The sequence below is a fragment of the Patella vulgata genome, chromosome 1 (genome assembly GCF_932274485.2).
Source record: "Patella vulgata chromosome 1, xgPatVulg1.2, whole genome shotgun sequence".
Lineage (NCBI taxonomy): Eukaryota > Metazoa > Mollusca > Gastropoda > Patellidae > Patella > Patella vulgata.
The window spans coordinates 94519459-94591547 of NC_065879.2; the positions used below are offsets into that span (position 1 = coordinate 94519459).

At 36.8% G+C, this 72089-nt stretch overlaps 4 protein-coding genes and 1 long non-coding RNA gene across 5 annotated transcripts; 2 read left to right on the plus strand and 3 right to left on the minus strand.

Moving 5' to 3' along the window:
* The first annotated feature begins 911 nt into the window (after window positions 1–911).
* Window positions 912–1858, plus strand: LOC126818997 (uncharacterized). The gene is made up of 3 exons (XR_007679443.2): window positions 912–1082; window positions 1522–1614; window positions 1758–1858. It is a non-coding gene; the product is annotated as an uncharacterized LOC126818997 (long non-coding RNA).
* Window positions 1859–30814: 28956 nt separating this feature from the next.
* LOC126818378 (zinc finger protein OZF-like) lies at window positions 30815–37861 on the minus strand. Its single transcript, XM_050545776.2, has 2 exons — window positions 37829–37861; window positions 30815–33512 (listed from the first exon to the last, which is right to left on the minus strand). Exons 1-2 carry the CDS (start codon window positions 37859–37861, stop codon window positions 32016–32018), a joined length of 1530 nt encoding a protein of 509 aa, XP_050401733.2. The 3' UTR covers window positions 30815–32015.
* LOC126818472 (zinc finger protein 239-like) lies at window positions 37736–47217 on the minus strand. The gene is made up of 2 exons (XM_050545919.2): window positions 47069–47217; window positions 37736–39894 (listed from the first exon to the last, which is right to left on the minus strand). The coding sequence occupies exons 1-2, from the start codon at window positions 47069–47071 to the stop codon at window positions 38818–38820; spliced, it is 1080 nt and encodes a 359-aa protein (XP_050401876.1). The 5' UTR covers window positions 47072–47217; the 3' UTR covers window positions 37736–38817.
* A 3991-nt stretch (window positions 47218–51208) lies between these two features.
* On the minus strand, window positions 51209–52615 carry LOC130012479 (zinc finger protein 235-like; the record flags this gene model as incomplete). The annotated part of the gene is made up of 1 exon (XM_056100522.1): window positions 51209–52615. A coding segment is annotated over one exon (1095 nt), but the record flags the coding sequence as incomplete, so codon positions are not given.
* A 5730-nt stretch (window positions 52616–58345) lies between these two features.
* LOC126818235 (zinc finger protein 501) lies at window positions 58346–60122 on the plus strand. The gene is made up of 2 exons (XM_050545538.2): window positions 58346–58477; window positions 58713–60122. The coding sequence occupies exons 1-2, from the start codon at window positions 58475–58477 to the stop codon at window positions 59895–59897; spliced, it is 1188 nt and encodes a 395-aa protein (XP_050401495.1). The 5' UTR covers window positions 58346–58474; the 3' UTR covers window positions 59898–60122.
* The last annotated feature ends 11967 nt before the right edge of the window (window positions 60123–72089 follow it).

Below are 72089 nucleotides of genomic sequence, written 5' to 3' on the forward strand. Positions count from 1 at the left end.
TGATATTGAAGACAATACCATATGACCGTAGCACTTATAAGACTTTTGATGTGATATTGAGGACGATACCTTGTGACAGTATGAGATAATATTTTAAATATCATCAGACACATATTCTATTCACTTAAAAATGCATTATGCAAGAGCAAAATCTGCTTATTACAAGTCTTTCTTTAGGCCTGAAATGTTATCTAAATTATGAATTAGACATTAATTAACTTATCCAGACCATAATAAACTCTCGATGTCAAGGCTAGCCTTCGATGCTGGCTGGATTAGATTCCTATATGCCGCTTACGGCCGTTGATAACTAAATTAATAAAAGTGGATAATCGAGACTAAGCTGTTTATATTAATGATTTTAGTAATGATGACGGAGACTATGCCAAAATTTCACCCGCTTCTTTCTCGGCTCATAGTGGACCAATTTGACTGAAATTTTCAGCAAATTACCTTTACACTATCTAGTTTTTAACTATTATAACGAGAACAGCCATCTCGTTATCTTATCTCCCATAATGTATCTTTAATCGTATTTTACTCATTAAATATTTGTGTATCTTTCTTTGTTTTGTATTAAAATATTGTAGCACAAATAAGAAATTTCTTCGATTCTGAAAAGTCGAATGGACAATAAACCCCTTCTAAATTATCAAGGCAAATTACTGTGTATAAATATTACAGTGTCTCGTGTTCTAATGATTCAAGCATGGTTAAATGGACAATAAACCCCCTCTAAATACGTAACAGGAAGTGTTTATCTCCTAAATAATGTCTGTGTTTTGTTTTGTTTAATCCGAAATCACCTCACCATTTTTTGTTAACAACTTCTGTTGTCTATTTGTCAATCTGTTGTGAATGAATGATGATTGTTTATTATAAAAACACAAAACAGGATTACTGTAGCGATGCCAAACGCCGCTAGAGGCGCTGGCTGTCCTATTATTGGTGTGCTAAAAAACCTGACCGAAAAATGTACCGTTTCTACTACGGGGTCTCATGAATATTCAGGAAGTCAAAACGTGGTCACGTGGCACTTTTCCGGAACCTGGTGAGCTGTAGTTAGCGGACTGCCATAGCAGGTAAGATTTTGATCGAATTTTCGCTTATTTTTTTTGTTTTTAATTTTTAAATGTAATAGAAACTTTGAAAAAAAGAGCATTCCGCTCGAGATATCGACATTTTTGGATAGCCTGGTATATATTTTGTATAGTTTGAGCTTTTGTTTTGCCAAAATCCCCCGTAGGAATTGGCAATAAGACGGAAAGTAGAACCGGGGAAGAATCAGGGAAAGACAACTCTTGGTAGGTGCGTGTATGGGATCAGACCACAATGAATGATTTATTTTTTTTTAACCTAACTTTTGCAAACTTAAGTGTGAACTATTTAGATGTTTTTGCAAATTTAATAACATTACTTGTAAAAAAAAATGGACTTTTGAGAAAAATATATCCCCAAATATTGAAATAAGACTGACTTGGCATAGGCAAAATGAAAATGTGTATCTCAATTATTTTAAAGCTTATATTTACTATGGAAGAAGAGTATTCACAACCATTATTCATAACAGATTCTGAGGAGAGTGAAAAAGAAATTGGAGAAAGTGAATCTCAAGTAAGGCATTTCAATCTGTACTTTAGGACAATTATTATACTATGTTTATTTGATGCAGCACTCTTTTATTATAACTTTAAAAAACATAATCGGAAGAGGCCAGGGATTATATTGCTCTGTACCAAATCAATTTTATTTTCCAGGCACAGACGCAAGCTCCAAGATTCATGCCACTTTTCACTCCACGCTTTAGTTCTGAGAATACAGATTCTGATGACCAAAGTTTAAAAATTCCAGAAAAGGTACATTTATCTAAATAATTATAATGGTCAAATATAGAATGTTAGTCAGACTACAAAAATATGTGCATTGAGCAATCTTGCCAGTTAAATCGGTACAAATAGTATTCAGTTCATACTAATAGTCCACTTGTACCACAGTAATGTACAGTATACGCCTATCCTGTCTCCAGTGCCGGATCTAGGAGGGGGCAATGTGGGACAAATGTCCCGGGCCGCCCACAATTCTGGGTCATACTAATATTTTATCCCGGATTTCACTAAAATAAAGTAAATGAAAACATCATAAGAGAAAGAGTCTGTTTTAAATACTCAAATTGTCAATGAATTCTAAACGTCAATGAAATCGCTGACTAAATTGTCTTAGATGCACTGAAATTAATCCTAATTTTAAAAAAGGATTCCTGGAGGAAAACACCCCTGGCACTCAAGGGGGCGGAGTACATACTAGTACGATCCGCGGTCAATATGAACATTTTGAACAAACAACATTGGGGCCCCCCGCACAGTTGGTATGTCCCGGGCCCCCACAAGGTTAATTGGGCACTGCCTGTCTTGCCAAGAGCACCCTGAATGATAGTTGTGTGTTTCAGTTTAGCATGATATACTTATCAGACAACAAAATATATTATTTATTTATCTTTCAGGTTGCAAGATTGAACACACAGTTAACCTTTTCTGCATCAACATCAGAATTTGATTCAAGCCCGAAAATATTACGGAAAAAAGTAAAGAAACCAAAACGTGACCAGAACACAAAAGAATGTCAAACTATAATCGTCGGTGAAATATTTGCTAACACTAAAAACATGATTATGAGTGATGATATCCAAGTCAAACGAGATGATAATTTAAATGTAGGAACACAAACTGTTATATCTGGACCATTTATGCTTTATTCCCAAAACTTGTATTTTAAATTTTAATTACTAATATGATCATGTAATCAAATCCCCCAATTATAATCCTCATGTCTTTTTGTGTCAATCTTGGGTTTACTGTCCAGGCTGCATTTTCTGACAGTAAGCCCAAGATTAGAAATTTGACTAATGGGGCAGTCTTGGAGCTTTTTGAACATGGTAGGTCTGTGAATGCAAAAACTATGGATGTGATTCATATAATGTGTGAAATTTGTGATGTTAAAGACGCCAATATTACTGCGTGTAGATCTAAGGTTTACAGGATGATTGACGCAGATAAGAAAAAGCGAGCTGAAGTTCGAGATTCATATAGGAATCAAATATTTCATTTTCCGTCTTCTGTTCCAACATTAAGCACTACAGAATCAATGACAGAGTTAAAACAGTCAAAAGATGTTTCAGAGAGTAAGATAGAGGAACTGCGAAACATAAAAGAAGCAAACAGAATGCTTAAAAGAAAAGTTACACGTAGGGAGGACTCCTTAGAGAAGAAAGTAGCTGCAAAGACTCGAAAACTAGAAAAAATTACTGAATCAACTCAACAGAAGTTAAAGAAATCAGAGGAGTCATTGAAACAAAAGACTGAGATTCTCGAAAAGAAAAGGCAAAAGCACAGTCAAGACATTTTTAGCTTTAGACAGTTAAATAATTATGTTAAAACCCTGAAAAAACATATCGATGGTGTTAATGTAGTGCTTGAAGAAAGATCTCGTGAACATAAAGTTTTGGAGGAAGAATATATCATTCTACAACAGCAAAACAAGGAATTAGAAAAAAGTGTAGAGTATTTGCAAGGATTGATAAACGATACTGATGAAATTATTGTTTGTGATCCTTCAATAAATATTTATTCAAATAGATTAATTGAATGTGTGATGAATCTTACTAACTTAAAGATCGCAACAAAAAATGTTGGGCCTGTTATACAGGAAGTGGCTACACTTTTGGGAAAACGAGTGAACCGTCTTCCATCCCGCCAGACTGTTGACAATATTGTGGATAGAAAAGTGTCAATGTCACAAAAGCAAGTATCACAAACTATAGCGAAAGAAAAAGATACCACCCTTTACACTGATGAAACAAGGAAGCATGGACATACTTATCAAACCTACATTTTAACCGATAAGAGTCAGAATTCTTATCTTTTGGGCCTTAGAGAAATGGTGAACAAAAGTGCACAATGTACATTGGATGTGTTGAAAGAAATCCTATTTGACATCTCAACTCATTGTAAGGAGCTATCCGAGGCAAAAAACTTTAGTGTTGGGTATGAACTATTATGCAATATAGCAAATACCATGTCTGATAGAGCCAGCACAGAAAAAGCATTCAATACCTTGCTAGAGAGCTACAAAGAAGAGGTCTTGCCAAAGGTTATAGATAATTATAATGAACTTTCAGTCGAGGAAAAATCTCACTGTGGGAAAATTAACAATTTCTTCTGCGGATTGCATCTTCTTTGTGGGATGGCTGATGTATGTGAGGCTGGAATGAAGAAATATGAAACTGGCTTCTTAGATGGCAAGGAAATAGGATCTTCTGTCAAGCCTGAACTGAAGCGATTCCATAAGGCAGAGAGTGGCACATTAAGACTACTCCGCTCTTGTAGTAAATCGTTTGCAAGAGGAGAAGATGAAAAAAATGGAGTGTATTTGCCTTTTACTACATATTTAAGTCAAAAGAAAGAGAAAAACCAAATTTTAAGATTCAAACATAACAGATTCAATATGATATTCATGATGGGTCAAGCCGTCTATTACCACAAGGAAGATATTTTTATATTTCTTGACAAAGAGCATGGTTTTACAAACACCTTACTTAAAGCAGTACATTTGGACATTCAGGAAAAGCTCTACTTATCTGGATGCAAAGCACTCGGACTGATATCTAAATTTGTAACAGCCCCACTTTGGAGAATTATCGAAGCACCTGGACACATTTTAGATATGAATGAACAGTACTATGCCCTAGTGACATTTTTGGATAAAGCGAGTAGTGATATTGATTTCACTTTGAAATTTATGAATGGTGAATGTACCCCGTTTGAAAATACCAGTATTGATGATAATGATAAAATCTCAAGATGCTTGTTAATACCCAATGAAGAAGTTGATGTAATCTTAGGCCCACTATTGCAGTCATTATTTACAGCCATAAAAGAACTGTTACTTAGAATGGTGCCAGAACACTTGCCAGGAGGCAAATTTTGGAATCCAGATGAATCTTTACTGGAAGAAGTTTCCTCAGCAAAAAAGCATAATAAACTTCCTGAATTCGTATTTGGACAGTTAGACCATCTAATATCCTACAGACCTAATGCATCCTTACTTGCAAATGAAGCATACATTATGTTCAGTTTCAACAAAACATCTACATGGTTGAGAGAACTTAGCGAGGATGAAAAAAACAGGCTTCTAGATGAATCCAGAAAAGAAGGAAGAGAAATAAGGAAAGAATTCATTTCAAGAACAAAATCCATAAGTGATGAGCGTTTCAGGTTACAAAAGCTAAAAAAACAAGAGATGGAGAGGTTGGAAGCAAGTAGGATTCAGCGAGCAGAGTGTATGACAAATGATGTGTGTTATTATGGTTTATGGCAGACAGTGGATCAGATTAAAGAAGGAATGGACAAGTTAAGTGGTAATGATAAAGAATTAAGATGTGCTCTTCAGACTCAATTAAAGTTTCGTAAATCAGTACTCCATCAGAAGCATTCCGACAAACAAATTTTCAATTTATCAAAGAAAGAACCAGGTGGCAAATATCGTAAATTATCAGTAAAAGAACTAAGAGACAATTTATGTGAATTAGTTAAAACTGCCTTGGATGCCGGTTCTAAGTCAGAAGTTTCTGTCTATGATGTGCCTTTATTAGTAGATAAAAGGATTTTACACAAATTTGCAGATGGACAAGAATATCCCGGTTATGTGATCAATGTTGTTCCAGGCTTCCCTCAATGGTACAATGTTAAATTTGATAATGATGATGCTATTTACTCATACAATTTGCATGAGGATTATAAGAGGGGGGACTTAAAACTGTCAGTTTCTCAGGAAAATGCTTAAACATTTTAAAGTATAATACTTTTTGTATTTTCAGAAGGCATTTGAGTTACTACATGTAATTTTACTATTCTTGCATTAAGATTGATATTTTTTATCATTGTATGTGATTTTTGATAATGTTATAATCAGAGATATTTATTATTTTTAGAAGAGAACGGGTGATTCTTTGTTTGTTTAACAATGATTTATTATATTATATACCTATATTTTTTTGTATTTGCATATGACTTTGATGACATCCAGCCATGCCAAAAAAGAAATTATTTTGTCATGTGTAATCCCTGTGATTTTTTAAAGTTTTGTTTTGTAGTTGGTAAATTATTTTGTCATGTGTGATCCCTGTGATTATATCATATATTGTTAATTTCTTAAAGTTTTAGTTTTGTTTTGTAGTTGGTAGTTTTCATATGATTGATGTTGATCATGATACAGTTTTGTTTTCTGCTATTTTTTTTACAATGTATGCTTTAGCATTGATATATTTATCTGTTTATGGGATATTAAAAAAGATATTGTTACTCATTGTTGCAAGCTAGCATATTGTGGATTTATTTTTTCTTAATAATTTATAACCATAGATATTTGTTTAATCATAGATATTTGTTTAATAATGTATCATTACATACAATTATGTATATTTTTTTGTATATGACTTCGATGACGTCCAGCCATGTATGCCAAAAAGTTTTATTAGGTTTGTTAAGAATATATCTATTTAAGAATATATCTATTTATTAGCCATGTGCCTTTAGCATTGATATTTTTTATCACTGTATGCAATTTTTTACTCATTGTTGTACATCTTTTTTTTTTAAATTTTATAACCAGAGATATTTGTTATTTATAGAGAAGGGGTGATTCTTTCTTTAATAATGTCATAACATTCGATTACTTATACATGTAACTTTTTGTATTTGCATATGACTTTGATGACGTCCAGTCATGCCAAAAAAGAAATTATTTTGTCATGTGTAATCCCTGTGATTATATCATATATTGTTAATTTTTTTAAGTTTTATATTTTTGGTTTTGTAGTTGGTAGTTTTCATATGATTGATGTTGATCATGATACACAGTTTTGTTTTCTGTTATTTTTAGATTTAGGTCATAAGTTTTCACCCAGAAAAATTCTGTTATTTATTTATTTTTGTTGATTTTAAGTTTTATTGATTTTGTTAATTGAAATAAAGATATTTTTATTGATCATAATACTTGTGATTTTCCATTCCTGAAACAACTATTTTTGTCAGGTAAAAAATGAACGCTGTCTGTGTGTTTTGCATGTGTATGTATCCAGGAAAAGACTGTGAATATTTTAATAGCCTCTAGACCTACAGGGGGGTTGGATGGCTGAATGGTTAGCGTGCGCTAGCTGTATCATAAAGTCTGTCATTGAGTCGACTGGCGTGGTTTCGAATCCCCGGTTGTACGTGACAAGGAGTAGGGTCGCCTGTCCAACCTCGTGGGTTTTCTCCGGTCCTCCGGTTTCCTCCCACTGCTAAAGACCGCTACGCGCAAGCGAATTATTGAAATAAAATTAAACCATGTTAGTCCCGAAATGACCTAGTTTGTGTCGAGTGGACGTTAAACCCCATTTCTCTCTCTCTCTCTCTCTCTAGACCTACAGTTGACCTGTGACCTTACACATTCTGTATGACCTTGACATGGTATAGTCAAAAAATGCAATTCGAGTAGCTGATGCCTAATAAAAAACCACGATAACAATGTGAAAACATTATTTGTGTATCTATCACATCAAAAAACGGGTTGGGTAAATATTTCAAAGCCCTGGGACTTCTACATGGTTTGTTATTAACTATCACGTCATTTTTTTGCTGTGACCTTGAACGAAAATTGTCTCGGTCGTAAGTTTGAGAGTCTGTAGCATACACACTATATAACCGAAGAGTCTCCCGATAATTTGATTCAATCCAGTACATCTTGAACTTCAAATTCTGCAAGTTTCGTGGATCTACCTATTATAGTGTCTGAGATATTAGCTTCGGTCAGGTTTTTTACGTTTTTAAAAAAAAGCCGTATTTTGGTGCCTCCAATTCGCGGTCTTCAAAATGCCATAACTTTTTTAATTTTCAATATTTTTTCAAAATTCTTTCAGATTATTGAATCTAAATAGTTGACGCTTGCAGTGCAATAATCATATTAGAGACATTTTGTGTATTTAAAAACCCTTTGGCAACGCTAATTACTGATTTGTTTGAAACCAAAATCATCTCACCATTATTCTGTTGTTTATTTGTGAAGCTGTGTATTAATAAACACAACAGGGGATTGTGATCTGTCTTTTCTACAACTATAAGTCATAGAAAATAGGTACTCATTTAGTAAACCTGTTTTTAATGGAGTACGAAGTACGTTAGCTTCCATGAAATCATAGGTCACGGAAAGAGAATTCGTTTCCGGTAGAAAGTTGTATACATGATATGGCCCCGGATTTCTCCAACCCGAATAGTTCACAAAAATACTATTTCATTTGAAATTCACTTCATTCAGTAAAAAGTTCTGATATCATCTTTGGACACTTTTCCGAACATTCTGAACATCTGAGACACGCTACCTGCGGAGAAGTATCTCAGACACAGTCAATAGCCATGATATCTATATCACGTGATCTACACATCACAGGTCATGACATTGACGTCAATGGGTCATGAGGTCAACAACACGTTACATTGTAAACAATAGGTTTATCTTCAGTATTGTTTCCTTTGCACCCATAAAGACCATATAATTCGTCCAGTCCCAACATGTTCTCTCTTCTTCCAATGATTTTTCACAAAAATAACATCTACAACTCATAGAATTGACGTCGTCTTAAATGACAGCGTCTGTGAATGGTTGTTCATAGGGGCTGCCATCTTGGCACTATTTTGCGCGTCGGTCGTGTCTATTTCAGATATACACAATCAATTCTGTTGATGTTTTTAGCGTGAGGATTGACTAATAGTTAATTTATTTCAGTTCTAAAACAAATATTTTAAACTTTAACGCAAATTTAGAAAATAGCCAAATTCTGGCTGGGATTACTGAGCAAAATGGCCATTCACTGTATACGTGCAAAAAAAAGCTAGCCACGTTTTCCGAAATATCGCCCACAAATTCTTGGATGTTCATTTTATTTGAATGTAATCTGCATTGCTAATAAATTATGCCATATTTTAAAAGCCTCTACTGTGGACGACTTGACTGGCACCCAATGGACAGACATTAGGCAACATGTAACTCTCCATAAACATGTTTATTTCCTAAATATCCAATCACTATAAAGTTATATTACCCAGATACTTTAAAGTTATATTACCCCAGATACTTTAAAGTTATATTACTTCAGCTACTTTAAAGCTATATTACCCTAACTACTTTAAAGTCATATTATTATACATATACTTTAAAGCTACATGTATATTACTTCAGCCACTTAAATCTATATTACCATAACTAATTAAAGTTATATTACTATAGCATGTCTTATTCTGCTATGTACAGCTATATTATCATAGATGCTTAAAGTTATATTACTCAAGTCACTTTAAAGCTACATGAATATTACTTTAAAGTTATATTACCCTAGATACTTTAAAGCTATATTACCCTAGATACTTTAAAGCTATATTACCTTAGCTACATTAAAGTTATATCACCATAGCTACTTTTAACCTATATTATTACAGAACTATTTTAAATCGATATTACTATAGCATGTCTCAAGCTGGTATATCACCATAGGTATGTTCATGCTATATTATTACAGAGCTACTTTAAATGGATGTTACTATAGCATGTCACAAGCTGGTATGATGTCATACTACTATATTACCATAGCAGGTTGCAAGCTGGTATGATGTCATACTACTATATTACCATAGCATGTCTCAAGCTGGTATGATGTCATACTATTATATTACCATAGCAGATCGCAAGCTGGTATGATGCCATACTACTATATTACCATAGCATGCCTCATACTACTATATTACCATAGCAGGTCGCAAGCTGCTATGATGTCATACTACTATATTACCATAGCAGGTCGCAAGCTGCTGTGATGTCATACTATTATATTACAATAGCAGGCCGTGAGCTGGTAAGATGTCATACTACTATATTACCATAGCATGTCTCAAGCTGGTATGATGTCATACTACTATATTACCATAGCATGTCTCAAGCTGGTATGATGTCATACTACTATATTACCATAGCATGTCTCAAACTGCTATGATGTGATACTACTATATTACTATAGCATGCCTCATGCTGCTGTGATGTCATACTACTATATTACCATAGCATGTCTCAAACTGCTATGATGTCATACTACTATATTACCATAGCATGTAACCAGCTGGTATGATGTCATACATACATACAATGAATAAATGTAGGTTTACTCCACAAGGTCTGTTAAAGAAATTGATCATGCTGTTTTGATGTAAAGAATTTATTCAATTATAGATTTAAAAAATATATCAAAATACTGTAACACAAACATCTTCAACAGAAAATACATCAAAATACTGTAAGAAAAACATCTTCAATTGGAACCAAATGACAAACATGTATGTCCCATAATCTAGTTAATTTTAGATATTAATCAAATTAGTAAAACTATAATACTATAATTATTTACCAAACATTTCATCAATAATCATGTAGTCTAGATTATAATATAGGCCTATCAAATAATATCATTTTGATTATGAAACTCAATAAAATGGATCAATTTTAGATATTAATATAATTAGTAAATTATGTAAAACTACAATTTACCAATCATTTTATCAGTAATCAGGTCGGCTTATTAATATTATCATTTTAATTAAAATGAAACTCAATAAAAATGGTTTAATTTTAGATATTAATATAATTAGTAAAATTATGGAAAACTATAATTATTTACCAAACCTTTTTCAATAGTCTAGTAGGCCTATTAATATTATTATTTTTATTAAAATGTAACTCAATTAAAATTAGTTAATTTTACATGTTAGATTGTCAGTAAAGTTTACTGGGCCTATATAAGCTAAACTACTTGATTATTGATGAAATGTTTGGTAAATAATTATAGTATAATTTGGTAAAAAAAAAAAGAATAAAATAGTTAATATCCCCTGAGGACATAAACCAAGAAATGTTAATAAATATTTTATCCTTTTTTTTTTTGCAGATAAGGCACATCAACATTCGACATTTGAAATATTGAACAAAATAAACAATGTCGAAAAACAACTTCTTTATTTAATATGTTCTCTGGTGGGTATTGGACATTTGGAAACTGTAATCTCCTCTTCAATACCTTTCCGATGATATATTACAACCCATATTTTGAGCACCAAATAAATGACACCCGATTGTGACGGAATCTGGCATGTCGGCCATCTTGGATTCCAAGATGGCTGCCATTTTTCTTTGAAGTCATGAAGTAGATCAAACTTACTTTATGGAGTGCAGAATGAAGCATTTTTAACAGCCGTGTAGTGTCATTTGATGCTGGCCTCATAATTGCAGTACATTTTAATGGCAGTTTTAACCGCAATCCAAGATGGCCGCCGTCTCACGGAACGCGTATGTTGCAGAGGCAATTTGACGACAGAATTGAACTCGTCGTCCATTTTTCATCTAGGTTTCAAAATTTCAACTTATTGCTTTTGATATTACGAGAGTTATTGTGGGAACTTTAAAAGACTATTTTAGCCTCAAAAAGCCCTATTTCAAGGGCGTGTTTTGCCTATAGATAAGTCTATTACTTTTTGTCAGAAAAATGTTGCCATCTGCGATGAGAAAAATGTTCATAGAAAACTTATATATTAACTGATTTTGTAAATTTAAAAAGTTTCTTCATGTTTGAAGCAGGCTGCATGCAGTAAAACAGAGAAAAACATATCATCTGTTATTTGAAATTTTGATGTGGTAATGCTACTAGTACTGGTAGTAAATGATTTACTACAAACATCACATTTATATGGTTTCTGTCCAGTATGATTTCTCAGATGTACTTTCTGACTGAATGATTTACCACAAACATCACATTTATAAGGTGTTTCACCTGTATGAGTTCTGGTGTGAGACTGTAGATGACTACTATTAGTAAATGATTTACTACAAACATCACATTTATAAGGTTTATCTCCTGTTAGCCCTTGCTGACTAACATGTATTTCACAGTGTTTTTCTAACTCTGTTTCTAATTTAAATTCTTTATCACACAAATTACACTGATAAACAGTTTCAATATGTTCAGTTTTCTCTTCTTTAACATGACAATATTCATCTACATCATCAGTTTTCTTTTCTTTAACATGACAATATTCATCTATATCATCAGTTTTCTCTTCTTTAACATGACAATATTCATCTACATCATCAATTTTCTCATCTTTAACATGTATCTTATTGTGTTTTTTTATATCATCATATTGTTTAAAAATCTCATCACATACAACACACTGATGGAAAGTTATAACATCATTAGTTTCCTGTAATATATAAAAGTTACAACATCATTAGTTTCCTGTAATATATAAAAGTTATAACATCATTAGTTTCCTGTAATATATAAAAATTATAACATTATTAGTTTCCTGTAATATATAAAAGTTATATTATCATTAGGATCCTGTAATATATAAAAATTATAACATCATTAGTTTCCTGTAATATATAAAAATTATAAAATTATTAGTTTCCTGTAATATATAAAAATTATAACATCATTAGTTTCCTGTAATATATAAAAGTTATAACATCATTAGTTTCCTGTAATATATAAAAGTTATAACATCATTAGTTTCTTGTAATATATAAAAGTTATAACATCATTAGTTTCTTGTAATATATAAAAGTAATAACATCATTAGTTTACTGTAATATATAAAAGTTATAACATCACTAGTCGCCTGTAATATATAAAAGTTATGACATCATTAAATTACTGTAATATAAAAAAGATATATATATATAGAGAGAAATGGGGTTTAACACAAACTCATTTCGGGACTAACACATGGTTCAATTTTATTTCAATAATTCGCTTGCGCGTAGGGGTCTTTAGCAGTGGGAGGAAACCGGAGGACCCGGGGAAAACCCACAAGGTTGGACAGGCGACCCTACTCCTTGTCACGTACAACCAGTTGACTCAATGACAGTGCGCACATGCTAATCATTCGGCCATCATTGCTGGCCTTTACAGATGAGAGCGCACCCCTTTATAATGATTGTGCCAACTTTTACTAATAATATTGAGAAAGCTTATTTAATTACCTTTCAGAATATATATAGCTAGATGCTCAGAATTTTGTACGATGGTCCGAATTTTGACTCGGAATATTACCGTTCTTTCACTTTAAAATATTGAAAAATTGGCTATGTTCAGGTTGAGAGCCCACCCCTTTAATATGATTGTGCCAACTTTTACTAATAATATTTGAAAAGCTTATTCAATTACCTTTCAGAATATATATAGCTGGATGCTCAGAATTTTGTACGATGGTCCGAATTTTTACTCGGAATATGGCGACGTTTAGGGCGAGGGCACACCCCTTTAGTATGATTGTGCCAACTTTTACTAAGTATATTTGGAAAGCTTATTGAGTTACCTTTTAGAATATATTTAATTGGTTGCTCAAAATTTTGTACGATGGTCCAAATTTCGACTCGGGATATTTACGATCTTTCCCATTAAAATGTTTAAAAAATTTGCCATGTTTAGGATGAGAGTGCACCCCTTTAATATAATTGTGCCAACTTTTACTAATAATATTTGGAAAGCTTAATCAATTATCTTTCAGAATATATATAGCTGGATGCTCAGAATTTTGTACGATGATCCAAATTTGGACTTCGAAAAAAATTTGTACGATGGTCAGAATTTTGACTCGGAATATTACCGTTCATTCACTTTAAAATTTTGAAAAATGGGCTATGTTCAGGTTGAGAGCGCACCCCTTTAATATGATTGTGCCAACTTTTACTAATAATATTTAAAAAGCTTATTCAATTACCTTTTAGAATATATTTAGTTGGATCATCAGAATTTTGTACGATGGTCCGAATTTTGACACAGGATATTAACGGTCTTTCTCTTTAAAATTTTTAAAAAATTGGCCATGTTTAGGATGAGAGTGCACCCCTTTAACATGACTGTGCCAACTTTTACTAATAATATTTGGAAAGCCTATTTAATTACCTTTTGGAATATGTTTAGTTGGATGTCCAGAATTTTGTGAGATAATGCGAAATTACTGCTCTATTCTGAGCTAAAGTAATGGATAAAAAATAATATATTCTACTTTCATTTGATAGACGTAACGTGGGATTTTATTGGTTGGTAAAAATAGATGAGCTTGGGCGACTGTTGGCATAATTCTGAATAGGTTGCCAACGAAAGGGTTGCCAGCTGGATCGGTCGAATAGGTGGCTAGCCGAATTGGTCGCCAATTTGTGTTCAATGTGTATCTCACCGTTTTTAGCTACGTTCTCGTAGCTAAAGGGTTATGTGTTGCTTTGTTGAAAATCAAAAATGACCTCACCATTATTTTGTTAACAATTTCTTCTGTTGTTTAATTGTGATGCTGTTGTGTGACTGAATGATGATTATAAAAACACAGCAGGGGATTGCTGATCTGTCTCTTTTACAACTACGAGGGAAGAAAATAGCTCTTCATTTAGTAAACAAATTTTCGGTAGTCTCTATCATCTAGAAAAATATTCTACGAATATTAGTCTGGACAGGTTGTCAACATTCAATTACCCCTAAGTACCACTAGAATTTCCAGTCAACAAACTCGGTCGATGGTTGGGCTAAAATTTGGGAATAGTTTGTTTGACTGAAATAAAAAACGCACTAACTCAAATATGATTACATCGTTTTTTGTCTATTTTGATTATTTTCCCCCAAGTTCAAATCTGACAGTTGAAGTCACAACTTTATTGAGATTTTCCTTCCAATAGCAATCCCCTAAACAACGTGTTGACCTCTCTTTGCGAGTAAGGTCGTCATCTAGGGTTAAGGGTCAACGACTGACGTCATCAACTGAAAACAATGGCCGTACTAATAATATGTAACAGGCCTTGCCTGAGTAGAGCGAAGCTGATGTGATTGTTGTCAAATAAAACCTTCATAATAAAGGTGTGAGGATTTTCATTGACGTCAAAATTATCTGACGTCATTTATTCGACGCGTCATAGAAATATTTCTTAGAGACCCAAAATCTCGCTTGGGCGAGATTTGGTAAGTTCACATGCGCTGACATGCGCATTGCCTGTTTTCCCCAGTGTATCCGGTTCCTGTCTGAATTTTTTTTTAATCAACAGTCTGTGGGTGACATTTTCAATTACGCTCCTGTGTTACCGGAAAAGAGCTTTGCTCAAGCACCGCGCTTCGCGCGATGCTTTAGAGCTTCGCTCTATATAAACAACTTGAATTAAGTCTGTGTCCGATGCATAAAACTGATGACAGCATAGTATCTAGTCGCTTCGGTATTTGACATTTTCATGTGGCCTCGCCCAGTCGATAAAATCAATCAGTTAGTTCAGTCGAATAATCCAGTCGAATAAACCAGTCGAAAAGTTCAGTCGAATAATTCAGTCGAATAAACAAGTCGCTCAATATTAAGCAGCGGTGGCAGCGGACTAAGAAAATATGGTAGCAAATCATGCTCGTAGACATAGCTGAAGGAGCCGGGGCATGGGGTAGGGACCGAGGGGCTTCCCAACTAGTTTCAAGAAATGAAATGGGGTTTTAACGTCCTACTGTTCTGCTTTGAACTGGGCTAATGAAGACGGGCAAACGCCATACACTGTGCGATGAGGGAAATTTTGCCCGGACAGCGGCACTACGTCCTACTCTTATATCGAATTCCATCTGTCAAGGGATCTTTTACGTCCACGCCAATGTGTACACGGGACCTCGGTTTTTCGTCCCACCCGAACGACTAGACAGCTGTCCTTGTCCGCCTCGAAAAGAATAGAGTCCCTATATATGATATGAACGTAGAAAGGGGATGGGGTGGGGCGGGGGGATGAGGTATTTGACATTTTCATGTGGCCTCGTCCAGTCGATAAAATCAGTCAGTTAGTTCAGTCGAATAATCCAGTCGAATAAACCAGTCGAATAATTCAGTCGAAAAGTTCAGTCGAATACTTCAGTCGAATAATCCAGTCGAATAATTCAGTCGCTCAATATTAAGCAGCGGTGGCAGCGGGCTAAGATAATATGGTAGCAAATCATGCTCGTAGACATAGCTGAAGGAGCCGGGGCATGGGGTAGGGACCGGGAGGCTTTCCAACTAGTTTCAAGAAATGAAAAGAAATGAAATGGGGTTTAACGTCCTTCTGTTCTGCTTGGAACTGGGCTAATGAAGACGGGCAGACGCCATACACTGTGCGATGAGGGAAATTTTGCCCGGACAGCGGCACTACGGCCTACTCTTATATCGAATTCCATCTGTCAAAGGGATCTTTTACGTCCACGCGAATGTGCACACGGGACCTCGGTTTTTCGTCCCATCCGAACGACTAGACAGCTGTCCTTGTCCGCCTCGAAAAGAATAGAGTCCCTATATATGATATGAAAGAAGAAAGGGGATGGGCGGGGGTGGGTGGGGGGTGAGGTATTTGACATTTTCATGTGGCCTCGTTCAGTCGAATACTTCAGTCGAATAGTTCAGTCGAATACTTCAGTCGAATAGTTCAGTCGAATAAACAAGTCGCTCAATATTAAGCAGCGGTGGCAGCGGGCTAAGATAATATAGTAGCAAATCATGCTCGTAGCCATAGCTGAAGGAGCCGGGGGTATGGGGTAGGGACCGGGGGGCTTCCCAACTAATTTCAAGAAATGAAAAGAAATGAAATGGGGGTTCAACGTCCTTCTGTTCTGCTTGGAACTGGGCTAATGAAGACGGGCATACGCCATACACTGTGCGATGAGGGAAATTTTGCCCGGACAGCGGCACTACGGCCTACTCTTATATCGAATTCCATCTGTCAAAGGGATCTTTTACGTCCACTCCAATGTATACACGGGACCTCGGTTTTTCGTCCCATCCGAAAGACTAGACAGCTGTCCTTGTCCGCCACGAAAAGAATAGAGTCCCTATATATGATATGAACGAAGAAAGGGGATGGGGTGGGGCGGGGATGAGGTATTTGACATTTTCATGTGGCCTCGTCCAGTCGATAAAATCAGTCAGTTAGTTCAGTCGAATAATCCAGTCGAATAATTCAGTCGAAAAGTTCAGTCGAATACTTCAGTCGAATAATTCAGTCGAATAAACAAGTCGCTCAATATTAAGCAGCGGTGGCAGCGGGCTAAGATAATATAGTAGCAAATCATGCTCGTAGACATAGCTGAAGGAGCCGGGGCATGGGGTAGGGACCGGGGGGCTTCCCAACTAATTTCAAGAAATGAAAAGAAATGAAATGGGGGTTAAACGTCCTTCTGTTCTGCTTGGAACTGGGCTAATGAAGACGGGCATACGCCATACACTGTGCTATGAGGGAAATTTTGCTCGGACAGCGGCACTACGGCCTACTCTTATATCGAATTCCATCTGTCAAAGGGATCTTTTACGTCCACGCCAATGTGCACAAGGGACCTCGGTTTTTCGTCCCATCCGAAAGACTAGACAGCTGTCCATGTCCGCCTCGAAAAGAATAGAGTCCCTATATATGATATGAACGAAGAAAGGGGATGGGGTGGGGCGGGGGATGAGGTATTTGCCATTTTCATGTGGCCTCGTCCAGTCGATAAAACCAGTCAGTTAGTTCAGTCGAATAATCCAGTCGAATAAACCAGTCGAATAATTCAGTCGAAAAGTTCAGTCGAATACTTCAGTCGAATAGTTCAGTCGAATAAACAAGTCGCTCAATATTAAGCAGCGGGCTAAGATAATATGGTAGCAAATCATGCTCGTAGACATAGCTGAAGGAGCCGGGGCATGGGGTAGGGACCGAGGGGCTTCCCAACTAGTTTCAAGAAATGAAAAGAATTGAAATGGGGGTTCAACGTCCTTCTGTTCTGCTTGGAACTGGGCTAATGAAGACGGGCATACGCCATACACTGTGCTATGATGGAAATTTTGCCCGGACAGCGGCACTACGGCCTACTCTTTTATCGAATTCCATCTGTCAAGGGATCTTTTACGTCCACTCCAATATATACACGGGACATCGGTTTTTCGACCCATCCGAACGACCAGACAGCTGTACTTGTCCGCCTCGAAAAGAATAGAGTCCCTATATATGATATGAACGTAGAAAGGGGATGGGGTGGGGCGGGGATGAGGTATTTGACATTTTCATGTGGCCTCGTCCAGTCGATAAAACCAGTCAGTTAGTTCAGTCGAATAAACCAGTCGAATAAACCAGTCGAATAATTCAGTCGAAAAGTTCAGTCGAATAAACCAGTCGAATAGTTCAGTCGAATAATTCAGTCGAATAAACAAGTCGCTCAATATTAAGCAGCGGTGGCAGCGGGCTAAGATAATATAGTAGCAAATCATGCTCGTAACCATAGCTGAAGGAGCCGGGGCATGGGGTAGGGACCGGGGGGCTTCCCAACTAGTTTCAAGAAATGAAATGGGGTTTAACGTCCTTCTGTTCTGCTTGGAACTGGGCTAATGAAGACGGGCAGACGCCATAAACTGTGCGATGAGGGAAATTTTGCCCGGACAGCGGCACTACGGCCTACTCTTATATCGAATTCCATCTGTCAAACGGATCTTTTACGTGCACTCCAATGTAGACACAGGACCTCGGTTTTTCGTCCCATCCGAAAGACTAGACAGCTGTCCTTGTCCGCCTCGAAAAGAATAGAGTCCCTATATATGATATAAACGAAGAAAGGGGATGGGGTGGGGCGGGGGTGGGGGGGGGATGAGGTATTTGACATTTTCATGTGGCCTCGTCCAGTCGATAAAACCAGTCAGTTAATTCAGTCGAATAATCCAGTCGAATAAACCAGTCGAATAATTCAGTCGAAAAGTTCAGTCGAATAAACCAGTCGAATAGTTCAGTCGAATAATTCAGTCGAATAATCCAGTCGAATAATTCAGTCGAATAAACAAGTCGCTCAATATTAAGCAGCGATGGCAGCGGGCTAAGATAATATAGTAACAAATCATGCTCGTAGCCATAGCTGAAGGTGCCGGGGGCATGGGGTAGGGACCGGGGGGCTTCCCAACTAGTTTCAAGAAATGAAAAGAAATGAAATGGGGTTTAACGTCCTTCTGTTCTGCTTGGAACTGGGCTAATGAAGACGGGCAGACGCCATACACTGTGCGATGAGGGAAATTTTGCCCGGACAGCGGCACTACGGCCTACTCTTATATCGAATTCCATCTGTCAAAGGGATCTTTTACGTGCACTCCAATGTAGACACGGGACCTCGGTTTTTCGTCCCATCCGAAAGACTAGACAGCTGTCCTTGTCCGCCTCGAAAAGAATAGAGTCCCTATATATGATATGAACGAAGAAAGGGGATGGGGTGGGGCGGGGGTGGGGGGGTGAGGTATTTGACATTTTCATGTGGCCTCGTCCAGTCGATAAAATCAGTCAGTTAGTTCAGTCGAATAATCCAGTCGAATAATTCAGTCGAAAAGTTCAGTCGAATACTTCAGTCGAATAGTTCAGTCGAATAATCCAGTCGAATAATTCAGTCGAATAAACAAGTCGCTCAATATTAAGCAGCGGTGGCAGCGGGCTAAGATAATATGGTAGCAAATCATGCTCGTAGACATAGCTGAAGGAGCCGGGGCATGGGGTAGAGACCGGGGGGCTTCCCAACTAGTTTCAAGAAATGAAATGGGGTTTAACGTCCTACTGTTCTGCTTGGAACTGGGCTAATGAAGACGGGCATACGCCATACACTGTGCGATGAGGGAAATTTTGCCCGGACAGCGGCACTACGGCCTACTCTTATATCGAATTCCATCTGTCAAAGGGATCTTTTACGTCCACGCCAATGTGCACACGGGACCTCGGTTTTTCGTCCCATCCGAACGACTAGGCAGCTGTCCTTGTCCGCCTCGAAAAGAATAGAGTCCCTATATATGATATGAACGAAGAAAGGGGATGGCGTGGTGCGGGGGGTGGGGGTGGATGAGGTATTTGACATTCTCATGTGGCCTCGTCCAGTCGATAAAACCAGTCAGTTAATTCAGTCGAATAATCCAGTCGAATAATTCAGTTGAAAAGTTCAGTCGAATAAACCAGTCGAATAATTCAGTCGAATAAACAAGTCGCTCAATATTAAGCAGCGGTGGCAGCGGGCTAAGATAATTAGTAGCAAATCATGCTCGTAGCCATAGCTGAAGGAGCCGGGGCATGGGGTAGGGACCGGGGGGCTTCCCAACTAGTTTCAAGAAATGAAATGGGGTTTTAACGTCCTACTGTTCTGCTTGGAACTGGGCTAATGAAGACGGGCATACGCCATACACTGTGCTATGAGGGAAATTTTGCCCGGACAGCGGCACTACGGCCTACTCTTATATCGAATTCCATCTGTCAAAGGGATCTTTTACGTCCACGCGAATGTGCACACGGGACCTCGGTTTTTCGTCCCATCCGAACGACTAGACAGCTGTCCTTGTCCGCCTCGAAAAGAATAGAGTCCCTATATATGATATGAAAGAAGAAAGGGGATGGGCGGGGGTGGGGGGGGTGAGGTATTTGACATTTTCATGTGGCCTCGTTCAGTCGAATACTTCAGTCAGTTAGTTCAGTCGAATAATCCAGTCGAATAAACCAGTCGAATAATTCAGTCGAAAAGTTCAGTCGAATAAACCAGTCGAATAGTTCAGTCGAATAAACAAGTCGCTCAATATTAAGCAGCGGTGGCAGCGGGCTAAGATAATTAGTAGCAAATCATGCTCGTAGCCATACCCGAAGGAGCCGGGGGCACGGGGTAGGGACCGGGGGGCTTCCAAACTAGTTTCAAGAAATGAAAAGAAATAAAATGGGGGTTTAACGTCCTTCTGTTCTGCTTGGAACTGGGCTAATGAAGACGGACATACGACATACGAGGTCTCGTGTATACATTGGCGTGGACGTAAAAGATCCCTTGACAGATGGAATTCGATATAAGAGTAGGCCGTAGTGCCACTGTCCGGGCAAAATTTCCCTCATAGCACAGTGTATGGCGTATTCCCGTCTTCATTAGCCCAGTTCCAAGCAGAACAGTAGGACGTTAAACCCCATTTCATTTCTTGAAACTAGTTGGGAAGCCCCCCGGCCCCTACCCCATGCCCCCGGCTCCTTCATCTATGGCTATGAGCATGATTTGCTACTAATTATCTTAGCCCGCTGCAACCGCTGCTTAATATTGAGCGACTTGTTTATTCGACTGAACTTTTCGACTGAAGTATTCGACTGAACTTTTCGACTGAAGTATTCGACTGGTTTATTCGACTGAACTTTTCGACTGAATTATTCGACTGGTTTATTCGACTGGATTATTCGACTGAACTAACTGACTGATTTTATCGACTGGACGAGGCCACATGACAATGTCAAATACCGCATCCCCCCCCCACCCCCGCCCCACCCCATCCCCTTTCTTCGTTCATATCATATATAGGGACTCTATTCTTTTCGAGGCGGACAAGGACAGCTGTCTAGTCTTTCGGATGGGACGGAAAACCGAGGTCCCGTGTATACATTGGAGTGGATGTAAAAGATCCCTTTGACAGATGGAATTCGATATAAGAGTAGGCCGTAGTGCCGCTGTCCGGGCAAAATTTCCCTCATCGCACAGTGTATGGCGTCTGCCCGTCTTCATTAGCCCAGTTCCAAGCAGAACAGTAGGACGTTAAAACCCCATTTCATTTCTTTTCATTTCTTGAAACTAGTTGGGAAGCCCCCCGGTCCCTACCCCATGCCCCCGGCTCCTTCAGCTATGGCTACGAGCATGATTTGCTACTATATTATCTTAGCCCGCTGCCACCGCTGCTTAATATTGAGCGACTTGTTTATTCGACTGAATTATTCGACTGGATTATTCGACTGAACTATTCGACTGGTTTATTCGACTGAACTTTTCGACTGAATTATTCGACTGGTTTATTCGACTGGATTATTCGACTGAACTAACTGACTGATTTTATCGACTGGACGAGGCCACATGAAAATGTCAAATACCTCATCCCCCCCCACCCTCGCCCCACCCCATCCCCTTTCTTCGTTCATATCATATATAGGGACTCTATTCTTTTCGAGGCGGACAAGGACAGCTGTCTAGTCGTTCGGATGGGACGAAAAACCGAGGTCCCGTGTATATATTGGAGTGGACGTAAAAGATCCCTTTGACAGATGGAATTCGATATAAGAGTAGGCCGTAGTGCCGCTGTCCGGGCAAAATTTCCCTCATCGCACAGTGTATGGCGTATGCCCGTCTTCATTAGCCCAGTTCCAAGCAGAACAGTAGGACGTTAAAACCTCATTTCATTTCTTTTCATTTCTTGAAACTAATTGGGAAGCCCCCAGGTCTCTACCCCATGCCCCGGCTCCTTCAGCTATGTCTAAGAGCATGATTTGCTACCATATCATCTTAGCCCACTGCCACCGCTGCTTAATATTGAGCGACTTGTTTATTCGACTGAATTATTCGACTGAAGTATTCGACTGGTTTATTCGACTGAACTTTTCGACTGAATTATTCGACTGGTTTATTCGACTGGATTATTCGACTGAACTAACTGACTGATTTTATCGACTGGACGAGGCCACATGAAAATGTCAAATACCTCACCCCCCCCCCCCACCCCGCCTACCCCATCCCCTTTCTTCGTTCATATCATATATAGGGACTCTATTCTTTTCGAGGCGATCAAGGACAGCTGTCTAGTCGTTCGGATGGGACGAAAAACCGAGGTCCCGTGTGCACATTCGCGTGGACGTAAAAGATCCCTTTGACAGATGGAATTCGATATAAGAGTAGGCCGTAGTGCCGCTGTCCGGGCAAAATTTCCCTCATAGCACAGTGTATGGCGTATGCCCGTCTTCATTAGCCCAGTTCCAAGCAGAACAGTAGGACGTTAAAACCCCATTTCATTTCTTGACACTAGTTGGGAAGCCCCCCAGTCTCTACCCCATGCCCCGGCTCCTTCAGCTATGTCTAAGAGCATGATTTGCTACCATATCATCTTAGCCCACTGCCACCGCTGCTTAATATTGAGCGACTTGTTTATTCGACTGAATTATTCGACTGAAGTATTCGACTGAACTTTTCGACTGGTTTATTCGACTGAATTATTCGACTGGTTTATTCGACTGGATTATTCGACTGAACTAACTGACTGATTTTATCGACTGGACGAGGCCACATGACAATGTCAAATACCGCATCCCCCCCCCACCCCCGCCCCACCCCATCCCCTTTCTTCGTTCATATCATATATAGGGACTCTATTCTTTTCGAGGCGGACAAGGACAGCTGTCTAGTCTTTCGGATGGGACGAAAAACCGAGGTCCCGTGTATACATTGGAGTGGATGTAAAAGATCCCTTTGACAGATGGAATTCGATATAAGAGTAGGCCGTAGTGCGGCTGTCCGGGCAAAATTTCCCTCATCGCACAGTGTATGGCGTCTGCCCGTCTTCATTAGCCCAGTTCCAAGCAGAACAGTAGGACGTTAAAACCCCATTTCATTTCTTTTCATTTCTTGAAACTAGTTGGGAAGCCCCCCGGTCCCTACCCCATGCCCCCGGCTCCTTCAGCTATGGCTACGAGCATGATTTGCTACTATATTATCTTAGCCCGCTGCCACCGCTGCTTAATATTGAGCGACTTGTTTATTCGACTGAATTATTCGACTGGATTATTCGACTGAATTATTCGACTGAACTATTCGACTGGTTTATTCGACTGAACTTTTCGACTGAATTATTCGACTGGTTTATTCGACTGGATTATTCGACTGAACTAACTGACTGGTTTTATCGACTGGGCGAGGCCACATGAAAATGTCAAATACCTCATCCCCCCCCACCCTCGCCCCACCCCATCCCCTTTCTTCGTTCATATCATATATAGGGACTCTATTCTTTTTATTAGCCCAGTTCCAAGCAGAACAGAAGGACGTTAAACCCCATTTCATTTCTTTTCATTTCTTGAAACTAGTTGGGAAGCCCCCCGGTCCCTACCCCATGCCCCCGGCTCCTTCAGCTATGGCTACGAGCATGATTTGCTACTATATTATCTTAGCCCGCTGCCACCGCTGCTTAATATTGAGCGACTTGTTTATTCGACTGAATTATTCGACTGAACTATTCGACTGGTTTATTCGACTGAACTTTTCGACTGAATTATTCGACTGGATTATTCGACTGAACTAACTGACTGGTTTTATCGACTTGACGAGGCCACATGAAAATGTCAAATACCTCATCCCCCCCACCCCCGCCTCACCCCATCCCCTTTCTTCGTTTATATCATATATAGGGACTCTATTCTTTTCGAGGCGGACAAGGACAGCTGTCTAGTCTTTCGGATGGGACGGAAAACCGAGGTCCCGTGTATACATTGGAGTGGATGTAAAAGATCCCTTTGACAGATGGAATTCGATATAAGAGTAGGCCGTAGTGCCGCTGTCCGGGCAAAATTTCCCTCATCGCACAGTGTATGGCGTCTGCCCGTCTTCATTAGCCCAGTTCCAAGCAGAACAGTAGGACGTTAAAACCCCATTTCATTTCTTTTCATTTCTTGAAACTAGTTGGGAAGCCCCCCGGTCCCTACCCCATGCCCCCGGCTCCTTCAGCTATGGCTACGAGCATGATTTGCTACTATATTATCTTAGCCCGCTGCCACCGCTGCTTAATATTGAGCGACTTGTTTATTCGACTGAATTATTCGACTGGATTATTCGACTGAACTATTCGACTGGTTTATTCGACTGAACTTTTCGACTGAATTATTAGACTGGTTTATTCGACTGGATTATTCGACTGAACTAACTGACTGATTTTATCGACTGGACGAGGCCACATGAAAATGTCAAATACCTCATCCCCCCCACCCCCGCCCCACCCCATCCCCTTTCTTCGTTCATATCATATATATGCCCGTCTTCATTAGCCCAGTTCCAAGCAGAACAGTAGGACGTTAAAACCTCATTTCATTTCTTTTCATTTCTTGAAACTAATTGGGAAGCCCCCAGGTCTCTACCCCATGCCCCGGCTCCTTCAGCTATGTCTAAGAGCATGATTTGCTACCATATCATCTTAGCCCACTGCCACCGCTGCTTAATATTGAGCGACTTGTTTATTCGACTGAATTATTCGACTGAAGTATTCGACTGGTTTATTCGACTGAACTTTTCGACTGAATTATTCGACTGGTTTATTCGACTGGATTATTCGACTGAACTAACTGACTGATTTTATCGACTGGACGAGGCCACATGAAAATGTCAAATACCTCACCCCCCCCCCCACCCCGCCTACCCCATCCCCTTTCTTCGTTCATATCATATATAGGGACTCTATTCTTTTCGAGGCGATCAAGGACAGCTGTCTAGTCGTTCGGATGGGACGAAAAACCGAGGTCCCGTGTGCACATTCGCGTGGACGTAAAAGATCCCTTTGACAGATGGAATTCGATATAAGAGTAGGCCGTAGTGCCGCTGTCCGGGCAAAATTTCCCTCATAGCACAGTGTATGGCGTATGCCCGTCTTCATTAGCCCAGTTCCAAGCAGAACAGTAGGACGTTAAAACCCCATTTCATTTCTTGACACTAGTTGGGAAGCCCCCCAGTCTCTACCCCATGCCCCGGCTCCTTCAGCTATGTCTAAGAGCATGATTTGCTACCATATCATCTTAGCCCACTGCCACCGCTGCTTAATATTGAGCGACTTGTTTATTCGACTGAATTATTCGACTGAAGTATTCGACTGAACTTTTCGACTGGTTTATTCGACTGAATTATTCGACTGGTTTATTCGACTGGATTATTCGACTGAACTAACTGACTGATTTTATCGACTGGACGAGGCCACATGACAATGTCAAATACCGCATCCCCCCACACCCCCGCCCCACCCCATCCCCTTTCTTCGTTCATATCATATATAGGGACTCTATTCTTTTCGAGGCGGACAAGGACAGCTGTCTAGTCTTTCGGATGGGACGAAAAACCGAGGTCCCGTGTATACATTGGAGTGGATGTAAAAGATCCCTTTGACAGATGGAATTCGATATAAGAGTAGGCCGTAGTGCGGCTGTCCGGGCAAAATTTCCCTCATCGCACAGTGTATGGCGTCTGCCCGTCTTCATTAGCCCAGTTCCAAGCAGAACAGTAGGACGTTAAAACCCCATTTCATTTCTTTTCATTTCTTGAAACTAGTTGGGAAGCCCCCCGGTCCCTACCCCATGCCCCCGGCTCCTTCAGCTATGGCTACGAGCATGATTTGCTACTATATTATCTTAGCCCGCTGCCACCGCTGCTTAATATTGAGCGACTTGTTTATTCGACTGAATTATTCGACTGGATTATTCGACTGAATTATTCGACTGAACTATTCGACTGAACTTTTCGACTGAATTATTCGACTGGTTTATTCGACTGGATTATTCGACTGAACTAACTGACTGGTTTTATCGACTGGGCGAGGCCACATGACAATGTCAAATACCACCCCCCCCCCCCCGCCCCACCCCATCCCCTTTCTTCGTTCATATCATATATAGGGACTCTATTCTTTTCGAGGCGGACAAGGACAGCTGTCTAGTCGTTCGGATGGGACGAAAAACCGAGGTCCCGTGTCCACATTGACGTGGTCGTAAAAGATCCCTTGACAGATGGAATTCGATATAAGAGTAGGCCGTAGTGCCGCTGTCCGGGCAAAATTTCCCTCATCGCACAGTGTATGGCGTCTGCCCGTCTTCATTAGCCCAGTTCCAAGCAGAACAGTAGGACGTTAAAACCCCATTTCATTTCTTTTCATTTCTTGAAACTAGTTGGGAAGCCCCCCGGTCTCTACCCCATGCCCCGGCTCCTTCAGCTATGTCTAAGAGCATGATTTGCTACCATATCATCTTAGCCCACTGCCACCGCTGCTTAATATTGAGCGACTTGTTTATTCGACTGAATTATTCGACTGAACTATTCGACTGGTTTATTCGACTGAATTTTTCGACTGAATTATTCGACTGGTTTATTCGACTGGATTATTCGACTGAACTAACTGACTGATTTTATCGACTGGACGAGGCCACATGAAAATGTCAAATACCTCATCCCCCCCACCCCCGCCCCACCCCATCCCCTTTCTTAGTTCATATCATATATAGGGACTCTATTCTTTTCGAGGCGGACAAGGACAGCTGTCTAGTCATTCGGATGCGACGAAAAACCGAGGTCCCGTGTGCACATTGGCGTGGACGTAAAAGATCCCTTGACAGATGGAATTCGATATAAGAGTACGCCGTAGTGCCGCTGTCCGGGCAAAATTTCCCTCATCGCACAGTGTATGGCGTATGCCCGTCTTCATTAGCCCAGTTCCAAGCAGAACAGTAGGACGTTAAAACCCCATTTCATTTCTTTTCATTTCTTGAAACTAGTTGGGAAGCCCCCCGGCCTCTACCCCATGCCCCGGCTCCTTCAGCTATGTCTAAGAGCTTGATTTGCTACCATATCATCTTAGCCCACTGCCACCGCTGCTTAATATTGAGCGACTTGTTTATTCGACTGAATTATTCGACTGGATTATTCGACTGAACTATTCGACTGAAGTATTCGACTGAACTATTCGACTGGTTTATTCGACTGAACTTTTCGACTGGTTTATTCGACTGGATTATTCGACTGAACTAACTGACTGATTTTATCGACTGGACGAGGCCACATGAAAATGTCAAATACCTCATCCCCCCCGCCCCACCCCATCCCCTTTCTTCGTTCATATCATATATAGGGACTCTATTCTTTTCGAGGCGGACAAGGACAGCTGTCTAGTCGTTCGGATGGGACGAAAAACCGAGGTCCCGTGTATACATTGGAGTGGACGTAAAAGATCCCTTTGACAGATGGAATTCGATATAAGAGTAGGCCGTAGTGCCGCTGTCCGGGCAAAATTTCCCTCATCGCACAGTGTGTGGCGTCTGGCCGTCTTCATTAGCCCAGTTCCAAGCAGAACAGAAGGACGTTAAACCCCATTTCATTTCTTTTCATTTCTTGAAACTAGTTGGGAAGCCCCCCGGTCCCTACCCCATGCCCCCGGCTCCTTCAGCTATGGCTACGAGCATGATTTGCTACTATATTATCTTAGCCCGCTGCCACCGCTGCTTAATATTGAGCGACTTGTTTATTCGACTGAATTATTCGACTGAACTATTCGACTGGTTTATTCGACTGAACTTTTCGACTGAATTATTCGACTGGTTTATTCGACTGGATTATTCGACTGAACTAACTGACTGGTTTTATCGACTGGACGAGGCCACATGAAAATGTCAAATACCTCATCCCCCCCACCCCCGCCCCACCCCATCCCCTTTCTTCGTTCATATCATATATAGGGACTCTATTCTTTTCGAGGCGGACAAGGACAGCTGTCTAGTCGTTCGGATGGGACGAAAAACCGAGGTCCCGTGTCCACATTGACGTGGTCGTAAAAGATCCCTTGACAAATGGAATTCGATATAAGAGTAGGCCGTAGTGCCGCTGTCCGGGCAAAATTTCCCTCATCGCACAGTGTATGGCGTATGCCCGTCTTCATTAGCCCAGTTCCAAGCAGAACAGTAGGACGTTAAAACCCCATTTCATTTCTTTTCATTTCTTGAAACTAGTTGGGAAGCCCCCCGGTCTCTACCCCATGCCCCGGCTCCTTCAGCTATGTCTAAGAGCATGATTTGCTACCATATCATCTTAGCCCACTGCCACCGCTGCTTAATATTGAGCGACTTGTTTATTCGACTGAAGTATTCGACTGAACTATTCGACTGAACTTTTCGACTGAATTATTCGACTGGTTTATTCGACTGGATTATTCGACTGAACTAACTGACTGATTTTATCGACTGGACGAGGCCACATGATAATGTCAAATACCTCATCCCCATCGCCCCCCTAACCCAACATATCATATATAGGGACTCTATTCTTTTGGAGGTGGACAAGGACAGATGTCTAGTCGTTCGGATGGGACGAAAAACCGAGGTCCCGTGTACACATTGGCGTGCACTTAAAAGATGGGGGCATATGGGGATGAGGGAAAAAGTCAAGTATGAGTTTATTAAGCCGCGGTGGCAATAACTAAGATAACACCTTAAAGTTTTAATTTGAACAATCAAATTTGAACATGAGGGGACGTAAAAAATAAACAAAAACAATGATAAAAGATATTGGAATTAGTGCGTTTTTTCTTTAACTTATACAGATTACAAAATTTTAATAAGCCATCGACCGGTTTATTCGACTGACTATTTGTTTTGGACTTAGGGTCGACTCTCAACATTTGAGAAAAATTGGCTAGATAATCCGGTCTTTCACAGTATCATAAACAATGTCTAAGGGAGGTAAATCCTCTTAAAACAAGATGTTTACGCCTATGAAATTAATTTAAGAATGTCATTTCAAAAGATCCATTTGATTGCATGCGAGTTCAAGATCTGACACTCTCAATTTTTTATTGTAAAATTTCTCTCTTCATGGACCATATCTATGCTTTTAAAATTAATCCTAATTCGTCGTCACGATCCATGTTTGTTTATATTAATGCAAGAATTATGGGATTTATTTTGGGAAGGGGCGCAACTCTTACTTGACTTGGCTAAAGAGACTGGATAATCGCCTATACTATTTGGGAAACCCACATGTTCACTTTGTTTGAATGTAGTCGCCATTGCTATGAATATATGTCATATTTTAAAAGTTTCTCAATGGACGTTAAACGACATGTAATCCCACAATAAATTCAAATGAGGAACAACATGTACCCCACCCCGCCGTTAAACATGTTTATCTAATTATCTGAGCCACTTTAAAGATATATTACCCCAGATACTTTAAGGTTATATTATTTCAGCTACTTTAAAGCTATATTACCCTAGATCCTTTAAAGCTATATTACCATATATACTTTAAAGCTGCATTACCATTGCTAGATATATTACCTGGGAGGAAACCGGAGGACCCGGAGAAAACCCACGAGGTTGGACAGGCGACCCTACTCCTTGTCACACCAGTCGACTCAATGACAGACTTTATGATACAGCGCGCGCACGCTAACCATTCAGCCATCCAACCCCCCCCCCGCGAAATTTTGAACGACACACTAAGAAACTTTCTCGCTAACCAACTATATGGCTGTGTTTTTCTTTATTTAGTTTGAATCATTCTATGTGTCTATGACTAGTCTGTGTCTACGGTTGTATGCCTGGAGGTCGGGTGTTCGATCCCTGCATTGGTCGAAAAAGTTCATCCAGATTTTCAGACGTGGTTTCCCATGTCAGTGGTGCAGAACGGAGGGTCTGACAAGGACAGCTGTCTAGTACTTCGGATGATACGAAAAACCGAGGTCCCGTGTATACATTGGAATGCACGTAAAAGATCCCTTGCCAGTTGGAATTCAATATAAGAGTAGGCAAAATTTCCCTCATAGCACACTGCATGGCGTATGCCCATCTTCATTAGCCCAGTTTAGGAGCAGAACAGTAGGACATTAAACCCCATTTCATTTTCATTTCATTTTGTATGCCGTCTATGACTTTATTTTGCAAAATTCAAATATTTTTCATATATATTTCGCCAGGTGTGCCACTATTTTTTTGTGTGTTCCAAGGTGTGCCACAGTCAAAAAAGGTTGAGAACCACTGCCCCAGACACTTATGCTACTATGATGTCATACATGTTTGTAAAAGAAATTGGTAAAGCTATTTTTCTGTAAAAAAAAATTTCTTGTTATTGTAAATATTTTATTCAATTATACATTTAAAGATAGGTTGCCAGGCAATTAAACATATGGCCAGAGCAGCTAAATCGTCCGGGCACTCAACAACAGTTGTCGCATATTTTTACTTTTTTCGGTAATGAAACATTTATAATACACTAAAATCTGATTAAGAGTAACAACTCATTAAATAATTATCTGGAAATCATAAGAATTTGTTTGGTTTTTAAAAAGTTCTGCCCCATGCTAACGTTTAGTATATGAAACATTTAATATCATGGATTCAGCTGTTCAAGTATCAAAATTCATTGAAAATCAATATACAACCTTAGACTCTGTGTATCAATCTGAAGTCAATCATATGATAACTTTAGCTTTAGAGCATCAGAGATTTTTCAAAGTAATTACCAGAAATCATTGAAAATCAATAGGATTCTTCGTCTCATGACCTTAAACACTGTGTATAAATTTAAAGTCAATCAGATATTAACTTTAGCCTTAAGAGCGTCCACAAGATTTTTTGTGAAGTGATCAAGGGCCATAACTCTAGCAGTAATTATCGAAAATTGCTGAAAATGAATAGATTTCTTCGTCTCATGATCTTAAACATTGTGTATAAAGTCAATCTGATATTAACTTTGGCCTGTAGAGCAATTCTAGACGCCAGCCGGATGGATGGATGGATGGATGGACAGACGGGGGCGACGACAATATACGACCGTATTTCAATGTAGGCGTATAAAAATACATCAAAATACTATAAGACAAATATCTTCAACAGGAATGAAATATAGTTAAACATCCTGATCCTCTCCACCAACTGTAGTAATGAAGCCCGCCATGCGATGGGCTATGTGAGAAATTTTTGACAAGAAAGCGGCACTACGTCCTACTCTTTATTTCAAATTTCAACTGGTGCCATTTTTATTGTCAACTTGGATCTTCAAATTTTGTTGAAACTCTAAAAACTAAAAATTGTGAAAGAAATTAGGTTTAATGTCCACTTGACACAGACTAGGCCAAATTGGGAAAACTATAGGGTTCAATTTTTATTTCTATCAGTTGCTTGTCCGTACGGGTTAGCGCACGTGCATGTGTGTTGTATCATAAGGTCTGCCACTGAGTCAACTGGCGTGGTTTCGATTCCCCTACGCGCAAGTGAATTATTGGAATAAAATTGAACCATATGTTAGTCTCGTAATGACCTGGTTTGTGTCAAGTTAACATTAAACCCCAATTTTTTTTAGGTATAAGAATGATTTACTTCAAACATCAAAATTATAAGGTTTTTTCACGAGTATGAATTCTCATGTGGTTGTGTAGACCAACATTACGACTAAATGATTTACCACAAATATCACATTTGTAAGGTGTTTCCCCTGTATGATTTCTCACGTGTATCTGTAGACTAGTACTGGTAGTAAATGATTTACTACAAACATCACATTTATGAGCTTTTTCACCTGTATGAGTTCCGACATGTTTCTGTAGATTACATTTATAAGTAAATGATTTACTACAAACATCGCATTTATATGGTTTTTCACCTGTATGAATTATCACGTGTGTTCTTAGATTAAAACTGGTAGTAAATGATTTACTACAAACATCACATTTATAAGGTTTTTCACCAGTATGACTTCTCATGTGTCTCTGTAGATGGACTTTCTGACTAAATGATTTACTACAAACATCACATTTATAAGGCTTGTCACCAGTATGAATTCTCATATGGTACACTAGATTACTATTCTGTGTAAATGATTTACTACAAACATCACATTTATAAGGTTTTTCACCTGTGTGAATTCTCATGTGGTTCTGTAGACTATAATTCAGACTAAATGATTTACTACAAACATCACATTTAAATGGGTTCTGTCCAGGATGATCTATCATGTGTTTTATTAGACCATTTCTCCGTGCAAATGATTCACCACAAACATCACATTTATAAGGTTTTTCTTTAGTATGAATTCTGACATGCTTCCGTAAGGTACCTTGTTCAGTAAATGATTTATTACAAACATCACATTTATAAGGCTTTTCACCCGTATGATTCCTCTCATGACTCTGTAGATGAACTTTCTGACTAAATGATTTATTACAAACGTCACATTCAAAGGGTTTTTCTCCAGAATGAATTCGCATGTGTGACTGTAGATTACTATTCTGACTAAATGATTTACTACAAACATCACATTTATAAGGTTTTACACCAGTATGGATTCTCATGTGCTTCTGTAGATTACTACTGGTGGGAAATGATTTACTACAAACACCACATCTATAAGGTTTTTCACCAGTATGGATTCTGATATGTCTCTGTAGATGACTGCTGCTAGTAAATGATTTACTACAAACATCACATTTATAAGGTCTTTCATCTGTATGGATTCTCATGTGGTCCTGCAGATTACTGTTTAAAATGAATAATTTAGCACAAACTTCACATCTATAAGCTCTTTCTCCTGTTTGCCCTTGCTGACTAACATGTTCTTCACAGTGTTTCTCTAAATGATTTTCTAAATTAAATTCTTCATCACACAAATTACACTGATAAACAGTTTCAATATCATCAGTTTTCTCTTCTTTAACATGACAATATTCATCTACATCATCAATTTTCTCTTCTTTAACATGACAATATTCATCTACATCATTGGTTTTCTCTTCTTTAACATGTATCTTATTGTGTTTTTCTAAATCATCATATTGTTGAAAAATCTCACCACATACAACACACTGGTGGAAAGTTATAACATCATTAGTTTCCTGTAATATATAAAAGTTATAACATCATTAGTATAGTGTAATATATAAAAGTTTTAACATCATTAGTTTCCTGTAATATATAAAAGTTATAACATCATTAGTTTCCTGTAATATATAAAAGTTTTAACATCATTAGTTTCCTCTAATATATATAGAGAGAGAGGCTTAACATCCACTCCACATAAACTAGGTCATTTTGGGAATAACAAATGTTTTTTTGAATTTTATTTCAATGATTCAGTTGCCTATAGGGGCCTTTAGAAGTGAGAGGAAAACAGATGAGCTGGAGAAAACCCATAAGGTTGGACAGACGATCTACTCCTTGTCACATTCAAGCGGGGATTCGAAACTTGACTTAATGACAGGGTGCCAGTTAACATGTCCACAAGCAAAGTCATCCAAATTTATATAAAATCTGGGAATTGTATGAACTGGAGGAAAAGGTGTATTAAAGGAAGTAGGTTGTTTAGTGGCTGTTTTGGGGGCATTTTATTGTTTGTCAATGACCTTTGTTATTTGTCAATGGAATTGTTATCGAATTTGTTTATGCAAATTCAATTGAATAATGTGATTTATTTTGTTTGTTATTTATGAATGAGATAGTCTACCATCTATGAAAATTAGTGATGGTCAGATTATGGCACCTATCGGTTTTAGTGATATCAGATACTGACAGAGAAATATATCGGCCGATACAGATACAATTACCGATAGTGGTGGATATAAAACTATTACACATTAAAATTCCTCGAATGGTATGATAATCTATGTAGATATATGTCATTGTTAGTCAGTCGGGAAACGCATGTTACTATTTTACCTCGGGAATCAAACTTGAACGCTGTGTTTTTGAAGTAATAAAATTGGGTCACACTTCCTACGCACAAATACACTCCCATCTATTATGAACTTCTTTATTTGCTGTATCATTAATGAATAAAGTTGAGATTATAATATTTTAAGCGTTGATTATGATACAATTCCCTAGAGAGATAGGCACCTGTATGTCTATAATATACTCTTCAAAAAATGTAGGGGATACTCAGAAACGATCAGCTCTCGTCCATCTAATAATATTACATCCTTGAATGTTGAAGCGATATCAACTTCTACAATAGGTCTGCATGTAGGCTACAGTATCTCAAAAGTTCGCGACTGAGAAAAATTTTGAAAAAGAAAAATCATAAAGAGGCATTATGGGAGATTAAATAAAAGAACTGACAGGTCTCACCATAATAGTTAAAAATAGATAACGTGAATAGAATATGCTGGAAATTTCAGTCAAATTGCTCCACTCTGAACATATTAGCTTTTGAATTTTAGGCCTAGTCTCTATCATCATTACTAAAGTCGGTACAATAAAAAAAACCGTAGTCTCAATTATCCATTTTTGTTTAAACGCATTATGAAAAGATAGATCTTTTAAGGATGAATGGAAATTTTCAGATATACAGATATTCAATAAAAACAAATACACTGTGTAATTTAATGTTACTAAGTAATGTAAAAGCAGAGAAGAATTTGGTAAATTGTAATATCATATGTATATTGTATGTACTTATATGTAAAACAAAATAATGCAAAATGTAATCGATATTTGGTCTTTATTTTGGCGGAGAAAATATATGGCTAATAAATTAAAATGAAAAATTGGCAGAAAAAAAATGAAACCCAGAGTGAGCACTGAACACGCTAGACCATTGACCCCCACCTCTCCCTACATAGAGAGAAACAACTAATACAATTATGGACAGACAGAATATAATTAACATACTCTTTCAATATATGTTCATGTAACAAATCAGCACGTTATACTCATAGATAGAAACTGTGACGGTTTTAAAGAAAAACATTGGACAGACAAACAAATATATTGTATATTATGGCCATTATAGTTTGGGGCCGTGTAGACCACATGCCCTTTAAATAAGGTCAATTTAATTCATTCCACTTCCGACGATTTCTTTACAGGTCATGTGGATTGAATAGTTACAGTAATAGGAGGCTACAATTTAAATCGTTTACACGTCATTCGTTTACACGGATTGTTGCTTACGTAGTAACAGTAATACTCGCCATTATTTTGTTTCTAAAGTTCTGCTACAGTAAATGATCCTTTATCTGGTAAGATGTTCTTTGGTAAGGTTCAAAATCTCTTTTAATTTACGGGAAAATAACAAAAGGAAAACAGCACAAGTTTTTCTTCTTTTCCAAGTTCATTTCCGGTAGAGAAAGACCTACGAGGTATATAATAAATATAGCCCTGGATCGATTCAACCCGAACGACTCACAAAGGACCCAGGCAATTTGTAATTTTCGTGTGATGTAAATGAAAAGGAAAGAAATTTATCGTCTCACCAAGAGAGAGAGAGAGAGAAATGGGGTTTAACGTCCACTCGACACAAGCTAGGTCATTTTGGGACTAACATATGTTTTAATTTTATTTACATATTTCTCTTGCGTGTAGGGGTCTTTAGCAGTGGGAGGAAACCGGAGGACCCGGAGAAAACCCACAAGGTTGGACAGGCGACCCTACTTCTTGTCACGTACAACCGAGAATTCAAAACCACGCCAGTCGACTCAATGACAGACTTTATGATACAGCGCGCACGCTAACCATTCAGCCATCCAACCCCCCTCGTCTCACCAAACACAATATTGGAATTATTTTAAAACATATGATTTCTGTAATGGCTGAATCGATATGCTTGCTGCATTACCTGGGTTGATTCCATATTTAATTACTGGTGTCAGTTTCTCATATACGGTACACTTATTTGAATTCAGAAGGGTTGGATGGCCGAATGGTTAGCACAAGGCTTTGAGCATATAAAATTAGGTTCAATTGCAAAATTTTCCAAACATATCATCACAGTTTGAATGGAAAAAAGTAATTATGTTACAAATAGTGAAGAGTGGAACACTGAAATCATAATCTTATCTTACCGAACATTTTTTTTCTTAATTTTCGAGTGACATGACTCCGGTTTGGCAGCCATTTTAAACTTAACAGAAATTTTGCAGAGCAGTTGGGTTTAATCAAATCATATAATTATACGGCAAGGTTCCACCTTTATTTCAATGGGAATTGGTTTATTATATGTTAAACTATGTACAGTACAGTTTGGGGTCAGTGTTAATGGAAATTAAGGGAGTTATAGAACAGAAACTTTTTAGTAGTCAATTGACTCCAAAACTTGCTCAAAGTAAGGCCTTAGGATGGTCAAATAGTGTGGCTGGAGCAAGACGGAAGACATCAATAGTGAAACCATTTCTACTAAAGACCCTACACGCAAGCAAATTATTGAAATAAAATTGAACCATATTAGTCCCAAAATGACATAGTTCGTATCGAATGAATGTTAAACCCCATTTCTCTTCCCCCCCCCCCACCCCTCTCTCTCCTCTCCTTTCACTCTGACAGACATTTGAGGTCTACATTCAACCGATAAGTGGCCGATCGGTATCAAGGATACTCAACCATTTTGCCCATACTGGAGTCGCTGATATCTGTTCAAAAGGACTCGGTAAATACCCCAAAAATATCATTCGAGACGTAAACAAATCATTATTTTTCTTGACCTGTATCTTACCCACTTAGCCACTGTGGCTCCCATAATACAAGACTCTCATAGAGGCAGTAAAAAAGAAAGAATAACAGGGCAAAGTCCTTACTGGTCAACATTATTTTTTTTTTATCCATATTCACACATTGTTTGAGAGTTCGGATCTCTCAGTGCATTTGATATAGTGTAATTATTTACTCTAGTACCGCTTCAGTAAATTGAAGCGTTGCAAGTCTTACATTTGGCCTTACTTTGATCACTGTAGCTTATCGTGAAATAGTTCAGAATCTTACTACTTTGCAGAACTACATCTGGCATACAGGTTTATAGATGTCACATGATTATTGTCAGAACTGCATCTGTCATACAGGCTTATTGATGTCACATGATTACTGTCATACAGGCTTATAGAGGTCACATGATTACTGTCAGAACTACATCTGACATACAGGCTTATAGATGCTGATAAAAATTTCGACATAATTTAGTGATTTGTATTGTTATGTACTTTTAATAACTCCTAATATAGATCATACTTTAAAAATGTAGACATAATTTGTATCATTATCAACATTTAATAACACATAAAATATAGATTACACTTTATTATTCATAATATTACAAACACATAAGTTAAATTCCCAATAGATGGTTTTATTTTCATCTCTAGTTACAGAAATGACGAGAGAATGTCATATAATTGCTAGTGTTGACGGATGGGAAACTATAGCTCTGATGTCGCATTATTACCCCATAAACCATTCTGACATCTGTGATAGACATACCATAACTAGGGAATTAAGATACGATTTATATAATATAAAAGGAAATAAACTTTTAAACATAATAAATAAATGGGATAATACCAATGTAAATCAGTCTGATCTCAAAAGAGCTGGTCAAATTGTAGATATGATAAATATGCGTGAGTCGCACGAAATTTACTCACATAAAAAAGATCTTAATGAAATAATTACTTACTTATGCCTTGACTAAATGTATTTATATATATATTGTAAATATTGTAAAGAAGTGTACACTAATGTACGAATAAATGTGAAATAAATAAATAAATAATCTAGACTTTATTAATTAATCATACAGCAAATAATTAAGTTCACAATAAATGGTGTGTATTTTTGACTGCGTAGGAAGCATGGCCGAATAATTCCTTTAAAAATTCATGTTCCTGTTTGATTCCCTGAGGTAATATAGTACCATGCGCTTCCCCGACTAACAAGGAAATGAAATGGGGCTTTACGTCCTACTGTTCTGCTCCTACTAGGCAAATGAAGAAAGGCATATGCCACACAGTGTGCTATGAGGGAAAGTTTGCCCAGGCAGCGACACTATGGCTTACTCTTATATCGAATTCCAGCAGCCAAGGGATCTTTTACGTGCACGCCATTGTATACACAGGACCTTGGTGTTTCATCCCATCCAAATGACTAGACAACTGTCCTTGTCAGACCCTTCATCCTGCACCACTGACAAGGGGAAACCATGCCGGAAAATCCTGATAAACTTTCTCGGGCAATGCGACTAACAAGGATATGTAAATAGATTGACTATAATGACATTCGAGACATTTTAATGTGCAATAGATTTATATCCACCACTATCGGTAATTGTATCTGTATCAGCCGATATATTTCACTGTCAATATCTAATATCAGTAAAACCAATAGTAGCCATATCGGACCATCATTAGTGAGAATGCTTTACTACAAACATCACAATTATATGGATTTTTCACCTGTATGAATTCTCATGTGCCTCTGTAGGCTTCTACAATGTGTGAATAATTTACTACAAATATCGCATTTATAAGATTTTTCTGCTGTATGAGTTCTGATGTGGTTCTTTAGATGACTTCTATTAGTAAAAAATTTACTACAAACATCACAACTAAAAGGTTTTTCACCAGTATGAATTCTCATGTGTGACTGAAGATTACCATTGGTGGTGAATGATTTTTTACAAACATCACAATTATAAGGTCTTTCGCCTGCATGAATTCTCAGGTGTGACTGTAGACTACTACCCTGTGTAAATGATTTACTACAAACATCACATTTATAAGGTTTTACACCAGTATGAATTCGAATGTGCTTCTGTAGATTATCACTAGCAGCGAATGCTTTAGTACAAAAATCACATTTATAAGGTTTATCACCAGTATGAATTCTGATATGTCTCTGCAGATGACTACTATCAGTAAATGATTTACTACAAACATCACATTTAAAAGGCTTTATTCCTGTATGACTTCTTTTGTGCTTCTGTCGATGACTACTCTGAGTAAATGATTTACTACAAACATCACATTTATAAGGTTTTTCACCTGTATGAATTCTCAGGTGTGACAGAAGTTCGTATTTGTGTAGAAATGTTTTACTGCAAACACCACATTTATAAGGTTTTCCACCAGTATGAATTCTTATGTGTGACTGTAGACTACTACTTGTGGTAAATGATTTACTACAAACATCACATTTATAAGGTTTATCTCCTGTTTGCCCTTGCTGACTAACATGTATTTCACAGTGTTTTTCTAAATCAGATTCTAATTTAAATTCTTTTTCACACAAATTACACTGATAAACAGTTTCAATATCATCAGTTTTCTCTTCTTTAACATGACTATATCCATCGGCATCATCAGTTTTCTCTTCTTCAACATGACAATATTCATCTACATTATCAGTTTTCTCTTCTTTAACATGTACTTTGGAATGCTGTTCTAAATGATCATAATGTGAAAAAATCTCATCACATATTGTACACTGATGAAATGTTATAACATCATTAGTTTCCTGTAATATATAAAAGTTATAACATCATTAGTTTCCTGTAATATATAAAAGTCATATCATCATTACTTTTTAGACAAACTCGTCAGACAAATGGTCAGATGGAAAGCTTGTTGTATGGATAGGGCCAATGGACCGATACAACAGCGAATATGACGTCATATCTGACTTGGCAACCAGAATTCCTGATTAAAGATATCTTCTTCTGTCGCTTCGAGTTTTTTGACGTCCTCTAAAATGGATCTAAACCTATCCACAACCGAATTAGAATATCCAATAACTCTGTATAGGAATCATTGACTTTGTGGAATCCACGGCATCAAAACTACGCCATATGGTGTGCTATGAGGGAAATTTTGCCCAGGCAGCAGTGCTACGGCCTACTCTTATATCGAATTCCAACTGCCAAGGGATCTTTTACGTGCACGTCAATGTGTACACGGGACCTCGGTTTTCCGTCCAATCCGAACGGCTAGACAGCTGTCCTTGTCAGGCCCTCCGTCCTGCATCACTGACAAGGGGGAAACCACGCAGGAAAATCTGGATGAACTTTCTCGGCCAATGCAGGGATCGAACACCTGACCCCCAGGCTAGCGAGCCAGCGTGTTACCCACTTAGCCACGTGATCCCCCCATTCAAGAAAGGCAGTAAGAAGAAAGCCAGCAACTATCGACCAATAACTAGTCTCACAAGCGTTGTTGCCAAGACACTATCGATATTGAGCTAGGTCATCATGAATCATTTAGATACCAAGAATATTCTATATAAAGAACAATACCCTTACAATCAATATCAACTAGAAAAAAATGGAATTGCAGGGCTATAAATTCGTCATTTTTGGGGAGAATCTAAGACGATTCTCATATATGCAATCTGCGCGAATCTTAAAATAACTAACTTAAAAACAAAATTGTGTTTATTGTTTATTGCCAGACTTATCAGAAAATGCTGTAGCCAAAATAAGCTGATACGGCCATGTGGCATTTCTTCATAACACAATTTGTAGTCCTTTGTCCATCACGTAACTAGTCACGTAACTTGCAAATGTTTTTATTCATTCGTCGATAATAAAAAACGGCAAAATGATCATGTGACAACCATAACTAAAATTGCTATAAAATAAAATTCTGTACGTCTATGATATAGCCTTCAATAATATTTTTTTTAAAATTAAGCCTCGGTCAGTAGTGTATAAAATAAAAAATCATAACGGTAAACGCTATTATTTAGAACTGGTTTATTGACATAATTCCAACCGATATGTCACATGTTATTGGATTTCGACAATGGAGATTCTGTCAGGAAAATATCTACTGTTTCTCTCTCCATGTATTCGATGTTCTATTAGGGAATTATATTCAATGAAGATTTAAATTTTCCTAACAACTGGTCAGTGAATCCATCAATGTATTATCCAGTTATTATTTTAATATCTACGGATTCACACGGATGGAGAGTGGAAGACGCGCAATTTGGAAACCATGTTGAGACGATCTTCAATGGCCATGTGGCTTATTTTACTGAACCTATTATGAATAATCAACAAGCTTGTTTTGTTTATTTTACCAGATTATCAAAATCCCCGTTAAATGTGCTAATTACTCGGATTATAAACCACTAAGGTTGTCTTCTTAAACATGCATTATGCAAGAGCAAAATCTGCTTATTACAAGTCTTTCTTTAGGCCTGAAATGTTATCTACCGGTAAATTATCAATTAGACATTAATTAACTTATCCAGACCATAATAAACTCTCGATGTCAAGGCTAGCCTTCGATGTTGGCTGGATTAGATTCCTATATGCCGCTAACGGCCGTTGATAATTAAATCAGAAAAATTAATGATTATAGTAATGATGACCGAGACTATGCAAAAATTTCACCCGCTTCTTTCTCAGCTCATAGTTGATCAATTTGACTGAAATTTCCAGCAAATAACCTTTACACTATCTAGTTTTTAACTATTATAGCGAGAACTGCCATCTCTTTATCTTATCTCCCATAATGTATCTTTAATTAACAAGTAATAATCAACCCGTTGTAATTTAGCCAAAAGTAGATTGATTATTTACGATAGTGGCCGATTCATTGTTTTACCAATCGGCTTGAATAGACATCAATTGTCTAAAGCCGACAAAATACAGCCACATGATGAACACGAACCATGACTGACATTCAATAGTCGGACTCGACAATTTTCCAAGATTTTATTTCTTTTTCAGAAAAATTTTACACGAATCCTTGTCAATTCGCAGCATAAGCTCTTGTGGGAATACTTGCGCGAATTAGATTCGGAGATTCACATGAATTTCTAGCCCTGAATTGGCTGCAAAACCCACCTGGACATCAATATAATTAACAAGAAATTTAATGGACAAATTTGGTTTTGAAGTAGTAAAATACCCGTCAATCTATAGTAACATACCAGATACCACGCTATATGGTGTTTTCTATTCACAGACATTACGATTTTTGACAATATGTAACAATAAAGAACTATTTCTCTCCCAAATAAAATCTCTTTACTTTAAATGCACTGCCAAAGGCGGTACACAATTACGCATTTTAAAATAAATTTCAAAACTTCCATTTCTTCAACATACCAAGTTTGACATTTCTCATAAGTATATAACCGACTACATACTGGCTAATGATCCAATTTAAATTTTATTTTGGATTTTCTGTAGTTACTTAACCCTGTCTGAATTACCTCCCTTATTTTTTATACCTTTATAAATACACTTACATAGTACGATTTCTTCAGCATACCTGTTTTGCATTTCTTGTGTGGGGTATTATATTAATATATTATAAACTGTACAATTACATAACTTAATAATTCCGATTAGTAGCTAAAACTTATAGTTTTTAAGCTTTTAATGTTATTGTATCTGGATTATCGTCCTTATTATTGTGATTTTTATCACCTTCTAAGATATCACGTCATTCCCAAAATAACGTCGACACTCAGTCAGCAGACGGCTGTCTCTCGAGACAGTCTACATTTCCTATTTGCTTCTTTGTATTCAGTTTTGTTTTTGTGACGGATAGAACATGTGCCCTATATGTATTGAATACTGAAACGTTTCTTGATTGATTTTAGAGCATTTAGGTTTAGACTACTTTTTTTTATACATTTCACCGATGTGGTTACTTGGATAGTTGAATTTTAATACATATGCTTACATTCATACACTGTAACACAGGTAACATTTAATCTTGTGCATCTAGCACTAATTTCTTTAACATCATTTAATAGTGCTAGATACACAAGATTAAATGATACCTGGGTTACAGTGATATTTCGTGTAGCATATATATAGAGAGAGAGAAATGGGGTCTAACGTCCACTCGACACAAACTAGGTCATTTCAGGACTAACATATGGTTTAATTTCATTTAAATAATTCGCTTGTGTGCAGGGGTCTTTAGCAGTGAGAGAAAACCGGAGGACGCGGAGAAAACCCATGAGGTCGGATAGGCGACCCTACTCCTTGTCACGTACGACCAGGGATTCGAAACCATGCCAGTTGACTCAATGACAGGCCGTATGATACAGCACGCACATGCTAACCATTTGGCCATCCAATCCCCCCCCCCCCAAGTTAATAGGATTCTTCCAGGAAGAGATGTGGCTGTTAACGAAGAAATGCTAAACTTCACCACAGAGAAAATAACAAGCAGGCACAATTTTAAACTAGAACAAGCGGTTGCCATGCAAGATTTGCCCACATTTTGCAAGAGATGGACAGAGAACAAGCTATAAAAAAGAAGTTATTTTTCGTACAATCAAGGGCCATAATTCAGAAAGTTACAATCCGATATGCATGAATATTGACAGGAACCAAGATCTTTGGGTTATAAACATGTATTTCAAGTTTCATCAAAATCGGATCAAAATTGTGAACTCTATAGGGTCACAACCTTGACATACCATATTTTTACGCTATTTGAGAACGGATGGCAGCCATTTTGTCTGTCAATTTTGGGCCAATTTTCACGAAATTCGAACTCATTCATCCTTAGGGTGTCACGGTGATATAATAATACGTTTTTTTAAATCAGATAAAAATTATGACCTCTATAGGGTCCACAAGTTAAAAACGTGATTTTTCGTACAATCAGGGGCCATAATTCAGGAAGTTACGGTATGATATGCGCAAATATTGAAAGGAACCGCGATTTTTGGGTTATAAACTTACATTTCAAGTTTCAACAAAATCAGACAAAAATTATGACCTCTATAGGGTCCACAACTTTGATATACCATATTTTTACGCTATTTGAGAATGAACGGCGGCCATTTTGTCTGTCAATTTTGGGCCGATTTTCACGAAATTCGAACTCACCCGTCCTTAGGGTGTAACGGTGATATAATAATACATTTTTTTAAATCGGATAAAAATTATGACCTCTATAGGGTCCACAAGCTAAAAACGCGATTTTTCGTACAATCAGGGGCCATAATTCAGGAAGTTACGGTCCGATATGCGCGGATATCGAAAGGAACCGAGATCTTTGGGTTATAAATTTACATTTCAAGTTTCAACAAAATCGGATAAAAATTGTGACCTCTATAGGGTCCACAACCTTGATATACCATATTTTAACACTATTTGAGAATAAACGACGGCCATTTTGTCTGTCAATTTTGGGCCGATTTTCACGAAATTCTAACTCAGTCGTCCTTAGGGTGAAACGGTGATTTAATAATACGTTTTTTTAAATCGGATAAAAATTATGACCTCTATAGGGTCCACCAGCTAAAAACGCGATATTTTGAACAATCAGGGGCCATAATTCAGGAAGTTACAGTCCGATATGCGCGAATATCAAAAGGAACCGAGATCTTTGGGTTATAAACTTACATTTCAAGTTTCAACAAAATCGGATAAAAATTGAGACCTCTATAGGGTCCACAAGCTAAATACATGATTTTTCGTACAAACAGGGGCCATTATCCATGAAGTTTCGATACGATACATGTCAATATCGAAAGCAGCCGAGATCTTTTGGAGATAAACCTATATTTTAAGTTTCGTCAAAATCGGATAAGAATTGTGACCTGTAGAGTGTCCACAAACAAATTGTGGACAGACGTCCGGGGGCGACGACAATATACATGTACGTCCACATGAAAATGTGGGCGTATAAAAACGAGACGACAATATACGACCACATTTCAATGTGGGCGTATAAAAAGGGTAGGCCTATAACTACATGTTATATGTCATCCCTGGCGGTTCGTTTATATAGTATCCAGACCCGTCAGACCAAAGACCACTCGGACCAAGACCAATCTGACCAAAAAAAAAACCAGTCGGATCAAAATAGAGACCACTCGGACCAACCCAAAGGAGTACTCCGACCAAACGAAAAGACCATTTGGACCGATTAATTTATATTGTAAGACCACTCGGACCAATATTTATCTTTGCTACTCAGACCAACCCAAAGGATCACTTGGACCAATTAAATTATATTATAATGCGTGACTTATTCATTTTAAAAATAAAAAACACACAATATGTTATTTATTATTAAATCACAATAAAAAGAGGCGAATAATTTTAGGTGAGTATATACATAACTTAACAATGTCTTCGTTACTAAATGTGCGTTACGGGTAAGTACATATTAGCAAATAGTCATCTTTATTACATCAACAATTTAACTGTTTTTCTTTGATGTGCTTCATCAATTTGATTAGTTTGTAACACGGTAGAAATAGTTCCACTACTGATGTCTTCTTCCGTCTTGCTCGAAAATACAGAATAAGTAACTGTTTGGCAAGAGAAGGGGGGTTGGATGGCCGAATGGTTAGCACGTGCGTGCTGTATCATAAGGCCTGTCATTGTGTCAACTGGCGTGGTTTCGAATCCCCGGTTGTACGTGGCAAGGAGTAGGGTCCGCCTGTCCAACCTCGTGGGTTTTCCCCGGTTCCTCCGGTTTCCTCCCACTGCTAAAGACCCCTACGCGCAAGCGAATTATTGAAATAAAATTAAACCATATGTTAGTCCCAAAATGACCTAGTTTGTGTCGAGTGGACGTTAAACCCCATTTCTCTCTCTCTTGGCAAGAGAAGATTAAGATTTCAGTATTCAACACTTTATTATTGGTTCAAGTAGTCATATTAAAACAAACACAATTATTAATTTATTAAAACAACACTTTATTATTGGTCCGAGTGGTCTTTTTGTATGGTCCGAGTAGCTTTTTTGTTTGGTCCGAGTGGTCTATCAGTTGGTCCGACTGGTCTTGCTCCGAGTGGTCATGGATTCTTTTATAATGCACGTGGCTTGAATAGTAATAGGGGTTTCAGGTCACGTGACTTTAGCGTGAAATCGGACAGCCAGCGGCTGAAATATAGCCCACTTCGAACTACGATTCTGAATTACTATTTTATGTAAATGCATTACTAGCAATTGTATTGAAATAGTTTAATATCAATCTCAATATCTGCAAAGATTCAGGCTAAAAAATTATCGAAATGTAAGCGAAATTACCGTTTGTTTACATGAGACGCTCGCGGGAAAATACCGCTCTGACGTCACGCGGCCTGAGATTTTCCATTGCTACGACTCACTTCATTGGTGAATCCGCAGCTTAGTTACCGGGGGATTTTGATATAGAACCAATCATACGATAGATAACATTTTTGTGGTTATTATGGTTGTTGATACCACGTGATCGGACAAGTAGACCCGTAGAAAATGGGATTTATCTGTTTTGATGACTGAAAATTGCCAAATTTCGACTAAATATAAAAAAACTTTCTTGAGGTATCATCCAGATTATAAATATTTGACATATTATCATTTAAATTATTACGATTTTAATAAATTTTAGCGGACAATAACGTGCGGATTTCAGTTTTAAAATTGGTACTAGCGATTCTGAAGGGAAAATACCGCTTATGACGTCACTCAAATATGACTGAAAAGCACTTATTTTGGTGCCATGCCACGCATTGACTGGTATAGAGCATTTTGATTACATTATTGACGTCGATCTCGGATTTTAAAATTCCATAACTTTGGATCTAATTAGAATATTTTGATGAAATAAAAAAATTTGGGTAGCATTTTATATATATTTTCACAAAATATTTTTAAAAAATTTTTTTCTGTCATTTGAAACTTTGACCTGAAACCCCTAATAGTAACAGTAATACTCACCATTATTTTGTATGTAAAGTTCTGCTACAGTAAATGATCCGTTGTCTGGTAAACAGTCCTTGGTGTGGTTCAAAATCTGCTTCAACAAATAGGGGAAAACAACGAAGGGAAAACAACGAAGAGCAAAAAACAAGTCTTTGTTCTTTCCAAAGTTCATTTCCGGTATAGAACGGATATGGGTTGTATATTAAATATGGCCATGGATCTATCTAACGCGAACAATTCACAAATGCAACGCGTTACTGGACTTGTAATTTTCGTCTGATGTAAATCAAAAGGAAAGGAATTTAACGTCTCACTAACACAATATTACAATTAGTTTAAGACATATGATTGCTGTAATGTCTGAGTCGATAAGATATTATAATTTCGCAAACCCACCTGCAAAGGATATTAAAAGAAATTGGATTTAAATTTTACAATTCCCATGGCAAGAGATTTGCGAAAGAAACTACTGATATTGTGACAGCCAGACACAATTATTTGAGAAATGTTGCCAAATACAGGTATTATGGACTTTCCACTGACTGGTTGAAAGAAAATAGTTGCTTAAACAGATAAACAATCCAACCTGAAAGTCGTTTTGTGCACAGATAGTTTTATTTATAAGCACATAGTATCCTGCAATTGCACATTTTTTAACCTAAAGTATTAAATATCTTGGTTATGTTTGAAAATGCAACTACAGTATGTTACAAAAAAAAAGTATTTTGATAAGAATCTAAAATTAGATTTGAGTTTTCCTGTTTTAATTTGCATTTTTTTTAGTGTAAAGATGAAGGATATGAAATTGTATATCTAGATGAGACGTGGATTAACGCAAATCATTGTAAACATGGCGTTTGGACGGAAAGTTGAAAAGGTAAAACAAAGTTTTATTTTAAATGCAAAATATATTCTGAGTTTATTATTCGAATATTATTTGATATATGTGTAGTGTCCTCTAACAAGAGGTCTGCTATCAGTGTAGGTAATTCTGCCACCATTGACTACTTCCTGTGAGTCACAGATGAGCAGTTAAGAGATTAACCAAAAGGTAATCTTCCCTTGCTCATAAAACGAACAACAACTTGTAAATTAAATTACTGTTTATTCGTGAAGGACTTCTAAACTCAGGAGTCTTAGTTACAAATAATGTTGCAATGTTTTAGATACCTATCAGGCAATAAAGTAGCGGACGTTTAGTCTAACCCAGATTGCAATAATAATGATGGCTCTATACAAGGCCCTAATATATTGTACATGAAACAACTAGTCAAAATCATAGTAACAAAACAAACCGGAAGGAACTAAATGGCGGTGCAAAAATATATACAATGACATAAAATGAAATTGACCATGCTGTTTTGATGTAAACACATTTTTTATATTTTTTTCCTTGATAATTTATTCAATTATACATTTAAAAATACATGAGAATACCGCAAGACAAACATATTCAACAAAAAAATATCAAAATACTATAAGACAAGCATCTTCAACAGTAATACATCGAAATACTTTAAGACAAACATCTTCCAACAGAAAATCCATCAAAATACCGTAAGACAAACATCTTCAACAGAAATAAAATAAAACATAGTTAAACATCCTGATCCTCTCCACCAACTGTAGTAATGAAGACAAGCAATGAGCTATGTGTTTGAGGGGGGGGGGGGCGGGTGTCACGGTGGTTAAGTGGGTAGGCTGTAGTGCTGCTGTCCGGGCAAAATTTCCCTAATAGCATACTGTATGGTGTATGCCCATCTTTATTAGAGCCCAGTTCGGAGCAGAACAGTAGGATGTTTAACCCCATTTCATTGCAATGTGCTATGTGGGAAATTTTTTGCCAGGACAGTGGCACTACGTCCTAGTCAAATTTCAAACTGGTGACATTTTTATTGTTAACTTGTGTCTTCAAATCAGGTTGAAACTCTAAAAGATGAGATGGGGTTTAACATCCACTCAACACAAACTAGGTTTTTTTGGGGCTAACATATGGTTCAATTTTATTTCAATAATTCGCTTGTGAGTATGCGTCTTTACATTTTTTACTTGTGTTGATATTTTTTATATCAAAAAAGACTTGTAGGAGATTCTCTGTATACATGTACATGTATGCAATATTGGCAAAATTAGAAAATCCATCTCTTCAAATGCAACTCACTAAGTAATCAGTTTATTTATAACTTCACAGCTCGATAATTATAACCGCCTATTCCACTAAAACTCAGATAAATTTTAAAAGGTCCAAAACTTGTAGACACTCTCTACACTGGCTGCCAATAGCATACAGAGTAGAATACAAAAACAAACTACCAATAACAAACAGAATACAAGCCAACAGTGAGGTTGATGTCCCCCGCCGAAATCCCAAAATAAATAGATGACACATATTAATTAATCACACATTTATTTTTTTCAAAATATCGAGTAATCAACCTACACACTAAGTTTCGTCACTCTCTATCAGATAGAATCAAGATTATCTTGTCCTAAAGCATCGACCAATGAAATTGATTAGCTCTGCTCAGCTTTAGCTCGAAATGTTAATCTTTGAACTCAGTCAAGACATTCACCTAACGAACATCTACATCAGGTTTAAACATTCTACCTCAATTAAAAGCAGAGTTTTTATGTTCCAAAGTCTTGACCAATCAAACTGCTTATCGCTCCTTAGCCCAGGCAGAACATTCGCACAATCAAACTTAGTCAAGATAATGACATAATGAATTTATATTCAGAGTTTCATCGCTCTCACTTCATTATAACCAAAGTCAATGTGCCCCTAAAGCATCAACCAACCGGATTGCTTATCCCTGCCTACCATAAGCAGACAATGTTCATCATTGAACTCCATCAAGGGATTCACCTCATAAATGCCTACGCCAAGTTTGAACATTCTACCTCAATTAGAAATGAAATGAAATGGGGTATAACGTCCTACTGTTTTGCTCCGAACTGGGCTAATGAAGACGGACCTCAATTGGAAGGAGAGTTATTGTGTTCCAAAATCTTGGCCAATCAAATCGCTCTGCTTACCCTGAGCAGAAAATGCTCATTATCGAACTTAGTCAAGGTATTGATGTAATGAAACTATACACCAAGTTTCATCACTCTCACTAATGAAGACGGACCTCAATTAGAAGGAGAGTTATTGTGTTCCAAAATCTTGGCCAATCAAATTGCTCTGCTTACCCTGAGCAGAAAATGCTCATTATCGAACTTAGTCAAGGTATTGATGTAATGAAACTATACACCAAGTTTCATCACTCTCACTTAATTAGAACTAAAGTTATCATGTCCCAAAGCATTAACCAATCAAATTGGTTATCTCTGCTTATCCTAAGCGGAAAATGCTCATCTTCGAACTCCATCAAGGCATTGGCCTAATAAACACCTACACCAAGTTTGAACATTCTAGCTCAATTAGAAAGAGAGTTATTGTGTCCCAAAATGTGTGACGGACAGACAGACGGACGAACCCATTTTAATAGTCCCCTGCTTTCTTCGAAAGGCGGGGGACAATAAAATATTGTATAAAGGCCCCTATAATTTAATCATCATATGATAACAACTCATTCTACATAACACCCCTATAATTTATCATCATATGGTAACAGGTCATTCTATGTACAAGCACCATTCAATGTACAATTAAAATTCATAATCTCACTGCTATTTAAAAAAGACTTTTACCCAATGATCCTTTTATATAATTTACCCAGAGCTATTTTAATTTCTAAATACATGTAATTTTATCTAAATCACAACTTTTATATATATCTTATCATGCTCTTTTTATTATGTCTTGATGTAAAATGTCTTTTACAAAGTGCACATGAACACATTTATGTGACCGATGTGAACGATAGAATAAATGAAATGAAATGGGGTTTAACGTCCTACTGTTCTGCTCCTAAATTGGGCTAATGAAGACGGGCATAGGCCATACAGTGTGCTATGAGGGAAATTTTGCCTGGGCAGCGGCACTATGGCCTACTCTTATATCGAATTCCAACTGCCAAGGGATCTTTTACGTGCACGTCAATGTGTACATGGGAACTCGGTTTTTCGTCCCATCCGAACGACTAGACAGCTGTCCTTGTCAGGCCCTCCGTCCTGCATCACTGACGAGGGGAAACCACGCCGGAAAATCTGGATGAACTTTCTCGGCCAATGCAGGGATCGAACACCCGACCTCCAGGCTAGCGAGCCAGCGCCTCACCCACTTAGCCACCGTGATCCCTGTGAACGATAGAAAAGTGTAATAATAATAATAATAGAGTCTATGCAAATAAGTGTTTTGCTCCAGTATGAATTCTCATGTGGTTCTGTAGACCAAAATTCAGACTAAATGATTTACTACAAACATTTTATTTATAAGGTTTTTTTCCAGTATGAAGTGTTATGTGTGACTGTAGATTAATAATATAAGAGATAGTGGTGAATGATTTACTTTAAACATCATATTTATAAGGTTTTTCCTCCAGTACGAATTCTGAGGTGTGTTTGTAGACTTCTACTACCGTTAGTAAATGATTTACTACAAACATCATATTTATGATGAGCTCTGACATGTTTCTGTAGACTAACTTTATGAGTAAATGATTTACTACAAACATCACATTTAAACGGCTTCTTTCCAGTATGAATTCTCATGTGTGTTCTTAGATTGAAACTGGTAGTAAATGATTTACTACAAACAACACACTTATAAGGTTTTTCACCAGTATGAATTCTGATGTGTCTCTGTAGAATACTACTCTCAGTAAATGATTTACTACAAACATCACATTTAAAAGGCCTTTCTCCTGTGTGACTTCTCACATGATTCTTTAGATAACATTTATGAGTAAATGATTTATTACAAACATCACATTTATATGGTTTGTCACCGGTATGATTTCTCATGTGGTGTTGTAGATTACTTTTATGACTAAATGATTTACTACAAACATCACATTTATAAGGTGTTTCACCAGTATGAATTTTGACGTGGCTCTGTAGATTACAATTCAGGCTAAATGATTTACTACAAACATCACATTTATATGGTTTTTCACCCGTATGATTCCTCTCATGACTCTGTAGATGTCCTTTCTGACTAAATGATTTACTACAAACATCACATTTATAAGGCATTTCTCCAGTATGAATTCTCATGTGAATCTGTAGGTTACTATTCATGGTAAATGATTTATTACAAACATCACATTTATAAGGTTTTTCACCTGTATGACTTATCACATGATTCCTTAGAGTACTACTATGAGTAAATGATTTACTACAAACATCACATTTATATGGTTTTATCCCAGAATGAGTTCTCATGTGTGGCCGTAGATTACTACTATGACTAAATGATTTACCACAAACATCACATTTATAAGGTTTTACACCAGTATGAATTCTGATGTGGTTCTGCAGATTAAAGTTTGAAGTGAATGATTTATCACAATCATCACATTTATAAGCTCTTTCCCCGGTTTGCCCTTGCTGAATAACGTGTTCTTCACGGTGTTTTTCCAAATTTGTTTTTAATTGAAATGCTTCATCACACAAATTACACTGATAAACAGTTTCAATATTAGTTTTCTCTTCTTTAACATGACAATATCCATCTACATCATCTGTTTTCTCTTCTTTAACATGACAATATTCATCTACATCATCAGTTTTCTCTTCTTTATCATGCCAATATCCAACTATATCATCAGTTTTCTCTTCGTTAACATGGCAATATTCATCTACATCATCAGTTTTCTCTTCTTTAACATGTATCTTATTGTGTTTTTTTAAATCATCATATTTTTTAAAACTTTCATCACATATTGTACACTGATGAAAGGTTATAACATCATTAGTATCCTGTAATATATAAAAGTTATAACATCATTAGTTTCCTGTAATATATAAAAGTTATAACATCTTTAGACAAACTCTTCAGACAAATTGTCGGATGGAAAGCTTGTTGTATGGATAGAACCAGTTCTTTTCTCATCCAACGGACTGATACAACAGCCAATATGACGTCATATCTGACTTGGCAACCAGAACTCTTAATTAAAGACATCTTCTTTTGTCGCTTCGAGTACTTTGACATCCTCTGAAATGGATCTAAACCTATCCCCGACCGAATAAAAATATGTAATAACTCTGTATAGGAATCGTGGACTTTGTGGAATCCACGGCATGAAAACTACGTGAAGATAGCGTTAGGAAATGTTGTCTTATGGCCATTTTATTCAATTACTAAGAAGGAACTAAGGCCGTGGTTAATTAATTGTATGTTTCTCATGACCTGAGTTTTTGAAAACAACATGCTACGTGAGGTAATTATCAATTATTGAGATGGAATCCAAAACTTGTCGAAAAAACTAAAGCAACATAAACTCTTATAGCTATGGGCATGCTGTGGTTTATAACAAAAAGCTCTTCAGTCCATTGATGAGTACACAGGAAGAGGTCTTTTTTAAAGAAACTCTCAGTCAGGGAACATCTACATGTACACTGGCTATTAGGGGCTCAGGGCTAGGGCCTAGTTTAATTCATCAGATTTCTTAGGAGTATGCGATCTGTTTCTAAAATATACAAATTTATTTGATTAAAAATAAAGTCTTTAGTAACTCCTAAGAAAGTTCTTTGAATTAAGGCATTTTTCTCTCTCAAGCACATTAATATTTATTTCTGAGTTGATATATTTTTTAATTTTTGAACACAATTAATATTAATACGTTATTTTAAAGTTTCCAACAAGTTTAGAGTAAGTCTAATTTTATTGTCGCCCGTAACGTGTTTCTAGTTTCATTTTCACTATTGACATGTGCGAGTGTCTCGCATTTGTCTATGAATGAGGCACATACAGTACACGTGCAAACAACCATTTTGTTGTGCAGAGCAGACGAAATTTATCAATTTATGCAGCCTGCTTTACAGTTACGAAAGATGCGATTATCCAGTAAGGGTAAATCAAAGGAAAAACATGACTGGTTAAGAGTGTTATGAAAATAGATGGCGCTACAAATGCCATAGTATTCTAGTTCTATGGATCTACATTGTATTACTGTTGTCATTCCTTTTTAAATACGTCTCAACGATAAATCAGAAATTAACATAAATCCTTAATGGAAAAAGTTTAAAAGCCGAGTTTATGGAATTTATTAGATAATATATTACGACAACATGTATTAAATTTTCTTCCAAAAAGACAGTCTTGTCAAAATCACTGACTAAAGTTTGTCTGGGTAATCGCGCTGGCTTCATAGTAGAATTTCCTGTTTACGGACAAGACTTCAAGACTTCGTATTTTTGCCGAGTTAATTATACACCGTAGACGCGTAGATTTATAAATAGAACAGTATGATATACTTCATATTCAGTTACATATTTATGAATAAAATAAATAGATTGTTCATCGCTGAAGCCCAAAAAAATGTAACTTTACAAATGTTGTCAACAAATTTTCTCCTTACTAAATTTGACAGAATAATTAAAGAAGTGCGTGATTATTACGGATGAAAACAGACATGCCGGCAGGTCATGAGAAACCTACAATTAATTAACCGCGGCCTAATGTTGCCATAGAACGAATTTTTCCTCGTCGTATTGTTGATTGGTACGAAACTGCGGCTTCAAATGAGGTTATTTTCGTAAATATAAGGCTAGCTTTTCGCCTCATTTTCGAATTTTTACTCTACCTGCTCCATGTGCAGAGAAATCTAAACATGAAAATGAAAGTAGAAAACAACACGATTTTTTGGGGGGACGGATACCAGAATAGCATAGGGTTTAAAATATATAGATAAGAAAATACATACAGTAGAATCTGTATGAGCAGCCACTCCTATTCAGCGACATCTCCTTGTAAGCGGTCACGATAAATTCCCCCCGTAGAAATTCTGTTGTTTCATCTCTTTATTCAACGGTCACTCCTCTAACGCTGCCAGCGGTCACTATTTTACTAATAAATTCAACAAAACATCGCCCATTCAACGGCCATTGTTGAATGATACCATCTTGTCGTTCTTTGTAACACCCCCGCTAATCCCGTGAGTAGTAGTTAATTAACTGGACCCCCACTGATCAGGTAAAAAGAAATGTAAACATAACAATCAACCCGGGATTATCTGTTAATTAATCTTTTGTTTTATTAAACGACTAACCTGATCATTGTTTTCACGCGTAACGACACATTATTTGATACTGATTGAATAAAATAAAAGTACCGAGTTTTGTCACGATCATCTAGTATCTCTCTTAGCGCCTCCTATAATATTACATACAGAGTTACACCCCCTGTAAATAGGAGATAAAATTAGCGATGTTTTTTGTTCATGTGCTTTTTTGATAAAATAAAATGAATTCATCGATTTTCTTCACAAAAATGGATAAATATTATCGAATGCATCACAATGGTAGACAGTAGTATCGAAGGTTGGTACAAAATGACAAGTTTACAGAAGTTATGTCCGAGATTTGAGTAAAGAATTTTCGTCCGGCGCAAGATTCAGCGACGGCCAAATTTACCGCTTCCAATGCATCCAAGCGTAATTTTTAATTTATGTCGGCACAAAAAGCAACAAGATTTTATTAAGAGGCCACTCCCGTTAAGTTATGTCCGAGATTTGAGTAAAGAATTTTCGTTCGGCGCAAGATTCAGCGACGGCCAAATTTACCGCTTCAAATGCATCCAAGCGTAATATTTAATTTATGTCGACACAAAAAGCAACGAGATTTTATTAAGAGGCCACTCCCGTTAAGCGGTCAGTTGTGAAAATTCCCTTGGGTGGCTGCTTAATGCAGATTCTACTGTATATTAAACTTTAATTCTGCGAGTTTTCAATGAAATCGGTAGGTGCGGAGCCAAAATATGTAGTGTGGAAAATTTTTGATCCAGTTTCGCCGTGACCGCCATGTAAGAAAGTTAGTGAAATTTTATCGCTAGCGACTGCGCGCAATGGCCTCACTTTTCCTTCTTTGTTCTTCAGACAAAAGAGCGTTAATTAGCGACAATTAATTTGGCATAACTCCATTAATATAGGGCCTTTCAAGCTCATTTTGGTGTCATTGTAAAGCTGTTGGACAGCCCTATCCAGAAATAACAGAATTAAAGCCATATTGGATTTTTGAATTTTTTGTTGTCATACCTACTTGTATATAAAATGTATAACTATAAGCTTGTCAGGCCTCCCTGGAAGTTCGTCTACACGCCATGTGGTTTGAATAGTAACAGTAATACTCACCATTATTTTGTATGTAAAGTTCTGCTACAGTAAATGATCAGTTGTCTGGTAGACTGATATTTTTTGGTGAGGCTTGATATCAGTTTCAACAAATAAGATAATATAACAAAGAGAAGAATGTATCTTCGTTCTTTCTCAAATTCATTTCCGGTATAGTATGGTTTGCCGGTTGTATAATGAATATGGTCCTGGATCTATTCAATGCGAACAACTCACAAACGACAAACGAAATTTTCGTCTGATGTAAATCAAAAGTAAATGAATCTTAGGTCTCACCAACACCATATTGCAATTATTTTAAAACATATGATCGTTGTAGTCAACACTACACTTCTGAGTCTTCCGTTTATATACATGACCAGTTCTACAGCGGTGGGAATTCAGAAAGACAAGTTAACTACACTACTGGGTGTGGCGCCAGGCAGGGTAAGCTTACTCTTCCGGACACCTGTTACCACTGTTTGTCGTGTAATTTGTATACGAGGAGCAGTCCATTTGCTGATTACACTATTTTGCTTGAATACACTATTTTGCCTATAACGTTTTTTAGGACTTCGAATTCTGTCTTATGGTTTGGATTGTTCGTACTTGGTTTTATTTTATTTCACTGGAACCGGGATTCATAAATCTTGAGATGAGATCTGTCTGTGTATGGAAGTCGGGAGTCAAGAGCTATAGCTACCTTAGATACTTTAAAGCTATATTACCTTAGCTACTTTAAAACTATATTACCTTAGATACTTTAAAGCTATATTACCTTAACCCATTTAAAGCTATATTACCTTAGATCCTTTAAAGCTATATTACCCTAGATACTTTAAAGCTATATTACCTTACACCCTTGACAGCTATATTACCCTAGATACTTTAAAGCTATATTACTTTAGCTACTTTAAAGCTAGATTACCTTAGCTACTTTAAAGCTATATTACCCTAGATACTTTAAAGCTATATTACTTTAGCTACTTTAAAGCTATATTACCGTAGATACTTTAAAGCTATATTACCTTCAATGATTTAAAACTATGTTAATTTTTGTACTTTTAATAACTCATAATATAGATCATATTTTAAAGGTAGGTTGCCAGGCAGCGAAACATTCACCCACAACAGCTAAATCATCCCAGTGCCAACAAGAGTTGTCACATATTCAATCTTTTGTAGGTAATGGAAGGTCATTTACAAGGCAATTTCAGACAAATCAGATTGTAATTTTCGTCCTTGGAGGGGTCACAAGGTTCTACAAACTGAAAAAAGGGCCTTAACTCAGGAAGTAATATACCAAAATTGTTGAAATTCGACATTTTTTTTCATTTTACTAATTCATTTAATGCATAAAAAATTTGATACGGATCGAATGATAACTTTTGTCATTAGAGCATTCAAACGGTTCTACAAAGTGCAACAAGGGCCATAACTCTAGAATTTCTGAAATCCAATAGACTTTCTGCGTTTTACTAATTTAAATATTGCATATAAATGTCAAACAAATCACAGGGTTCAACAAAGTGAAACAAGGACCATAACTATAGACGTAATTAACGGAAATTGGTGAAATTCAATAAGCTTCTTGGTTTCACTAATTTAAATAATGCACATAGATTTCATACAGATCAGATGATAACTTTTGTTGTTAGAGCATTCACAGCGTTCAACAAAGTGAAACAAGGGCCATAACCCAAGAATAAATGAAGGGAAGTTATTGAAACTAAATAAGCTTCTTCGTCAAACTAATGTTAACAAAACATGTCCATTTCAAGGCAATCGGTTAATAAATGGGTCCTCAGGTTTCCTCCCACTGCTAAAGACCCCTACGCGCAAGCGAATTATTGAAATATAATTAAACCATCTGCTAGTCCCGAAACGACCAAGTTTGTGTCGAGTTGACATTAAACCCCATTTCTCTCTCTCACATAACAGTGAGTGAAGTGAATTGCAAATGAAATAGTATTTTTGTGAACTATTCGGGTTGCAAAGATCCGGGCCTATATCATATATACAACCTTCTACCGGAAGCAAATTCTTTTTCCATGACGTAACACTTTATGGAAGTTGAGGTTATTTTGTACTTCAGCGAATCACCTATTTTCAATGACTTGTAGAAGAGACAGATCAGCAATCCCCTGCTGTATTTTTATAATCGTCATTCCGCCACACAGCAGCTTCACAAATAAACAACAGAATGGTGAGTAATCCAACTACATAATCCTTAAAAGACATTTAGTAGCAGTTTCAGGTCAAAGTTTCAAATGACAAACCATTCCGCACAGACTGGGCTAATGAAGAGGGGGGTACGCCATACAGTGTGCTGTGAGGGAAATAAGATATGAACTGCATGTGTATTTGACATTTCAAGTTTTTAAAGATGTATTCTCCATGTTACAAATGTTGTTTGATGTTGTAACTTTTAAATATTACAGGAAACCAATGATGTTATAACACTTCACCAGTGTGTTGTATGTGAAGAGATTTTTAAACAATTTGATGATTTAGTAAAACACAATAAGATACATGTTAAAGATGAGAAAACTGATGATGTTGATGAATATTGTCATGTTAAAGAAGAGAAAACTGATGATGTAGATGAATATTGTCATGTTAAAGAAGAGAAAACTGATGATGTAGATGGATATTGTCATGTTAAAGAAGAGAAAACTGATGATATTGAAACTGTTTATCAGTGTAATTTGTGTGATGAAGAATTTAAATTCGAAATGGATTTAGAAAAACACTGTGAAATACATTTTAGTCAGCAAGAGAAAATTGGAGAAAGCAATTATAAGGCTGATGTTGGTGAAAAATCTTTGCAGAGACACTCAAAAACTTATACTAATAAAAAACCTTATAAATGTGATGTTTGTAAGAAATCATTTTCTCAAACTGGTCATTTACAGCACCACATCAGAATACATACAGGTGAAAAACCTTATAAATGTGGTGTTTGTAGTAAATCATTTTCTCAAACTGGTCATTTACAGGACCACATCAGAATACATACTGGTGAAAAACCTTATAAATGCAATGTTTGTAATTTGTCATTTAGTAAGAGTGGAATTCTAAAGTCTCACATCAGAATTCATACAGGTGTAAAACTTTATAAATGTGATGTTTGTAGTAAATCATTTTCTGATAGTAGTCATCTACACAACCATATTAGACTTCATACCGGAGAAAGACCTTTTACATGTGATGTTTGTAGTAAATCATTTAGTCAGAGTGGAACTCTTCAAACACACATGAGAATTCATACAGGAGAGACACGTTATAAATGTGATGTTTGTTGTAAATCATTTACTCAGCGTGGAACTCTACAGATACACATGAGAATTCATACTGGTGAAAAACCTTATAAATGTGATGTTTGTGGTAAATCATCTAGAGTGAAGGATCAGCTGCAGAGACACATAAGAATTCATACTGGCGAAAGACCATATAAATGTGATGTTTGTAGTAAATCATTTCCACAGAGTAGTAATCTACAGTCACACATGAGAATTCATACTGGTGAAAGAAAATTTAAATGTGATGTTTGTAGTAAATCATTCACCAGAAATAGTCATCTGCAGAGACACCTCAAAATTCATAGCAAAGTAAAAAAAGCGTAACAATATGGTATATCAAGGTTGTGGACTCTAAAGAGGTCACAATTTTTATCCGATTTTGTTGAAACTTGAAATGTAAGTTTATAACCCAAAGATCTTGGATCCTTTCGATATTCGCGCATATCGGCCCGTAACTTCCTCAATTATGGCCCCTGATTGTACGAAAAATCGCGTTTTTAGCTTGTGTACCCTGTAGAAGTCATAATTTTTATCCGATTTAAAAACCCGTATTATTATATCACCGTTACACCCTAAGGATGACTGATTTAGAATTTCGTGAAAATCGGTCCAAAATTGACAGACAAAATGGCCGCCGTTCGTTCTCAAATAGCGTAACAATATGGTATATCAAGGTTGTGGACTCTAAAGAGGTCACAATTTTTATCCGATTTTGTTGAAACTTGAAATGTAAGTTTATAACCCAAAGATCTTGGTTCCTTTCGATATTCGCGCATATTGGTCCGTAACTTCCTGAATTATGGTCCCTGATTGTATGAAAAATTGCGTTTTTAGCTTGTGGACCCGATAGAGATCATAATTTTTATCCGATTTAAAAAAACGTATTATTGTATCACCGTTACACCCTAAGGACGACTGAGTTCGAATTTTGTGAAAATCGGCCCAAAATTGACAGACAAAATGGCCGCCGTTCGTTCTCAAATAGCGTAACAATATGGTATATCAAGGTTGTGGACTCTAAAGAGGTCACAATTTTTATCCGATTTTGTTGAAACTTGAAATGTAAGTTTATAACCCAAAGATCTTGGATCCTTTCGATATTCGCGCATATCGGCCCGTAACTTCCTGAATTATGGCCCCTGATTGTACGAAAAATCGCGTTTTTAGCTTGTGGACCCTATAGAGGTCATAATTTTTATCCGATATAAAAAAACGTATTATTGTATCACCGTTACACCCTGGGGTCGACTGAGTTCGAATTTTGTGAAAATCGGCCCAAAATTGACAGACAAAATGGCTGCCGTTCGTTCTCAAATAGCTAAAAAATATGGTATATCAAGGTTGTGGACCCTATAGAGGTCACAATTTTTATCCGATTTTGTTGAAACTTGAAATGTAAGTTTATAACCCAAAGATCTCGGTTCCTTTCGATATTCGCGCATATCGGACTGTAACTTCCTGAATTATGATGACGTAGATGAATATAGTCATGTTAAAGAAGAGAAAACTGATGATATTGAAACATGCTATCAGTGTAATTTGTGTGATGAAGACTTTAAATTAGAAACAGAGTTAGAAAGACACTGTGAAATACATGTTAGTCAGCAAGGGCAAACAGGAGAAAAACCTTATAAATGTGATGTTTGTAGTAAATCATTTACTACTAGTAGTCATCTACAGAGACACACAAGAATTCACACTGGTGAAAAACCTTATAAATGTGATATTTGTAGTAAATCATTTACCGCTAGTAGTCATCTAGAGAATCATACCAGAATTCATTCAGGAGAAAAACCTTACAAATGTGATGTTTGTAGTAAATCATTTACTCAGAATAGTAGTCTACAGACTCACAGGAGAATTCATACAGGTGAAAAACCTTATAAATGTGATGTTTGTGGTAAATCATTTCTACTCAAATGTAATCTTCAGTCACACATAAGAATTCATTCCGGAGAAAAACCTTATGAATGTGATTTTTGTAGTAATTCATTCACACAGGGTAGAACCCTACAGAAGCACATTCAATCACACTAGTGAATAATAGTTTATTCACTGGTGGTACAGATATACATGGATATAAAACTATTACACATTATAATACACATCATAATAGTCGATGTAGATGCATTTCCTTTGTTAGTATTTTACAAACACAAACTCAATTTTGTTAAAGGAATAATTGGGTCACGCTTCCTACGCAGTCAAAAACACACACCATTTATTGTGAACTTAATTATTTGCTGTATGATTAATTAATAAAGTTGAGATTATCAGTTATTAAATGTTGATTAATGTTGATTTAATGTTATTAAATTGTTGATATAATTCCCTAAATTGATCGGCACCTGTATGTCTATCACAGATGTTAGGCCGCAATTCTGAATGGTTCAGCTTGAAACTTGGCATATGTATTTTTATAGCCTAAGGGCGGCAGCTATTGATATTGGTGCGTGGCCCGACCCCCAGGGTCAGAGCTACGGCCAATTTTTGTATTTATCGTATACAGGTTGCAATTCTAAATGGATCAGCTTGGAACTCGGCATATGTATTCCTTATACTGTAAGGATAGCAACTATTTATTTCGGTGCATGTCCCGCCCCCCAGGGGTTTGGTACCACACCCACATTTTTGTTGAATTTTTGTCTGTAAATACTCCACAAGTTGCAATAATTGCAATAATTAACAGATTTTGTTCAAATTCAGCATTTCAATAACAGGGTGGTACCTATTTATATTGTTCCATATCCAAACCCCACAGTGGCTAAGTTGGTAAGATTCAGGCTCGCTAGCCTAGAGGTTGGGTGTTCGATCATTTCAATAGCCGACGTGATTTTCTGACGTGGTTACCCTTGTCAGTGGTGCAGGATTGAGAGTCTGATGAGCACAGATGTCTAGTCGTTAGGATGGTATAAAAAAAACGAGGTCCTGTGTATACATCGGCGTGCACATAAAAGATTCCTTGGCACATAAAAGATTCCTTGGCAGTTGAAATTCGATTTAAGAGTAGGCCATAGTGCCATTGCCCAGGCAAAATTTCCCTGTAAGGCATATGCCTGCCATCTTCATTAGCCCAGTCGGAGCAGAGTAGAACATTAGGACGTTAAACCCCATTTCATTTCATATCATCTTGTATTATGTTTAAATAACCTCGCACACGGCAACTAAAATAAAAGTACCAATGGTCAAGAAAAATAATGATTTGTTTAAATCTCAAATGATATTTTTCGGTGTATAAGGCGCATGCTTAGATAAGGCGCAGGGCGACTTTGGCAGAGGTGTTTCAGGAAAAAATAAATATGCGTGGTTTAGGCGCACCCTTTCCCAGCGCGTGTGAAACTCGTGCCATAGATTATGTTACTCAAATCCACCTGCGATCTCCAGTAACTAGGTCAAACTCTATTGTTTACAGTTATAATAATTACCGATATTTAGCCGTATCAAGCTTTATATAATTATACTTCTTTATGAAATAAATTGCTTTTGTTACATTTGTTTATATTAATTATAACACGCAATTGCATTATTGCATAACTTTCAGCTGTAATTCTGTTGCTCGTACGGTAGTGAAATTGTCATTCAAGTCCCGCCCACAACAAACATGGCCGTCTATTACATCGTGTTAAATTCGTGAGTGTGTGATAAATGAATCGGTTTTGATGATAAACAAATTAAATAATACCTGTAGAAATAATATATCATGATCAGCTACTCACAACTTAAATCCTGACTACCTGTAAAAGAGAAACAACAATTCCAGTTTACTCCAAGTTATGCAAACAACTGACAATCAAACGATAGCGTCTGTTGCCCAGCACACTCCACGCGTCATGACAATACCCAGATTGTAGCCATTTAGATCTATCAGTAAAATAATACAATAGCATTTTTAATACCAATCAAAAAAACAATGATTTTGTCAACTACAAACAACTTCATAAAGAAAACGGTAACAACTCACTGGTAGATAATTAACTATACCGGTAAAATAATACAATAGCATTTTTAATACCAATCAAAGAAACAACGATTTTGTCAACTACAAACGACTTCATAAAGAAAACGATAAGAACTCACTGGTAGATAATTAACTATACCGGTAAATTATAACAATGGGCCAATCACTGAATCCATGTGGAATGAAAACCGTCGGTAACTTAAAACGGTTACTAAAAGACAGTCTTGCTCAAAGAAAACACCCCGATGTATTTAAAGGCACTATTGTTGGCAAAGGGCAAAGCCGAATATGCAACTTTCAAGGCAACATCAAGTTGGGTGTACAGATTTCTGAACCGACACGACCTATCAATTCGTAGAAGAACACATATATCACAGAAACTACCACAAGATTTTGACGACAAACTAACCAGTTTTCAAAAATTCATCATTAATCTAAGATCCAAGCATGATTACACCCTGGATCAGATAGGAAATGCAGACCAGACCCCACTGACATTTGATTTTCCAAGTAACACAACAATCCACAAAACAGGAGAGATAACAGTCAACATTAAAACAACCGGCAACGAAAAGAACAGATTCACAGTGATGTTGGCCTGTACAGCAGATGGCGGAAAGTTACCACCTTACGTCATATTTAAAAGAAAGACCCTACCTAAGAGCATGATATTTCCAAAGGGCAAAGACACAGGAAAAGGGTTGGATGGATGATAATTTAACAGCTGATTGGCTTGAAAATGTATGGGGGAAGAGACCTGGAGCTTTGAGAAAAGAAAGGCCTTCTTGTATTAGATGCTTTTAGATGCCATTGATCTGATTCGATAAAGACAGACCCCAAGAGAAAGTACTCTACCGACTTAGTCATCATTCCTGGGGGTATGACCAGTATGCTTCAACGAAAACCCGAATTAAACGTTATATGCACTTGAATACTAGAGGCGTGGAAGTCGATCAATCCAGAAATCATTATTAAATCCTTTAAGAAATGCTGCATATCAAATGCTATGGATGGGACAGAGGATGACATGTTATGGGATGAAATGGTAGAAAAGGAGCCAGCAAATAAAAGAAGAAAGGTGGTGGAAGAAGATGACGACGACAATACTCAAGATGACATCGACATTTACTACACAGACGAAAAAGTACCAGGACTTGAAGACGCCGACATTCTTCGTATTTTTGAGGAAGAGGACGAAGAAGAAGAATTTAATGGTTTTACCAAAGCAGATATCAATATAAAATAACTTTAAAATAAAACAAAAAGTGATATCTCAAATCTATACCGTGTCTAAAACTGTGCCGTGCTATAAACCGAAGAAGCTGTATGTTTTGTTTTTCTTATATCCATATTTTATTATATCTATACTGTGCCTATAATTATACTTGTGTTAATTTTTTATGTCATTAAAATATATTTTAGTCGATGGCTTAAATTTGTTCTGTTCTTCGATATATTCTGCCAGTTTAACTGTAATCCCGCCCATTAACGCTGTCATTGTAACAGACAATACCCATAGCCTATGGTATAATGAGCGTGTGCTCAATGGAAATTACCCTTCTAATAGCCAATGAAAACTCTTTGTCTGTCGTAAGCCCCGCCTTTTCGTCAACTTGACTGATATCACCGTTGACGACACACTGTTTGGATTGCCGACAGTGGCTAACTGTACCGGTAAACGGATTAGCAGAAATATATGTCATCAAATACGCAGGAATAATAGAAATATTAACGAGAATTTTGCAGATATTGTTAGCACTGTCGTTTATGACTAACGGTATACGGAAAAGTCGGAATAATAGAAATATGACTAACGGTATACGGAAAAGCCGATACCGTATCTTAAATGGCCGCCATATTTATTGCACGAAAAATGACGACATCGGAATGTCGGAATAGCAGAAAAATATGTCATCTAATTATTTACGATATCTTTGCAGATATTTTAATAACACTAAACCGCTATTGACCCATATTGTTGCCACTGTCGTCTATGACTAACGGTATACGGGATATCGGTATGGGAAATGGCCGCCATCTTTATTGCTGTTGTCGATATGATCAACTTCAGACCTCGATGTTGACACACAGAAAAGCCAAGATTTGCTTAATACTATGTATTAGGCGCACCCCTTCTAGAAAATAAAATACCTGGTAAAAAAAGTGCGCCTTATACACCGAAAAATAGATATTAGCGACTGCACTATCAGCAAAATGACCAACTATCGACCAATACTGATTTCTACCAATAGGCCACTTATTGGGCAATTACCGATACTGGAACCAATTATTGTACTATCACTAATTCACACAGGGTGGAAGCCTACAGAAGCACATGAGAAAGCACAAGACTGTTGATATTTCTTTTTAGCATGTACTAATAGAATTTACAAGAAAACTCATCGGTTTTTGCTTTTCCATGGATACCAAACAGACCTCTTCCTATAGCCAGAGATTGTTCTGTTGCTTTTTTGGAGTTGCAATTAGCATTGTTCTTGCCAAAAGTGATGAAAATCCATGCAGGCTACTTTTGTGTTTATCAGCACCCTCTTTATCATACTTTTGGGCCAAGTTTAGAACATAGTTGGTAAATAAAACTGGTAGTTTATCACCCCATATAATAAAACATTTCACATCTTATCAACAAAAATTACAGTGCTATCTTTAAAATGTGTATTTTTGACTGCTCAACGCCCTTAACAACAAAAGCATAAATTTATTTGAAGTATCTAGCGTAATTTTAAAGTAGCTATGGGTCTGAACTCCCGACTTCAATACACAGATAGATCTCATCTCAGGATTTATCAATCCCGGTTCCAATGAAAGACTCAGAAATGTAGGGCTCACTTGTCTTTCTGAATTCCCACATACATAAAAGAAATGACAGCCTGAATTCAAATAAGTGTACCATATGAGAAACTGACAGCTGTAATTAAATGATGAATCAACCCAGGTATTTCAGCAATTATATCGACTCAGCCATTGCTGCAATCATATGTTTTAAACTAATTGCAATATTGTGTTGGTGAGATGTTAAATTCCTTTCCTTTTGATTTACATCTGACGAAAATTACAAATTAAGTTACTTGTTTCGTTTGAGGTTTGTGAGATGTTCGCGTTAGATAGATCCATGGTCATATTCATTATACAATCCGTATCCGTTCTCTACCGGAAATGAACTTGGGAAAGAACAAAGACACGTTTTTCTCTCGTTGTATTTCCTTATTTGTTGACGAAGAGTTTGAATCTCACTTAGGAGAACTTACCCGATAACCGACTATTTTCTGTAGCAGAACTTTACAAACTAAATAATGGTGAGTGTCACTGTTCAAGCCTCATGGCCTGACAAGCTTGTAGTTATAGGCCGACCTAACCTTTTCTTCGGTCTACTACTAAGAATCTTCTCGATGTTGTTAAATTCCCACTCCGTATTTGGTCTTTGATCGTGTTTTATAGTGTAAATGTTTATCAACTATTTGGGGGGTTGGATGCCTGAATGGTTAGCGTGCGCGCGCTGTATCATAAAGTATGTCATTGAGTCGACTGGCGTGGTTTCGAATCCCCAGTTGTACGTGGCAAGGAGTAGGGTCGCCTGTCCAACCTCGTGGGTTTTCTCCGGGTCCTCCGGTTTCCTCCCAGTGCTAAAGACCCCTACGCGCAAGCGAATTATGTAAATAAAATTAAACCATATGTTAGTCCCGAAATGACCTAGTTTGTGTCGAGTGGACGTTAAACCCCATCTCTCTCTCTCTCTTATCAACTATTTACATAAATATTACACGTTTGGGTACCTTAATGCAATTATAATAATTTGTAAAAAAACAATACAAAAAACAATGTATCAGCATGGACCTTATAATACATGGACTGGCAACGGCTTAATAACCCAACCAGAGATGTGTGCCGCGCTGTAATTTGAGACACTCACGGTAATTTAAGAAGTGTCAATCACAACCAAACGAAAGTTGTTAACGAGTTATGTCCCTTCGCGGCGTCTGTAGTTACCTGGCATGCGTACTGCTCCATTATGAGTATATAAATAAATCTGTGAGCCGTCGGATGTTTATATTTTATTGAATAATATGCTAATAAAATTAAACTTATTTTAAACAAAATTTCTCACTTTTTCTATCTAAAGAAACTGGGCAAAACTTTGGGGTAATTTGGGTCAAATCAAATACAGGTTTATTCATGATTGTTGAACAGTACATGCATTGGTACTTGAAAATATCACAAAACAAAATAATTTTTTAAAAATGTTAATATTTGTTTTAAAAATAAGAATTTTGCCCAGTACAGTAGATAAGATATCAAAGTTTATGGAGAAACGGATAATTAATTCCAAAAAAAAAATCTTTCACTGATTGAAAGCAAAAATAAATTCACGTATTTTCTCATAAAATTGTCTAATAAGTGTTATTTTCGTTGTTTTTAGGAAGTAATTAATTATATTTCACTTTTTTAAAAATCGATGATTTTTTTTCCAAACAATGCCTTAGATTCACGTGTATCAGAATTATGTCAGGAAAATATGAAATAATAAATAGATTTTGATTGAAAGCAAAAATCCTGACGCATGTTTTCGATTGTTCATATAACAACAAACAATGGCGACGTCTTTGTTTCGGAGATGCAGTCTACGTGTACTTTGAAGATGGTAATTATAAAGTTGTTTAAAATAAAATGTATACATATATGCACCGGAAATTATAGTTAATGACTTATCTTGTCAAACAAAAATTTATTTAAGCAGTTTTTGGTAAATTCAGGACACAAAACGGAACGATGAAAACGGGTGATTATAGCTAATTAGCAAAGACATTGAGTAATATCGCTATTGGCTTCTCTCGTGTTTTCTCGCGCGGCAGACATTTAGCGATATTGCTTCTCGTAACCAGTCCATGTATTATAAGGTCCATGGTATCAGTTATCTTTGAAATTAAAGAACTAAAAGTGTTATGATTTGTAGTCTCGGACATCAGGAACTGGTACATTTTAGACGTCTTGGTAACCAAGACTATGTTGTGAGGTTTTCTACCATACATCATATTAAAAATTAATGTTATTTTGTTAGACATATAGATAGATATTGTTATACATCACAATGTGAAATGTTTGTTGTAACTTCTATACTCATGCTTGTACATGTAGTTGTGAATAAACTGTTATTATTATTATTATTTCCAGAAGCTATTTGGGTTATCTTTCACATCTGCAACAACACTTTTTTCATATTCCTAATGGGCTGTGTTATGAAGACTTGTTGCATGGTTTCAAGCTATTCGATATTCTTCGACGTGACAAGGAGTAGGGGCGCCTGTCCAACCTCGTGGGTTTTCTCCGGTTTCCTCCCACTGCTAAAGACCCCTACGCGCAAGCGAATTATTGAAATAAAATTAAACCATATGTTAGTCCCGAAATGGCCTAGTTTGTGTCGAGTGGACGTTAAACCCCATTTCTCTCTCTCTCTCTCTCTCTCTCTCTCTCTCTCTCAATATTCTTCGTAGTTGCCACTTGTTCGATTTCTTTAAAAAGTCTTTGTTCCATTCTGTGTTTCTTTTATAAAATAACATATTCGCTGTGATGTATACCCAACAAGAATAGCAATGTCAGCAATAAAAACTGTGATGTATACCCAACAAGAATAGCAATGTCAGCAATAAAAACAGATGTACTGGCTAATCTATATGCATCAACTTTACTGGTTAGGGTATTTATGTAATAATCTTGTCAAGCTACAAATTCATTTACATCTGCGACATGATGGTGATCAGAGAAGAACTGAATGTGTTAGCAAGACAGGAGATAAAAGCGAAAGTAGACCATTTAGAAATAAGACTACTGTAAAAACTAGTGTTGAGAGAGACTCAGATTAAAACATAATAAAGAGAAGACCAGTTATACACCACTTCAACACAACCTTAACATAAGCGTAACCCTGGGACTTGAATTGACCTTTTGTTATACACCACTTCAACTCAACCTTAACATTTGATTAGTGTATTATGTGATTGCACATTGTAATAAAATTCCGGTGAATATGTTGCTAAAAATAGAGGCCGTCAATACATCATTGGTTAATTTATCTGAAATGTCAAGTAGAATTCTCACGAGACATGAGAAATGGCACATGAAAATTTCCAATGAGAAGAATTCTGGAAGAAATAGATGGAATTTTTGAGCCTTTGTGATTATATGGCTTATGTTTTTAAAGTGTTATTTTTTAGCAGACGATGTTGATTATCATTTATGTAACAAGGAATGACCCATTACACGCAGTTATTGATCTTTAGAACCATTTCCCATATATACAACTAATCACACTCCTTTTCTGAATCACTCTTCTTATCGAAACTGGGAGAGCTTTTTAAGGAGAGCTATTTTTTCAATTGTTCATTAAGGGGAGATTTTTTTTGATCTCCTCTAAAATACAAACAACAACTGGTTATAACTTTTATATATTACAGAAAAGTAATGATGTTATAACTTTTATATATTACAGGATACTAATGATGTTATAACTTTTATATATTACAGTAAACTAATGATGTTATAACTTTTATATATTACAGGAAACTAATGACGTTATAACTTTTATATATTACAGGAAACTGATGATGTTATAACTTTTATATATTACAGGATACTAATGATGTTATAACTTTTATATATTACAGGAAACTAATGATGTTGTAACTTTCCATCAGTGTGTTGTATGTGATGAGATTTTTCAACAATATGATGATTTAGAAAAACACAATAAGATACATGTTAAAGAAGAGAAAATTGATGATGTAAATGGATATTGTCATGTTAAAGAAGAGAAAACTGATGATGTAGATGAATATTGTCATGTTAAAGAAGAGAAAACCGATGATGTAGATGAATATTGTCATGTTAAAGAAGAGAAAACTGATGATGTAGATGAATATTGTCATGTTAAAGAAGAGAAAACTGATGATGTAGATGAATATTGTCATGTTAAAGAAGAGAAAACTGATGATGTAGATGAATATTGTCATGTTAAAGAAGAGAAAACTGATGATATTGAAACTGTTTATCAGTGTAAATTGTGTGATGAAGAATTTAATTAGAAACAGATTTAGAAAAACACTGTGAAATACATGTTAGTCAGCAAGGGCAAACAGGAGATAAACGATATAAATGTGATATTTGTAGTAAATCATTCACTTGTAGTAGTCATCTACAGAGACATATCAGAAATCAAACTGGTGTAAAACCTTATAAATGTGATATTTGTGGTAAATCATTTACACGTGCTGGAAGCCTACAGAACCACATGAGAATACATACTGGAACAAAACCTTATAAATGTGATGTTTGTGGTAAATCATTTAGCCAGAATGGAACTCTACAAACACATATGAGAATTCATACTGGAGAAATGCCTTATAAATGTGATGTTTGTAATAAATCATTTAGTCAGAAAGTACATCTACAGAATCATGTAAGAAATCATACTAGAGAGGAACCATTTGATGTGATGTTTGTAGTGAATCAATATACTGAACAAGGTACCCTACGAAAGCATATCAGGATTCATATGGGTGAAAAACCCTATAAATGTGATGTTTGTGGTGAATCATTTGCATGGAGAAATAGTCTAATAACACACATGAAATATCACCCTGGACAAAACCCATTTAAATGTGATGTTTGTAGTAAATCATTTACTACTGGTGCTAGTCTACAAACACATGTGAAAGTTCATACAGGTATAACACCTTATAAATGTGATGTTTGTGATAAATCATTTAGTCAGAATGTTGGTCTACGCAACCACAGGAGAATTCATGCTCGTGAAAAAACCTTATAATTATGATGTTTGAAGTAGATCATTCACCACTACTTCTAATACCTAAAAAAAAATGGGGTTTAACATCCACTCGACACAAACCAGGTCATTACGGGACTAACACATGGTTCCATTTTATTTCAATAATTCGCTTGCGCGTAGGGGAATGGAAACCACGCCAGTTGACTTAATGACAGACCTTATGATAAAGCGCACTCATTCGAAAATGTAAAAAAGAACAAAACTAAAGACCCGTATGGACAAGCAAATGATAGAAATAAAATTGAACCCTATATTTTTCCCAAATTGACCTAGTTTGTGTTGAGTGGACATTAAACCTAATTTCTTTCACACTTTTTATCTTTTATCTTTTCAACAGTTGAAATTTGAAATAAGAGTAGGACATAGTGCCGTGTATGGTCGTCTTTTTTACTCTAGTTGGTGAAGAGTATCAGGATGTTTAACTATGTTTCATTTCATTTTGATATATTTTTAAATGTTTAAATTGAATAAAATATTTACAAAAACAAAAATAAATGGTTTTACATTACTAAAAATGTTTTTACAGACATTTATGACATCATAGCAGCATGAGACATGCTATGGTAATATAACTTTAATTAGTTATGGTAATAAAGCTTTAAGTGGCTGAAGTAATATACATGTAGCTTTAAAGTAGCTGTATAATAATATGACTTTTAGGGTAATATAGCTTTAAAATATCTTGGGTAATACAGCTTTA

Coding starts and splice junctions, on each gene's coding strand:
- LOC126818378 (XM_050545776.2), bottom strand. CDS start 37,861: ATGTCTATCACAGATGTCAGAATGGTTTATGGG. Junction 33,513..37,828: donor ATGTCAGAATGGTTTATGGG/GTAATAATGCGA, acceptor TATATATTACAG/GAAACTAATGATGTTATAAC.